Source organism: Chenopodium quinoa, unplaced genomic scaffold, assembly GCF_001683475.1.
Source record: "Chenopodium quinoa cultivar QQ74 unplaced genomic scaffold, ASM168347v1, whole genome shotgun sequence".
In the NCBI taxonomy this organism is placed as follows: Eukaryota; Viridiplantae; Streptophyta; class Magnoliopsida; order Caryophyllales; family Amaranthaceae; genus Chenopodium; species Chenopodium quinoa.
In genome coordinates, this window is record NW_018745454.1 from 5268397 (window position 1) to 5324130 (window position 55734).

The 55734-nt window shown below is 35.1% G+C and overlaps 7 protein-coding genes, 1 long non-coding RNA gene and 2 pseudogenes across 10 annotated transcripts; all 10 read right to left on the reverse strand.

The window, feature by feature from the left end:
• Positions 1-2113: 2113 nt before the first annotated feature.
• Positions 2114-6863, reverse strand: LOC110713934 (protein NRT1/ PTR FAMILY 5.10-like). Its single transcript, XM_021892385.1, has 4 exons — positions 6534-6863; positions 6199-6416; positions 3866-4413; positions 2114-3149 (listed from the first exon to the last, which is right to left on the reverse strand). The coding sequence occupies exons 1-4, from the start codon at positions 6745-6747 to the stop codon at positions 2333-2335; spliced, it is 1797 nt and encodes a 598-aa protein (XP_021748077.1). The 5' UTR covers positions 6748-6863; the 3' UTR covers positions 2114-2332.
• A 3055-nt stretch (positions 6864-9918) lies between these two features.
• Positions 9919-11483, reverse strand: LOC110714403 (protein NRT1/ PTR FAMILY 5.10-like). The gene is made up of 2 exons (XM_021892909.1): positions 11337-11483; positions 9919-11139 (listed from the first exon to the last, which is right to left on the reverse strand). Exons 1-2 carry the CDS (start codon positions 11481-11483, stop codon positions 9949-9951), a joined length of 1338 nt encoding a protein of 445 aa, XP_021748601.1. The 3' UTR covers positions 9919-9948.
• A 478-nt stretch (positions 11484-11961) lies between these two features.
• LOC110713936 (protein NRT1/ PTR FAMILY 5.10-like) lies at positions 11962-15375 on the reverse strand. Of its 2 annotated transcripts, XM_021892386.1 has the most exons (4): positions 15112-15375; positions 14811-15028; positions 12572-13939; positions 11964-12482 (listed from the first exon to the last, which is right to left on the reverse strand). In XM_021892386.1, the coding sequence occupies exons 1-3, from the start codon at positions 15272-15274 to the stop codon at positions 12575-12577; spliced, it is 1746 nt and encodes a 581-aa protein (XP_021748078.1). In that variant the 5' UTR covers positions 15275-15375; the 3' UTR covers positions 11964-12482; positions 12572-12574. The 2 variants fall into 2 exon arrangements, with proteins under 2 accessions (XP_021748079.1, XP_021748078.1); XM_021892387.1 differs by lacking the exon at positions 14811-15028 and having other exon boundaries at positions 11962-12482; positions 15112-15374.
• An 88-nt stretch (positions 15376-15463) lies between these two features.
• Positions 15464-19060, reverse strand: LOC110713933 (annotated as a pseudogene).
• Positions 19061-19857: 797 nt separating this feature from the next.
• LOC110713935 lies at positions 19858-23575 on the reverse strand (annotated as a pseudogene).
• Positions 23576-23837: 262 nt separating this feature from the next.
• LOC110713939 (protein NRT1/ PTR FAMILY 5.10-like) lies at positions 23838-26554 on the reverse strand. Its single transcript, XM_021892390.1, has 3 exons — positions 26277-26554; positions 25965-26182; positions 23838-25428 (listed from the first exon to the last, which is right to left on the reverse strand). Exons 1-3 carry the CDS (start codon positions 26392-26394, stop codon positions 24058-24060), a joined length of 1707 nt encoding a protein of 568 aa, XP_021748082.1. The 5' UTR covers positions 26395-26554; the 3' UTR covers positions 23838-24057.
• Positions 26555-26983: 429 nt separating this feature from the next.
• On the reverse strand, positions 26984-33969 carry LOC110714404 (protein NRT1/ PTR FAMILY 5.10-like). Its single transcript, XM_021892910.1, has 7 exons — positions 33861-33969; positions 33526-33770; positions 33240-33457; positions 32183-32629; positions 29870-30173; positions 29561-29778; positions 26984-28601 (listed from the first exon to the last, which is right to left on the reverse strand). The coding sequence occupies exons 2-7, from the start codon at positions 33725-33727 to the stop codon at positions 27243-27245; spliced, it is 2748 nt and encodes a 915-aa protein (XP_021748602.1). The 5' UTR covers positions 33728-33770; positions 33861-33969; the 3' UTR covers positions 26984-27242.
• A 1070-nt stretch (positions 33970-35039) lies between these two features.
• LOC110713940 (protein NRT1/ PTR FAMILY 5.10-like) lies at positions 35040-37626 on the reverse strand. Its single transcript, XM_021892392.1, has 3 exons — positions 37478-37626; positions 37166-37383; positions 35040-36630 (listed from the first exon to the last, which is right to left on the reverse strand). The coding sequence occupies exons 1-3, from the start codon at positions 37593-37595 to the stop codon at positions 35260-35262; spliced, it is 1707 nt and encodes a 568-aa protein (XP_021748084.1). The 5' UTR covers positions 37596-37626; the 3' UTR covers positions 35040-35259.
• A 108-nt stretch (positions 37627-37734) lies between these two features.
• LOC110713938 (protein NRT1/ PTR FAMILY 5.10-like) lies at positions 37735-41447 on the reverse strand. 2 transcript variants are annotated; one of them, XM_021892388.1, is made up of 4 exons: positions 41071-41447; positions 40762-40979; positions 38509-39802; positions 37735-38072 (listed from the first exon to the last, which is right to left on the reverse strand). In XM_021892388.1, exons 1-4 carry the CDS (start codon positions 41201-41203, stop codon positions 38002-38004), a joined length of 1716 nt encoding a protein of 571 aa, XP_021748080.1. In that variant the 5' UTR covers positions 41204-41447; the 3' UTR covers positions 37735-38001. The 2 variants fall into 2 exon arrangements, with proteins under 2 accessions (XP_021748080.1, XP_021748081.1); XM_021892389.1 differs by lacking the exon at positions 37735-38072 and having other exon boundaries at positions 38185-39802; positions 41071-41445.
• Positions 41448-51821: 10374 nt separating this feature from the next.
• On the reverse strand, positions 51822-53468 carry LOC110714533. Its single transcript, XR_002510122.1, has 2 exons — positions 53011-53468; positions 51822-52196 (listed from the first exon to the last, which is right to left on the reverse strand). It is a non-coding gene; the product is annotated as an uncharacterized LOC110714533 (long non-coding RNA).
• Between the last annotated feature and the right edge of the window lie 2266 nt (positions 53469-55734).

The following is a 55734-nucleotide window of genomic DNA, read 5'->3' on the forward strand; positions in this document are numbered from 1 at the left end:
GGTGTTGGAGTTGCTCATTGTAATTTACAGATCAAAGGTTGCTGGCAAGTGCCAATTAAGCCAGCTTATTGTACGTATATTCCTACCTTTTATATGTTAACCTAACTTCTATTCTAAGAAATTCCAATTCATCAAGTAAGTTTGTATTAATTGTGTAAGTACTGGTAGTAATACATTAATAATTGTGGGTTAGAAAAGGTTTAATTTGATAATAAGTGAGGCATCCACATAGATTGTTGGCGAAGTAAAACCAAATTTATATTCTTTCATAGTTTACACGTAAATTCAAATAAAACATGATACTGTACAAAGTTCATAGGACGTGTAATATGATATCTTTTTCTAAACATACCAAAATAGTATACGTGACTCTTATATTTCGTTAGGGATGTACATAAATGTGCAACTATTGTGTAGATGCTTGCTTAAAGATGATGACTTGATGCATTAGGCTGTGCAGGATTTGAATTGCATTGCTTGAGTGGCAAAATCATACAGCATGAACAGCTAAACATCACTGCTAATTTAAAGGACAACTGAATGAATGACTCAAAAGACTTTTTTTGAGGAGGCTGATTGAATTGCCCAAGTATTATACATGATTCAGTACGCTGTTTACAGCTAATAGACTTGTAATATTGGCGTATATATATACAATTGTAAAATAGTTGACAAAAACAAAGAAATTCTTATTATTTCGTATATACTATACTTTGTACCTAAAACGGCTACAAAGTTAAGAGATTATATACTTTGATTTGATTTTATTTTATAGTATAATGAAAGATTAGGGAAAAGAATGTTCTGTTCAAGTTTTCAATAATAGTAAGATTATGTTAAATTTGTATCAACCAATGATTGCGCAACGCTTTATTGTGTTTGTGATGACAGGTAAGATCTTACTGTCACAGAAATACATGCTCTACTAACTTACATGATTAACTTATTCAATCTTCATTCAACTAATTTCTACCAACCAGACATATTTATTTGTTATTTTTAGGTCAAAGTTCAAACAATTTCATAATATGATGGCATTGCTATTTGTGATCGATGATTTGAGTAAGATTCTATCATACACCGAGTGTACAGAAATAAGTATGTAAGTGTAAATACGCATTGACAAATTGTATGACCGAGTGTAAAGATAGACATGTCGAGTTCACATTTAGGCACCAAGTACATTATGGCAGACTAGATTTAAGAAATTTGAAGATCATGCTTTTGAAATGGACAGCTAGATCATATATACAGCTCAAGATGAAGGGGATCGTGCTTAAAAGTACAGTGTTTGACAGTGTTGCAACTTGCTGAATTGACATATAAATTTAAGTATTTATGATAAACTTTTGGTTGGCCCAAATTGATCCAATTTGAACTTGATCCAATTGTATACAATTATATGATTGTGCCAATAATTTGAACTTGATCCAATTGTATACTTCAAAGAGTTGGAATTGGGTTTTTTTATAACCATTATTACAATGGTAGTAAGCACTGTTATAGAAAACAAAAGGCTTAAAACTGCTTCGCGACATGGGCTGATTGACTCGCCTGATGCAACCGCGCCAATGAGCATTTGGTGGTTGATTCCCCAACATGTCTTGTTTGGAATGACTACTATATTTACCATGACTGGCTTGCAAGAATTTTTCTATGATCAGGTCCCAAATGAATTGGGTAGTGTTGGGCTCGCGCTATATGCAAGTATACACGGCTTAGGAGACTTTTTAAGTAGCTTCCTTGTATCATTCATCAGCAAAGCAACCAGAAGAAGTAAGGAAGGTAGTTGGATTTCGGATAATTTGAATCGATCCCACCTTGATTATTTCTATTGGTTGCTTGCTGGCCTTAGCTCAGTAGAATTGATTCTTTTCGTACATTTTGCAGAATCATACACATATAACAAAAACAAGGCTCATTAAAGAAGGTATTAGAATGCTTCGCTCCATAAAAAACACTTCAGATTATGAAGTATGAATTCGAGGGAGACTATCTTCAAGGTCTGTAAATCAGTTTCCGCACATAAACAAAACCAACAAGCAATTCACACTGGCATGAAGCATAAATCATCATGTTTTTTCTAAAGGAAAGAAACAGCAAAAACAAGGTATACAAAAGTATAAAACTATATTCCACTGTCATTAACCGAACCAAAATTGAGACTATACATTTGTAATGATCTTGAATACAAGTAATCAAAAACTATAAAGAGCTTTAATCAGGGAAAGTGACCTTACAGAAGTGACAGGTTTTGAACTAAGGATCTTATACTTAAAGTCTCACCCTTAAGTCTTACAATTTGCTAACTAGACGTTTTACTATCATACTATTATATAGTCGTTTTCCTATTATATATGTAAGACTTTGCAAAATACGCAAAGAGAGTAATTTCAATAACACTGAATCCAGCAAGCAGGCAATAGAAATAATCAAGATGACCTCGGTTAAGGTTGCTTGAAAACCAACTGTCTTGCCCATTGCTGCCAGTTATTTTATCGATAATGGAGACCATGAAGCTGCTCAAAAGGCTTCCCGTCCCAAACACACTCAAATAGAGTGAAAGACCCACACTTCTCAGCTCGGTAGGAACTTGGTCGTAGAAAAACTCCTGCAAGCCAACCATAGTGAAAACATCTGAAATACCAAATAGCACATACTGAGGGACCAGCCACCATACGCTCATCGGGACTGTAATGTTTGGCATATCAACCAAGCCGTGTTCTAGAGCAGTTTCAAGACGTTTCCTCTCAACTACAGCTGCAATTACCATTGAGACGGCAGAAATAAACATCCCAGTCCCTATTCTTTGTAGCATTGTTAATCCAGCAGGTTTCCCAGTATAAGTTCTTGCTATAGGAACTATAATACGATCATAGATGGGAATAAAAACAACAACAGAGAGGCTTATAAAGGACTGCAATGAAGCAGGGGGAACAGAAAAGTCAGACCCTAATGATCTATCCATGGTAAGACCTTGTTTGGTGAAAAAAGTTGAGGATTGTGAAAAGACGATAGCATATACAATGCTGGTTGCCCAAACAGGGAACAGTCTCAGTACTGCCTTTGCCTCTTCCACCTCGCTCTTACAACAAGCTTTACCATCCTCATCAGAACTATTAGTAGCAACAAGAGCTTTGTCCAAGAACCTGTTAAGAGAATACAAAACGTCTTGATAAGCATAGATTTCTAGTAAAAAGAAGGTGCTAGGGCATGTTGGATTATAAACTAGCAAAAGTGACTGTAATTGATAACGATTTCGAATTAATGCCTCTTTCATCAGAACCACCATTTAAGATAGAACTTGGGTTGCTGATCTATAAATGCAGATAAATAGAGAGAGAGAGAGTAAAAAAAGGTGCCAGGTACCACCCATCACAATGAAATAGTGCCAACTCCTCCCCCTCTATTCCCCTGATTGAAAAAAAAGAACAGGCTTGCAGAGCTGATGAAGTATAGTAGCCCTGGATGATTATAAGTAAAATTATATGCCACAGATTGTAGCCGGTTTTGGTGATTGGCCTAGGCTGAATTGCATCTTTAGACTTTAATCTGGCTTAAAGCCATTTGGGCAGAATTTTTGGGCCAAAAAAGGTGTCTGGCAAATATCCAATGCTGAAATGGACCATACTGTTTGCCCTATGATTAGCCTTAGGACATAGCAAAGGAGAGGAGCCAAGCATAAAAAAAGTGCAAGCTCACAACTTTCTCCCTCAAGGCCTCGACCAAATAAGAAAACCACACCCCTAGTATCTGTACTCAACTACTCATTACCACTTTGATGGTTGCTAGACTAATTACCAAGAAAAGTCTACATTAATACCATGAATACAAGATGTAGCAATAGCAAGAAATATATCATTACCGAAATTGTTCAGAGCCTTGGGAAGGAAAGAATCCCTGAACCTCTTCTTCAACATCAATTGCTGGCTGTTTTATACGCCAATTCCTTCCTGCTGTGGCAAACACTCTTCCAATCCTCACAAATGCACTTCGCTCTTCACTTGAGATTACATACCTATAGGTCTGACTCCCAAGCAAAAATATCACTAAAGCAATTGTCATAATGATGCAAGGAATCCCAAATCCAAGGCCCCAACCAACATTATCCTGAATGTAGTTTAAGACGGAGATTACTAGCAATGGACCAAGACACATGCCCAAGTACCACCAATTGAAGAATGAACTTTTGGCTTTGCTCTCCTGAGGATCTTGTCCATCAAACTGGTCGGCTCCAAAAGCTTGGACACAAGGCTTATGACCAGATTGCCCAATGGCCACAAGATATAGAGAGAAAAATATTGAAATTGTTTGGAAAGGAACTGAATCAGACAACATGCCAGTTCTGGTCTTCACGCTGTTCGCTTCACTGTTGAAGGGCAGTACAGCTGAAAGAGTTAACAATCCCAGCCCCTATCAAATGAAAAAAATTGGATTAGAATTGAAAAATCTCACACAAGTACAAAACAAGCAACAACTTTTACCAATAAAAGGAGAAGAATTTGCATCTCTTCAGGACGGCAAGTGAAAAGATGTGATATTCTCACATTTAAAAAAATAGACTTGCTCCGGAAGAAGATAACAAGTAAAAGCTTATACTTAAAGCAAGAGCATCATCCTTTAGACACTGTATTACTAGACAGCAAGTATATTGCAGATGTACTATCATCAGAAAAACTTTGAAGGCCAAAAAGTTAACAACATGCATTGCCTGATTACCTCTTCAATCAGGGTCATCAGAAGTGATTGAAGTTCAGAAGGGATGGCCAGAAATGCGTTAAAGAAAGCATGTGGTTGGGGCTGCAACCGGCCTAACCGCTACTGAACCTCAAGCTAACTGTTTAGCTTTTTGTCAAAACAGGTCAAATTTGGCCAAGCCCACTAAACAACTCAGGAAATGAGCAATAAACAGAAAAGGCATTGAATATAAAGCCACTTACATACGCGAACCAGGATAAATCTGTATCTATTATTTTAATGGGCATACTTCATATTAAAATGACCAACACAGTTGAAATCAACATAAAGAAGTTTTTCAATGATGCTTCTTAGTGGTAAACATTCTATTTAAATATTATCTCCTCTTATGTTGTTGCAATGTAGTAGGGCAGTTGATGAATTATTAACCTAGGATCTAACAGGCTTGAGTGGAGCTCCCCCACCACCAACTTATAAGAATTGAGGTGGTGCTGAAAGTATGATACAACCAAGTTTCCCAGACAGATTTAGATCCAAGGTTTCTGACATGACCCATTTAATTGACCTCACTAGGTGATACAAATAAGAATATATTTTGTCTTGTCTAACTAGTAGGATATAACAAACACTATATCATCAATCATCATGGGCACAAGCCTTTTGATTTCAATTACTTATATAAGCCAACTATCACTCAACACACCCCAAAACAAGGCTCAACAAAAATGTGGGGTAACCAATACCGAAATCAACTTGTATGCAAGAGAGAAAAGCATTCCCCATAACTTGTCTACCATATTGGACCTGTCATCCATAATTCAAAAATAAAGGGCTAGAACTCTGAGTTCAAAATCATTCAATTCATCTATTGCATAGGATAACATTGTCTTAGTATAGATTATTGTTACTTCTTGGTACGAAAGTCAAAGGTATTCGGCCTTACTTGCAAAAGTGAAAAACTGTTTCCATTGTATCCTTGTTTAATACGCACAAAATGACACACTATTTCACAACAAACAGGAAGCATAGCATGGTTTAGGTGGGCAATTATGATGGAGACGAACATCCAAATTAATTAAAGCACTAAAGGTCCTTTAGTCTTTTAATTAAATCAAGTCAAAACTCAATAAAAACAAGATTCTAACCAAATCCAGAAAATAACATCATGGTGATAATACCCATAAAGGCATCAACTTTAATAAAGGTTTACACCCCTAACTACTTTAAAAAAATCCAAATTAGTTGATATTGTCATACATAAAACAATTTCCTGTTATTCATACTCGTAATCAATAAGAACATTCAACACAACAAACTTTGCTAAAAAATCAACTAATTAATTAATTATATGACTACTCTAATTACACTCATGACTATATATTATACTTCGTATTATATTACCCAAAAGCTCAGCTCCCAAAATCAATCAAACAAAACTGTAAAAAAAAAAAAAATCAATCTAACAAATACTTCTACAGATTAGAATAAAGAAAGACTAACCAAGATGTAAATAAAGGAAGCTACAACAATGGTGCGATATCGACCCAGAAAAGAATCAGCAATAATCGCACCAATTACAGGGAAAAGAGACCCAAATCCACTCCAAGCATTGACATTTGCTGCTGCAGTAGCTGTTGACTGGCCTAACGGTCCAGTTAAATAGCTAATCAAATTCGATGTTATACCATAATAAGCAATTCTCTCTGCAACTTCCACCCCTACAAAATTAACAAAAAAAAAAAAAAACCCAGAAAATTTATGAAAAATTCACGTCCAAGAAGATGATAAATATTTGATTTTGATGAAATTGGAAATGGGTTTGTTGATTGACTAACCAATGATGAAAGAAGCGGATCTCCAACGACCATGTTTGGATCGAATTGCGGGGCAGCCTTTGTAATCGACGGCGCCATCGACGGTATCTTCTTGCAAGGGTAGAAATGGAGTTTGAGCGTCAATTGCAGAAGAAGCTACAGTTATGGCGGCCGCCATTTTCTCTCTCCTCTCTTCAGCCACCACCTGGGTAAACTGAGGAGATTTAATACTCATTTTTGCAATTTTGCCTGTTTTTGGTCAAGTAGCAGAGTAACCCAATGTTGACTATTACTTTTTTTTTTTTTTTTTGTTTATTTTTAACTAGAGCATTAATTTTAGGAAAAATTAACATAAGTAATCTAAACTTTTTGTGATCTTCTAATAATAAGTCAAATTTTGATTTATTAAAAAAAGTAATGCTATATGTAGTCCTAAGGGCTATATATAAGCATTAAATACACTCTTGAAAATTGTATAAAATTAAAAATTCATGACAAAAATACGCGTAAATTAGTGTTTATATTTTGATGATTTTTTTATTCAAAAAAAAATATATTTTAATGATTTTTTTTAACTTTTTACGATTTTCAAGTGTGAAAAAACCTCAACTTTACTACTACTATTCTATTATTGAATAAATGAAAATTTTAACCGCACCATAGAGGCTAACTTGCTTATGTGGCATGGGCAGTCTAATTAAAATTTCCATCTGATTAAAATTTCCATTTACCCAATAATAGAATGGTAGTAGTAAAGTTGAGATTTTTAATCAAATTTCGACTTATTATTGGAAGATCACGAAAAGTTCGGATTATTCATGTTAATTTTTCCTTAATATACGAAACACTTTTATAGAATACACCTTTTGTCTCATAATACATAACACAATCAAACATTGCATACATATCAATACACTAGTTTGACTTTATTTTTATACAATTAAATAGTAATGAAAGTTATTTTTAAAATTGTATTATGAAACTTTATATTAAAACCTATCTAAAAACATATTTTATGATATAATATATTTTTTATTATGTTAGTGAAAAAATTATGATCAAATCTAATGCATAAATAGTGAAAAAAAGTTAAACGTCTCATGTATTATGAGACGGAGGAAGTACCCCGTAATTAGATTAACACATTTGTTTATCAAATTAACTAGCTCTTACATTTATTAATCATAGAATTTTAGACTTCATAGGCTCTCACAGATATTAAATCCAATTTTACCTATTGAAATTAGCCATTATATTAAAATTACATCCCTCGATTAATAGAATGTCATACTAATACAATTAAATCGGGTCTAATTGCATAGAACTTTAACAATCAATAGGGAATTTATACACAATATCAACAATCAATAATAACAATGCAATTTTTGGGAAAGAGCAAATTTTGGTGAAATTTATAATAAGTGGACAAGGTCTTCTAGTTTGAGGGTAACTTTTACCCCTTAAAAGCTAATTTGTAATTTCTCGTTGGTTTGAATTATATTTTAATGTATAATTTCCAATAGAATCATGATTACATACTATAAAAACTCCGGTTTTTTTAAGTTGACACATATTCCTTTTAAAAAAGTTTATTATTAGTTGGCGCGTTTTTATATTGGCTAAGTTTTATACTTTTTTTTAGTGTACCCCATTTGTTTATTATTCTCTTTCTCCCCCTCATAATGTGTGTACTTAAATTGAAACCGTCAACAAAATAGAAATGGAGTAAGTAAGTTTTTTGTAAAATAAATTTTACCCTATTTTGAATTTTAACACCATAAAAAACGAAAAAAATGAAAAAAAAAAAACTTTTATTTTAACACAACTTAATGGGACCTACAATGCCACGTATCTGCATATTATTGGTCCAAAACAATTAAAAAAAAAAACAAAAAACCCTTAAACTACCCCAGCCACCCCACCCCCACCATCAGCCCCACCATCGTAGCGTGCCGCTACCATTCTCTCACCTATCTTAACAGCCGCAACCATCAGAAAATCCCCTCTTTCCCTCCCCCCCTCCCCAAAATCAATTGCCCTCCCCAACGACCACCAAAAACAGCTCTCGTTTCTCAAACCATTAAAAACGGCCACCGAAAACGACCAGTAGTTTTATATGACATATAGAGCAATATTTGACATTTAACATTTAACATTTTGGATATGCATGTTTAGGCAATCTAAATAGGTCGTAAATATGAATAATGTTAAATTCGACAAATAATAATTTTAAATTTGTAATATACATGAAATAGAACAAAAAAAATGAATAGAGATAGTTTTATCATTAAAAAAAAAAAAAAAAAAAAAAAAGTACACCACAGTATGGCACTAGTTGAATGCAACGAAATTGCAATTAACAATCAACTTTTTGGTAGAGAAACTTGAATTCTCTATTGTCACAATTACATTGTCATCTACGGGAGCTACAAAAACTTTTGTCAGCCATTTTCCTTTTAAGCTATCATCATGTACCGCTTCCTCTCAAATAATAGATTTGGAAAATTATTATTATGACGATGTTTAAGAGGTATGAACTCAATGTTGATAATAACCTTCCATCCCCTCACTAAGTCACTATATCTCTAAAATTTAAAATCTTTCCTACAAGTTTAATTTTATATTTATTTGTTAGATAATTTTTTTTATACTTTAAATTAAATTATATTGGACATAGCTACAAGAGCGTATATAACATTTTATATAAGTGGTTCAAATATCATAAATAAATTATATTATAACTATAAATAAATTAACAAATTACGTGAAACTGAACCACACAGATATTATATTACACATCGTTAATAAATGTTAAATTATGTGTATTGATAAACATTAGATTTTAGATTACTCGTAATTAATTGGAATCAATTGACCCAAAAGTTTGACCTATTTTTTACCTAAACAATGAAATCCTAATAGATTTCATCTTTTATCGACATAACCTACAACAAAGTTATCAGCATGTACGACATATTTTGACCCCCCTTATTAATGTAATAGTATAAAATTCGAATACTTTCTTAAAAGCTAAGCAAAAATGGATCTATATACTATCATGGGTATCATTGGTAGGATTATTACTCTTTTTTTCCCCCTTTTATAAATTTGTTTAATCTCAGTTGTTTAATGTGAATTGCTTGTTGGTTTTGTTTATGTGCAGAATCTGATTACAGTCCTTGAAGATAGTCTCCCTCGAATTCATACTTCATAGTCTGAAGTAATGTCGTAACTACATAATTACGAAGAGCGAAGTGTTTTTTTATGGAGCGAAGCATTCTAATACCTTTTTTAATGACCCTTGTTTTTGTTATATGTGTATGATTTTGCAAAATATACGAAAAGAATCAATTCTACTGGGCTAAGGCCAGCAAGCAACCAATAGAAATAATCAAGGTGAGATCGATTCAAATTATCCGGAATCCAATTACCTTCCCTACTTCTTCTGGTTTGCTTTGCTGATGAATGATACAAGGAAGCTACTTAAAAAGTCTCCTAAGCCGTGTATACTTGCATATAGCGCGAGCCCAACACTACCCAATTCATTTGGGACCTGATCATAGAAAAATTCTTGCAAGCTAGTCATGGTAAATATGGTAGTCATTCCAAACAAGACATGCTGGGGAATCAGCCACCAAATGCTCATTGACACGGTTGCATCAGGCGAATCAATCAGCCCATGCCGCGAAGCAGTTTTAAGCCTTTTGTTCTCTATGACAGCGCTTACTACCATTGTAATAATGGTTATGAAAAACCCAATTCCAACTCTTTGAAGTATTGATATTCCAGCAGGTTTTCCAGTCAATTTCCTGGTTAGTGGCACAATCATATAATTGTATATAGGGACTAAGATAAGAATGGTGATGTCCATGACACATTGTAAGGATGCTGCTGGCAATGTAAAGCTAGACCCAATTTTTCTATCAAATGTGACACCTTGTATGGTAAACAATGTCCCATGTTGGGCGTAGACCATCGCAAAGATTAAAGTTACTGCCCATATGGGAAACAGCCTAAGTACAACCTTTGCCTCTTCAAACTCGCTCTCACTGCAAGCTTTTCCATTTCCTTCCCCATCAGGTGCAATTAAAGCTTTGTCGAAGAATTTCAACTGACGAGGTTGGGGTTCTTGTGCCTCTTCTTCGTCACAAATTACAAGAACAGGAGGTGCAGATGAATTCCAATTTTTGGCTGCTCTCACAAACACTCTTCCAATACTCTTGAATGGATTTTCTCCTTCAACTTTGAGAGTGTAGCGATAAGTCATAGTTCCAAGCAAAAATAAGACAAAGGAAATTACCATGATAATGCATGAAACTCCAAATCCGAGGCCCCAACTGAGGTTATCCTGAACATAACTCAACAATCCAAGACCTAGCAAAGCACCAATAGCAATACCAAAACTCCACCAATTAAAGAAAGAGCTTTTGGCTTTGCTCTCCTGTAGGTGTGCTCCGTCAAACTGATCAGCACCAAAAGCCTGTATACACGGCTTGTGCCCGCTTCTGGCGACATCCACTAGATAAAGGCCAACAAAAAATACCACTTTCTGCAAAATCTGTGGCCGTCCAGAACTCTCCTTGCTAAGGGAAGGTAGCCCTGCTGATATACTTAGCATGCCTAGCCCCTGATATTATGTGATTAGTTATTAGAATTCATCATTTTCATGTACATCTTAACAAATCTACAAACTCGGAATCTAACTCGAGTCCATGTGTACGTATAACTAAAAACGATTTACTAACACAAAGGAAACCATTTCTCAAGAATGGCATGTATAAATACAAAATAAAAATGAGTTTACAAGTGTTTTTTTGTACTAACCAAGATATATATGATGGAAGAAGCAAGAATGGTATAATACTTGCCCATAAATGTATCAGCAATAGCAGCCCCTAAGAAGGGAAGCAAACAACCCACCCCTTTCCAAGCATTGACATTAGCAGCTGCCGTTGCCGTTGACTGACTCATTTTCTCTGTCAAAAAATTGATCAAGTTTCCTGATACACCAGAATATGCTACGCTCTCCGCCACCTCCACCCCTTAATTTATTCAGACAAGAATACATACATACCGGTTATTATTATTATATTTACGTAGTTTAAGCCCCGTGCATGCACATTTTAAAAATTTAAAATTATTCCATATTAATTTAATTATACTACAACAATTGACAAAATATACAAAACATAGCATTACAAAAATTGCATGCCTTCCAAAAAAATTCAACTTACATATAAGGAAGCAAGAAGATATCCAGCATCCATACTTGGATCGGACCGCAGGACGATGCTTATAGTCTATGGTGCCGGTTACGGTGTCTTCTTGCTGATCTTCCATGAGAAGTACGTGAGCTAGCTAGTGTAGGTGTAAAATTGTATGTAGGAAATGCTCTTTTAATTTAGTGAGCTTAACAACAAATTAAAGAAAACCAAATGGCGTTAAAATTGTAGTTGTAAGTATGTGGACATTTCTAATGCACAACTTCCATATGGTCATCCGCAACTCATGGAGGGAATACCAATGCAAGACATAGGGAGATTAGAGAGCTATAGTATAGGAAGCTGACTGTAATAATTCACTCAAACAAATTTGATTTAATTATTTTCTACTTACTAAATTTAGTATACATGCCATGAATTATATAACCATTAATATAATCTTTATTAATAAATCAACGAGTCTAGGAAATTGCATTTACAGTTAAAAGGAAAAATATTCATATAGTGCCCTAATCCATATTTATATACTAACAAGAAATAAGCATCTAACAAGAGGCAAAATGTCAACAACCTTTTGGACATGTAACCTCCTTTCAATTAGTTTCTTGACCAAATTCGTAGACCTTGACAAGGAAGCAAAAGGGCCTAGCTCTGTTTGACCCGGCCCCAAGGTACTACACGAGAAGCAGTGGAACGACCCAGTGAGACTCTGAATCTTCTGCAGAATGTTCCTTTGATGCCTGGATTCCTGCATTCCACCAGCTAGAATCTTAGTAAGACCTTGAACATACATTTAACATAACAATTTCAGTACTATATGGGGAAGCATTATATCACCTTTTATAAACGAGTTTTGTTTTCATTGTATATGTATGATTTTGCAAAATACACAAAAAGGGCCAAGCCTAAGGCACTTAGACCAGCAAGTAGCCAATAGAAGTAATCAAGATGAGCGTGATTCAAGTTATCTGAAAACCAACTCTCTCCCCCACTTCTGCTGCTTGTTTTGTTGATAACATAGATAAGGAAGCTGCTTAAAAGGCCTCCGACACCAAATATGCTTAAATATAGAGATAACCCGACAGAGCGCAATTCATTTGGAACCTGATCATAGAAAAATTCTTGCAGTCCAATCATGGTAAATACCTCTGCAATTCCGAACACAACATATTGCGGAAGCAACCACCAAATACTCATTGGGATTGTAACATCAGGCCTATCAATCAGCCCATGTTGCAAAGCAGTCTTCAGCCTTTTTTTCTCGGTGACAGCAGCAACCACCATAGAAAAGATGGATATGAACAACCCAGTTCCAACTCTCTGAAGCATTGATATCCCAGCAGGCTTACCGGTCAATCTTCTGGCAACTGGCACAAGCACACGATCATAAATCGGGATACAGATAAAAACACAAATATAAACAGCGCATTGTAATGCTGCAGCTGGTATGAAAAAGTTAGAACCGATTGATCTATCCAATGTCATTCCTTGTTTGGTGAACAAAGTTCCAGGCTGTACGATGACCATAGCATAGACCAATATTGTTGCCCATATAGGAAACAGCCTAAGTACTGCTTTTGCTTCTTCAACCTCACTCATGCTGCAAGCTTTTACACTTGTATTTGATATCTCAGGCCTAAGAAGAGCTTTGCGGAGGAACATGAATTGACGAGATTCATCATGGAGTTTGGTTTCTTGTGCCTCTTCATTGTCACCAGCCACTGTAGGTGAAGCATTCCAATTCCGTGCTGCTGCAACAAACACTCTTCCAATCCTTTTGAATGGGTTTTCTCCTTCACTCTTCATAGTGTAGCGATAATTCATAGTTCCGAGCAAAAATATGAGCTGAGCAATTACCACGAGAATGCATGGAATTCCAAATCCAAGGCCCCAGCTAAGGTTGTCCTGAATATAGCTCAAGACCCCAGTACCAAGGAAAGCACCCATGCAAACACCAAAATACCACCAGTTAAAGAAAGAGCTTTTGGCTTTGCGCTCCCTAGGATCTTCTCCATCAAACTGATCAGCACCAAAAGCTTGAACACAAGGCTTGTGCCCACCTTGCCCAACACCCACCAAATAAAGGGCAACAAAAAACATTACTATTTGCAAATGAGACGAACATGCAGCACCCTTGATGCTCCTTTCTTGGTTGAGACATTCAAAAGAAGGTAGCATTGCTGATAAAGTCAGTAAGCCTAGCCCCTGGCAAGTGGTAATCCATGCAGTTGAGATATATCGGAATACATTATGTACTTCTTAGCATACTAACAAGTTTTTTTTTTTTTTTTTGAAAGGATAGCATACTAACAAGTTTAAAACAACACTTATTTGACAAAGCTAGATCACTCACACATACTCTATAAAAAATACTTCGCTCTTCGTAATTATGTAGTTACATTACTTTAGACTATGAAGTATGAATTCCAAAGAGACTATCTTCAAGGACAGTAAATCAGTTTCCGCACATAAACAAAACCACCAAGCACTTCACATGAAACTGATTTATGTGCGATTCATACCATCATATATTGTCAAAAAATCACATGATACCACTCTACTACAACAATATTTGCCTTGAGATGTTTGTTTTCTCAAAGTATTCAATCCTTGCTCCAACTAGGAAACCAAGTCATTAACATTGTCATAAAGTAGTCTATGTGATTCACTTTTTTCTCAACCACCCTATTCCTCATCAATAACAACGAAAACAACAACAAAATTAATCAACTAGAAATCACACATCCCACAAATAATTTTATAGTATCATAAATACCCATCAAATATTAACACACACAAACTAAGGGCCTGTTCACATTTACTGAACTCAGCTGAACTGAACTGAACTGATTGGAGCTGAGCTGAGCTGAACTGAACTGAATTGAGCTGAAATGAATATTTTATGAGAGAGGGAAATTAAGAGCTGAACTGAACTGAACTGATTGGAGCTGAACTGAACTGAAATTAAGTAAATGTGTACAGGCTTTAAAAGAAAATTAAGAAAGAAATTAATTTAAAACACACAAATCAAAAGAGCAATTAATTAAAATTAGAATAATAAAGTAAGAGGACTAACCAATATGTAAATTAGGGAAGAAGCAACAATAGTATAATACTTTCCCAAAAAAGAATCAGCAACAACAGCTCCAAAAATAGTAAGTAAGAAAGAAACTCCAACCCAAGCACTGACATTTGAAGCCGCCATTGCCGTTGACTGTCCTAATTTCTGAGTTAGAAAGTTAATCAAATTCCCAGAAATCCCAAAACATGCAATCCTCTCTGTCATTTCCACCCCTTGATTTTGAAAAATAAATTCAATTAATACTAAAAAAAATCATCATTTGAAATGAATTAATGGGAATGCATGATCAACTTACAAATGATGAAAGAAGCAGATAACCACCGTCCATGTTTTGATCTGACGGCGGGGCGGTGTTTGTAGTCAACGATGCCGGGGACGGTGGCTTCGTGCGGTGGTTGTTGCGGTTGCTCCGCCGTCAGAAGGGGTGTGTATGGGAGAAGCTCAGCTGAAGTTGCCATTTTTGCCAACAAGAAATCTTTTTGGATGAATTTGAGGGATTTTTTTTGGATAAAAAGGTGATTCTAACAATGATTTTTAAAAAGCTAATATATTTTGTTACTTTCTGTCAAATAAAAAAAAAAAAAAAAAAAAAAAAATTGATCTTTAAATAAGTTAATAAAGTTCATTAATAAACTAGTGCAGATATTATGGTCATTAAATAAATTAGTGCAGAGATTATGGTCATTAAATAAACTATTGATTTTATTGATTTTTTTTTATTGATTTAGTAAGTGAAAAATAAAATGTGAATTGGTACGTACTATACTTTGTAATAAACTAGTTGTAGTACAATGTGAACTTGGTAGTTGGTACCATGGTATATGAGTTGATTCACTCAAATACTAACTCCGTTACATGTTATTTGCAACGATTTGACATAAAGTAGAGAGAAAAAATGTCTAATCATTGCAAATAATATATAACGGAGGTAGTATACAATTTTCACTCCAAACATTGGTCACTGATACCTGGTCTTAACATTTAGCATGTAACTTATAATATCAGTTCAACATTGAGAAGCATATCAGCATCTTGTTACATGAGCTAACACTTGTTTTTATTGTATAAATATGACTTTGCAAAATACACGAAAAGAGCTAAACTAAAGGCGCTAAGACCCGCAAGCAGCCAGTAGAAGTAGTCAAGATGTGCACGATTTAAGTTATCTGAAAACCAACTCTCTCCCCCATCTCTACTGGTTGCCTTGTTGATCAATGAAACAAGAAAGCTACTCAAAATGCCTCCTAAGCCAATTATACTTAGATATAGAGACAATCCAACACTACGCAATTCATTTGGCACCTGATCGTAAAAAAAACTCTTGCAGGCCAATCATGGTGAATACTTCTGAGATTCCAAATAAAGCATATTGTGGAAGCAGCCACCAAATTCTCATTGGGATCATCTCATTAGGAAAATCTATTAGCCCATGCTGAACAGCAGTCTGCAGCCTTTTTTTCTCTGTGACAGCAGCTATTATCATAGTAAAGATGGATAAAAACAACCCAATTCCAATTCTCTGAAGCATTGATATGCCAGCAGGCTTTCTGGTCAATTTTCTAGCCATTGGCACAAGAACACGATCATAAATTGGGATAAAGGATATTATGCAGATGCCATTAAAAGACATCAATGTTGCAGCTGGTATTGCAAAATTAGACCCGAGTGATCTGTCCATTGTAATGCCTTGTTTGGTGAAGAAAGTTGTGGGTTGTGAGAAGACGATTGCAAAGACCAGAGTTGTTGCCCATATAGGAAACAGCCTGAGTACCGCCTTTGCCTCTTCAACATCATTCTTGCTGCAAGATTTTACACCTCTCCTTACACAATGTCAGGTACAAGTAAAGCTTTATTTAGAAATCTGAATGTCTCAGAACTATCATAAGGTTTGGTTTCTTCAAGCTCTCCTCTGTTAGCAACCACAGGAAGTGTAGCATTCTAATTTCTTGTTGCTGTAACAAATACCCTTCCAATCCTTGTGAACGGACTTTCCCCTTCGACTTTCATATTGTAGCGATAAGTCATAGTTCCAGCCATAAATATAAGCAGAGCAATTATCATTATGATGCATGGGATTCCAAATCCAAGGCTCCAACTAAGATTGTCTTGAACATAGCTCAAGACTCCGATACCAACCAAACCACCCAAGCAAACTCCAAAGTACCACCAGTTAAAGAATGAGCTTTTGGCTTTGCGCTCCCTAGGATCTTCTCCATCAAACTGATCAGCCCCGAAAGCCTGAACACAAGGCTTGTGACCACCTTGCCCAACAGCTACCATGTAGAGGGCAACAAAGAATAATATTATCTGTGAATTGGGAGAACATCCTGAAGTTCCCTCGTTGCTAGTATTTTGGTTGAAACAACTGAGGGATGTTAACATCGCTGATAAAGTCATCAAGCCCAGCCCCTATTAAGCCACCTAAATTAGATAAATATCGGATTGAAATATAACAGCATATTCACACAACATATTCTCTGTTAATGAAGGTAATTGTAGAAATGTAGTTACTCGATTCTCATGATATGATTGTGGTCGTATTTTAGACAATTGCTGAGAATTTTCTAAGTAAATCAAGCTACAATATAGTGATATACCCATGAACATTACAATTATTCAGTCAATCTCAAAATATTCATATGCAGTTACTTTAAGTCAAAGCTTATGCAATATTATACTCTCAATAATTTTATGTTATTCACCTTTTCAATGTCCAATTCATAATCAATCATACTTGCAAACTTACCAAGATGTAAATGAAAGAAGAAGCAACAATGGTATAATACTTGCCCACAAAAGAATCAGCAATAATAGCCCCCAATATTGTAAGTAAACAACCTACTCCGCTCCAAGCATTGATACTAGAAGCTGCTACTGCCGTTGACTGCTGCAATTTCCCCGTTAAATAGCTTATCAAATTTCCTGATATCCCATAATATGACATCCTCTCCGCCATTTCCACCCCTTGACAATAAATTCGATTAAATTTTGATCAAAGTCAACAAAGATGTTAGTAGTTTAATAAACTTACAGATGATGAAAGAAGCGGAAGTCCACTGTCCATGCTTGGATCTGATGGCAGGACGGTGCTTATAGTCAACTGCGCCAGGGACAGTGTCTTGTTGTTGCTGTTGTTGTTGTTGTTCTTGTTCTTGTTCTTGTTGTTGTTGATGTTCCGCCATAAGAAGGGGAGTGTAAGGAAGAAGCTCAGGCTCAGCTGAGTCTACAACAGCAGCATTGGATTTAGAGTTGGAGAATGACATTTACAATGTAAAACACCACTTTCTAACCAGCAGGCAACTCAGAATCTGCAGGTTGCAGATGCAGAGAGCGAGATTGCCTCTGTCAGTGCGTGTGTCGGTGTGTATGTGTGTTTCTGTGAGCATAACAAAGGCTAGTGTATCCGTGATTTTAAAACTTTACCAATTAAGCTAGCTACGGACTAATTGATGACATTCCCAACTCCCCATGTGATTCTAATTCCACGTGTTTATATATGTACTTGTAATTGGCAGCAGGCCTTCATATGATAAGATTGGGAAGAGTCAGTTGAGTTGGGTAGGCAAAATAAATAGATAATGACCTTGGACATAATAATATTCACACCCTTTCATAGGCAAAATAAATAGATAATGACCTTGGACATAAAAATATTCACACCCTTTCAAGGGTAGACGGGGAAAAATGAGATTCTCAAACTAACATTCCAAGCCCATGTCAATAATAGTGGTGGGTATCCGAACGACCCGACTAAGCAATAAAGCCCAGCATGTTAAGCAGTAAACTACCCTTCTAGTATTCATAAAGGTAAGTGTGGTATATTGGTATGCAATAGTACTCAAAGAGGTAGACAACTTATAACAATGTGATTATCAGCTAGCTAAACACCAAATTTAGCATGAGAAGTGGCCGAATAATCCCCCCATGTATCGCCTTTCAAGACTCCCTATACATACATCAAAAAAAAAAAAAAAAAAAAAAAAATTGATCAACACAAAAGTGCTTAAACCAAATTTATGCACTTATATTTGGTTTATATGGTTTAAATGTCACATTTTGAGTGCAAGTAGAATTTGATTATATGCTTTACGAAAATTCAAGAAATTCTATCCTAGAGGCTGGTTCTTACAAGCACAATAGAACCATGATGACTTATCATATATACAATCTAAAAAACCTGTAAACTTGCAGTTGCAGTAGTGCTGAATTTACTAGCAACTAGTATACGTTGAGTATTATAAGTCAGACTTACTACTCTAATCAAAGAAGAAGGCTAGCCCTTGTATAAAGCATGGAAGACCTTCTCACGAAGAATTGTAGACGGGACATGGACCATGCCTCTGTGCTGGTAAGGAAAGTTCTCAATCTGAAAACACAGGCAAATGTCATTTGAAGCAAACCACAAAAGCGCCTTGGTGTATATTATTATGACTTGCAGAGGGAAAAAACAGGCATGGTAGTTACCAAGTCGGTTGCAAATGAGGCTAGCCAACACATGCTCCAGCACCAAACTTAATACTTCGTACAAAGGAGTGAGTTCAGCATTATCTGAAATTGACAATCAAAGCAAGGTATCTGTTGTATCTAGTTAAGGCACTAAAAGGACTGATAATTAAGTGATATTTTCGTAATTACAGATTAAAAAAACATATAATGTACGCAGAGCCTAAACTTTGCCAGTCATTTTTGTAATAAAATTGTAAAATACACCATCTAATGATGTAAATTTTCAATTTTATTGCGTTGTAAAAATGCTGAGTGCTCTCAAGTCTCATTTTACTCGCTCCATTTGACTAATCTTTGTGAGTTTTTTGTTTCTTTTTAAAAAAAAAAAAAAATTAAAGTGGAGCAAGTAAAATGAAAGGAAGGGAGTATTTGGTTGACAGAATTCACCAATAAAGGATATTGCCCATCAATTCCTCCACTTGGAGGAGGTCAGAAGCTCAGAACCAATCAAATATATGATTTGACAACTTAGGTGATATGTCCCTCAAATAAAAAATTGATGTATGTGGTCTTCAATGTCTTCTGCCGTTGAGAGTAAAAGAATCTTTTGATGTGACTATATTTGGATGTCTAAGATGAAAGGATGTTTATACATAATGTGATTTTGGTATGTACTGTAATAAACTACTTGTAGTATAATGTGAACTTGGTATGTGAGCTGATTAACAACTCAAAATATCAATTTCACAGCATACAATTTCCATAACAACAATGAGAAGCATAATCACCTTCTATATACGAGTTAAGCATTGTTTTTATTGTATACGTATGACTTTGCAAAATACACGAACAGAGCTAAACTGAAGGCACTAAGACCAGCAAGCAGCCAGTAGAAGTAGTCAAGATGTGCTCGATTCAAGTTATCTGAAAACCAACTCTCTCCCCCACCTTTAGTGGTTGCTTTGTTGATCAATAAAACAAGAAAGCTACTTAAAACGCCTCCTAAGCCAAGTATACTCAGATATAGAGACAGTCCCACACTACGCAACTCCTTAGGCACCTGATTGTAAAAAAAACTCTTGCAGGCCAATCATGGTGAATGCCTCTGAAATTCCAAATGAAGCATATTGCGGAAGCAGCCACCAAATTCTCATTGGGATTGTCTCATTTGGACAATCTATTAGCCCATGCTCTGCAGCAGTCTGCAGCCTTTTTTTCTCTGTGACAGCAGCTATAATCATAGTAAAGGTGGATAAAAACAACCCGATTCCAATTCTCTGAAGCATTGATATGCCAGCAGGCTTTCCGGTCAATTCTCTAGCCATTGGCACAAGAACACGGTCATAAAGCGGGATAAAGGAAATAATGCAGATGCCATTAAAAGACATTAATGTTGCAGCAGGTATTGCAAAACTAGACCCGAGAGATCTATCCAATGTAATGCCTTGTTTGATAAAGAAAGTTTTGGGCTGTGAGAAGACAACTGCATAGACCAATGTTGTTGCCCATATAGGAAACAACCTAAGCACTGCCTTTGCCTCTTTAACATCATTCTTGCTGCAAGCTTTTACACCTCTCTTTACAATACAAGGTGCAAGTAAAGCTTTATTTAGGTATCTGAATGGTTGAGATCTATCATGAGGTTCGGTTTCTTCTAACTCTCCTCTCCTGTCATCAACCACAGGAAGTGTAACATTCCAATTTCTTGCCGCTACAACAAATACTCTTCCAATCCTTGAGAACGGACTTTCCCCTTCAGCTTGCATAGTGTAGCGATAAGTCATAGTTCCAGACATAAATATGAGCAGAGCAAGTATCAGGATGATGCATGGAATTCCAAATCCAAGGCCCCAACTAAGATTGTCCTGAACATAACTCAATACTCCAATACCAAGCAAACCACCCAAGCAAACACCGAAATACCACCAGTTGAAGAAAGAGCTTTTAGCTTTGCGCTCCTTAGGATCTTCTCCATCAAACTGATCAGCCCCAAAAGCCTGAACACAAGGCTTGTGACCACCTTGCCCAACAGCCACCAGGTAAAGGGCAATAAAGAATAATAATATCTGTGACTGTGGAGAACGTCCTGAAGAAACCTCGTCGCTTGTATCTTGGTTGAAACAACTAAAGGATGGCAACGTTGCTGATAAAGTCAACAAGCCCAGCCCCTAGCAAAGCACTCAGATTAGATAAATATTGGATAGGAAATATTACTGCATATTCACACAATGCACTCCATTACCAAAAAAATAAAAAAAAAAATTGCTGTATATATAGCAACATGTGATTACCACCAAGTCCAAAATAACATGCTATATCCAAGGTGAAAAAAAATTACTGTATTATTCTGGTAGGTAGAGAAGGTAGTTTGTAAAATCATCATAGTAAATTCAGTAATATGTGGTGGTAACTATAATCTCTTGTGTGTATGATGATTTACGTTATATATGGTGATCGACATATGATTGTAAAGGTATATACCTTGAATGATTGTGGTCGTATCTTAGATAACCCCTGACTTGCCAAAACAAAATAAAACACAGAATTTCCTAAGTAAAATAAAGCTACAGCATACCATGAGCATTAACATTTATTCAATCACTTATTTCATATTTTTATGTAGTTACTTTTTTTTTTTTGGCAGCCAATGTTTTTGCAATAGTGATTCCTAAAATTATTCACTAACAGTGTAGTTCAATTATATATTTCATGCAATTCTGTTTTTTCACTATCCAATTCATCATCAATCAATAAATCAATCATACTTGAAAACTTACCAAGATGTAAATGATGGAAGAAACAACGATTGTATAATACTTGCCCACAAAAGAATCAGCAATAACCGCCCCCAGTATAGTAAGCAAACAACCCACCCCGTTCCAGGCATTGATACTCGAAGCCGCCATTGCCGTTGACTGATCCAATTTCCCCGTTAAATAGCTTATCAAGTTTCCTGATATCCCATAATACGCCATCCTCTCCGCCATCTCCACCCCTTTAACAATAAATTAGATTAAATTTTGATTAAAGTCAACAAAAATGGTATTGGCTTGATAAACTTACAAATGATGAAAGAAGCCGAAGTCCACTGTCCATGCTTGGATCTGATGGCAGGGCAGTGCTTATAGTCAACTGCGCCAGGAACTGTGTCTTCTACTTGCTCTTGTTGTTCCACCATGAGAAGAGGTGTGTAAGAAAGAAGCTCAGGCTCAGCTGACGTTATTCCGACAACAACCGCATTGGATTTAGAGTTGGAGGTTGACATCACAATACAGAACACCAGTTTCCCCCAGCAGGCAAGCCAAAATCTGCAGGTTTCAGATGCAGAGAGTAACAAAGATTAGTGGACAAACTAGGATTCAAACCGGAATTGTGAGTACTACATCGTAATACTTTACCAAGTAGGCTAGCTACAGAGTAGTTGACAATCCTTCCCTAGGATTATTTCAACTGCACAAATTTATTTAAATAATTGACATCAGCCCTCGAGTCCTGACTGTAATGAAGAATTTTTAGGAAAATCATTTGATTGGGCCGATTAGGGAGAGGATCAGTTAAGGTGGGGTACAGAGAATAAATAAATATTGACCCAGGAGATAATAATAGTCACAGCTTTTAAAGGGAAGACAAGGAAGTATGAAATTCACAAAGTAATATTCCAACTTTCCAAGTCCTTGTCCATAATGATGGGTATCCAGACGAGGAAGATATAATAGGCGAACCCAGGCGTGTTAAGTACCCTTCTACAGCTCATAAAGACAAGTGTAGTATGCAATAGGACTGAAAGAGACGTAATCGATGTATAATAGGACTATATATAGCAATGAATTGAATAACAATGTAATTGTCAGCTAGCACAAGTGGCTGAATCCCACCTGCTTTGTCTTCTTACAGGACTCCCTATACACCAAAAGTAGAATAGAACAACACTAACTAACTGATAAACCAATTTTTTGCAATTATATTTGGTTTATATGGTTTAAATTTCACAGTTTGAGTGCGAGTGGAATGTGAATGTAAGCATGATGAATAATAACAATTTCTTGCATGTATCCTGGATTCTGGTGCTCTAAGAACAAGAAGTGCAATGAAAACCCAATTTCTTGCAGTTGCAGCAGCTGAATTCAAGAGCACATAGCATTTACAATCTGCACCTAACAAGTATTGAATACATAGAGTATTTTAAGTCAGACTTACAACTACAATCACAGAGGAAACCCAACCTTTGTATAAAGCTTGGAAGATCTTCTTACGAGAACTGTGGACGGCACATGGACCATGCCACTGTGCTGGTAAGTATACTTCTCAATCTGAAAACACAGGCAAATGTCATTTGAAGCAAATTACAGAAGTGCCTTAGTGCTTATTATTATAATTTACAGCAGAAAAAAAAAAAGCAGTCATGGATGACAAAAGATAACGAGATCCGAGTACAAAAGATTACTATACTTGGATGACAAAAGATAACGAGATCCAAGGACAATGAAAGTGCAGAAAAAAAAAAAAAGAAAGTTAAGTACAATCTAATAAGCCCGTACGATGTAAATTTTTCTGATTACAAATTTACAGCTTCTATATCTGAATTAGTATGCCAATATTAGTAATAAAATGTAAGTCTGATTTACACTCCAGCATTGATCACGATTACATTTACTAATTTACACACATGGGGAATCAACAGAATACACAAAGCATTAAAATGATTAGAGCATTAAATATATAACAACACCTTGACTTCACATCTCACACTTTACTTAAAATTTACATACAGCAGGAAGAAGCATTCCATCACCTTCTATAGGCGAGCCTTATTTTTATTGTATATGTATGATTTTGCAAAATACACGAAAAGAGCCAACCCTAAGACACTTAGACCAGCAAGTAGCCAATAAAAGTAATCAAGATGTGCGCGATTCAAGTTATCCGAAAACCAACTCTCTCCCCCACTTCTACTGGTTGCTTTGTTGATCAATGTAATAAGAAGACTACTTAAAAGGCCTCCTATTCCAAATATACTCAAATACAGTGACAATCCCACACTACGCAATTCATTAGGTACCTGGTCATAGAAAAATTCTTGCAGGCCAACCAAGGTAAATGCCTCTGAAATTCCAAACAAGGCATATTGTGGAAGCATCCACCAAATACTCATTGGTATTGTAACCTTAGGCAAATCTATCAGCCCATGTTGAGAAGCAATCTCGAGCCTTTTTTTCTCTGTGACAGCAGCAACTAACATTGTAAAGATGGATATAAACAGCCCAATTCCAATCCTCTGCAGCAATGATATGCCTGCAGGCTTTCTGGTCAACTTTCTGGCTATTGGCACAAGAGCACGGTCATAAATGGGAATAAAGACAATAATGCAGATGCCAGAAAAAGACTGCAATGCTGCAGCTGGTATAGCAATATTAGATCCAAGTGATCTATCCAATGTAATGCCTTGTTTGGTGAAGAAAGTCGCAGCTTGTGAGAAGACAATTGCAAACACCAACGTTGTTGCCCATATGGGAAACAGCCTACGTACTGCCTTTGCCTCTTCAACCTCGCTCTTGCTGCAAGATCGGACACCTAACTCTACAATCTCAGGTGCAAGTAAAGCTTTGTTTAGAAACCTGTACTGTCGAGATCCATCATGAGGTTCGATTTCTTCAAAATCAGCCTCTCCTCTGTCACCAGCAACAAGAAGTGCATTTCTATTCCTTGCTGCAACAACAAACACTCTTCCAATCCTTTTGAATGGACTTTCTCCTTCGCTTTTCACTCTATACCGATAAGTCATAGTTCCAACCGAAAAGATCACTAGAGCAATTACCATGATAATGCATGGAATTCCAAACCCAAGATCCCAACTAAGGTTGTCCTGAACATAGCTCAAGACTCCAACACCTAGCAAAGCACCAATGCAAAGACCAAAATACCACCAATTAAAGAAAGAGCTTTTGGAATTGCTTTCCATGGGATCTTCTTCGTCAAACTGATCAGCACCAAAAGCCTGAACACAAGGCTTGTGCCCAGCTTGCCCAACAGCCACCAAATAAAGGGCAATAAAAAATAGTATTACCTGTGAGTGTCGGGTACATCCAGGAGTGCCCTTGCTATCTGTTTCTTGGTCGAGACAATTAAAAGATGGTAGCATTGCTGACAAAGTCATCAAACCCAGCCCCTGATACGCCATTCAGATGAGATAAATACTACTGTATAGTAAACTGAAGGAAAAAATATAAATATTTATTAAAAAAATAAATAAAAAAAAAAAAAACATTTTCAATAGATGGATTTTATGGCCACTCATGTAACAGAAGTACTTCAGTTTAAAATCTTGGAACTCAACACTTCTGCAATACTGCCTTCACATAAAGATTACTATTCAATTGCCAACTTGTGAACCAACATAGTTACACTGCACAGCTAATTCATGTCATTTACTATTTTACTATCATCCACATTCCAAACCAAACCTTCATCAATTAAGCATGCAACATCAAAAAAATCGCACTTAAAGAAAGAGTTGTAAATCTATCAATCATTTTGTACAAGAATAGTTCAATTCCCGTTTATTCCTATTCAGATTCCTAAAAAAAATTATCTGTTTCATAAAAACCCATCAAGATTTAAAGCACCAAAAGGAAACTAAAGCTTAAATTGAAGTTTTATAAAACCTGTAAATGTATAACAGAGAAATGAAGTGAGATAACTAACCAAGATGTAAATGAAAGAGGCAACAATAATAGTATAATACTTTCCAACAAAAGAATCAGCAATAATAGCCCCTAAAATTGGAAGTAACGCAGCTATTCCACCCCAAGTATTGATGCTTGAAGCCGCCATTGCTGTTGACTGCCCCAACTTCCCTGTTAAATAGCTAATCAAGTTTCCTGATATCCCATAAATTGCAATCCTCTCGGCCATCTCCACCCCTTTGAGAACATATTCAGTTAAACATGGGATTAAAATGGCAAAGTGAGTACTTGTTTATTTGTATCAAACTAAAAGGGAAAGAGAGCTACTTACAAATGATGAAAGAAGCAGATATCCACCGTCCATGTTTAGACCTGACTGCAGGACGGTGCTTGTAGTCAACAGCACCAGGAACAATGCCTTGTCCTGATTGTTGTGTATGTTCTTCCATGAGGTGTACGCAACGGAATAAGGGAGATGCTCAGCAGAAGGTGAATCAACAGCAATAGCAGTAATGTTAGTTAGAGTTGGAAGTTTTCTTTTATATTATAGATTTTTAAGCAAAGCACTCCCCAAATGAAAAATCCAAAAATCTGCAAGTGGTCATTGCAGTAAATGCCTCTGTATGTGAAATAGAGAGAGATGATGTTTGACTTTGATTTATGATTTTTGTAGATTACGCAATGACAAGTGAGTACAAAACTATATAGATTTAACAATCCATTTCACATATATTTAGGTAATAGTAAAATAAAAGATTACCTTCTCAACTTTCTCAAGTAAATAAAAGGTGAGTGAAAAACCCTTCCTTTCCCTATTATCTGTCAACTAGCAACTACTCCGTAACAGAGTAACAGCTAACAGCGACCATCAACCGTACAAGCTATTTTTGCTGCATAGGCCCCAAGATGCATGAAATCTCCTACAGCTGAGTACAATGTTAAGCTAGTACGTAAGTATGTTAATGGTGTAAAAGTGTATGCATGGTGAAAGATGAAGAAAATCAATCCTGGAGTCCTGGTGCAATAAAAACATCAAGGAATAGAATAATAATTCATAACATTTTCAGTTTAAGAAACAAGTATGATTCGTAGATTTCTCTCAAAACAACTACTTGTGCAATTCACTTCAACATTGCTCACATCTGATTTTACACATGGGTGAAATATAATACTTCGTAGTACAATAAGCTCTAATATTTTCCTAAAGAGCATTAATTAAGTCACCCAACAGTGTGTCATTACATTTTGCCCCTTGCTTACTATTTGCATACAACATGAAGTAGCATTCTATTACCTACTATAGACTAGTATTTTTTTTGTTGTATATGTATGACTTTGCAAAATAAACAAAAAGACACAAACCTATGCTACTAAGACCAGCAAGCAGCCAATAGAAGTAATCAAGATGTGCACGATTCAAGTTATTCGAAAACCAACTCTCTTTCCCACCTCTACTAGTTGCTTTGTTGATCAGTGTAACAAGCAAGCTGCTTAAAAGGCCTCCTAAGCCAAATATACTCAGATACAGAGACAATCCTACACTGCGCAATTCATTTGGGACTTGGTCGTAAAAAAATTCTTGCAGACCAACCATGGTAAATGCCTCTGAAATACCAAATAAAGCATATTGCGGAAGCAGCCACCAAATACTCATTGGGATTGTCATATCAGGCAAGTCTATCAGTCCATGTTGAGAAGCAGTTTCAAGCCTTTTCTTCTCTATGATGGTGGAAAGCACCATAACAATAATGGAAATGAACAGACCAGTTCCAATTCTCTGAAGCATTGATATGCCAGCAGGATTTCCAGTAATTTTTCTGGCAACTGGCACAAGAACGCGATCATAAATTGGGAGAAAGATGACAATAAAGATGCCTATAAAAGACTGCAATGCGGCTGCTGGTATAGCAAAATTAGATCCAACTGATCTATTCAACGTTATGCCTTGTTTGGTGAAGAAAGTTGGTGGCTGTGAGAAGACAATTGCGAAGATCAATGTTGTTGCCCAAATTGGAAACAACCTAAGTACTGCCTTTGCCTCTTCAACATTGCTTTTACTGCAAGATTTCCCAATTCTATTTGAAATTTCTTGTGCAACCAAAGCTTTGTCAAGGAACTTGAATTGTCTAGATCCATCATGAAATTGAGCCTCTTCATTATCGCCATCCTCAGGAGGTGCAGTATTCCAATTCTGGGCTGCTGCAACAAATACTCTTCCAATCCTTGTAAATGGACTTTCCCCTTCGACTTTCATATTGTAGCGATAAGTCACAGTTCCAAAAAGAAATATGAGCACAGATATTACCATGATAATACATGGAATTCCAAATCCAAGGCCCCAACTAAGGTTGTCCTGAACATAGCTCAAGACTCCAATGCCTAGCAAACTACCCACACAAACACCAAAATACCACCAATTGAAAAAAGAGCTTTTTGCCTTGAGCTCCCCTGGATCTTCTCCATCAAATTGATCAGCCCCAAAAGCCTGAACACAAGGCTTGTGCCCACCTTGCCCAGCAGCCACCAGATATAGAGCGATAAAGAATATAACTGTCTGCAAATGTGGTGAACATTCCTGTCCACCCACAATGCTTCTTCCTTGGTTGGGACAACTAAGTGAAGGAAGCATCGCTGACAATGTAAGCAAGCCTAGCCCCTAGTGGCCATCCAAGTGAAATGAGTAGTAAATATAATTAGTATAAAACGAGAAGAAAAAAAAAATCAAAATCTAAACTTTCAATGTAAATGAGACCTACAAACTATACTTACAGAGTTACAATATTCTATATAAAAATGAATCCAATCTTGAACTACTCATAATAGTCATATATGAGACCAAATCATAAAAACTGAAACAATGCAAATTCCACAAGTCACTGAACACTAAATAACTAGAGAACTCTCAAAGGAGAGCAATTTTACCACAGTATAATAACATAACATTATTAGCATATGCTATCAAATAGAGGAGAAAGCAACTTCACTGGATGACCCAACTACGGAAAGAATACAAAGTAGAGTAGCTCCAATCCCATCCTTTTCTCAATTGGTACCCACTCTCAACCGGACAAACTCCAGAAACTGACCACACACTAAGGGAAAGGGGGGTTTTATTACCTTTCCGGCTTTCCCTCACCAAATCACCCCCAACCAAACAGCCTCTAAATCTTTTGTTCATCAAATGATGATTTAAAATATCCACTCATAACAGATTTTTACATGTAGACTCAATTCAAAACGGGTATTCTCCTCATTTACTCTAATTAACCAGCATAACAAATCACTACTACTAACATCAGTATCACTATCAACAATTCAATATAGTCCAATTTCCCATCATCATCTAAAGTAAGTCAAATAGTCAATCATCTCAATGCTAAATATTATAGTCAATTTTGCCTTTTCTACTCCAACTGATCAACCAAACATTCAAGTTGATCAGAGTCAATACAACTTATTTCACTTTCATGAGACACATTTTTAATTCTGAACATAATGCGCATCATACTCTCGAGTGTTCAAGCGTACTCTGAGCATCAAAACCCCAAACAAGCTAACAATTGAAACTTCAAACAATAAAAACAATGAAAAAGACAGAATAAATAGAAAACTAACCAAAATGTAAATGACTGAAGATACAATAATGGTATAAAACTTTCCAGCAAAAGAATCAGCAATAACAGCCCCAAAAATTGGAAGCAAAGAAGCTACTCCACTCCAAGCATTAATATTAACAGCCGCCATTGCCGTTGACTGCCCCAATTTCCCAGTCAAAAAACTTATCAAATTCGATGAAATCCCATAAAATGCAATCCTCTCTGCCATCTCCACCCCTTCATCAAAAATCAAATTTCATTCAACCCCACAAAAGAAATTGAAAATTAAAAAGTGGGGTTATAATTTTGTTAAAAATTGTGAACTTACAGATGATAAATAAAGCAGAAAACCAACGTCCATGGTTAGATCGAACAGCAGGACGACCCTTGTAATCGACGGAATTGGGGACGGTGTCAGCCATTAAAAGGGGTGAGTGAAGGTTTGAAGTTGCAGTAGCCATTTTTATAGCAAAATACTCAAAGTGATGAGCTGAAATTCCGGAAAATTGACAGCAATTTGAAGAAAGAGAAAGAGAGGGAGTTTCACGTTTGAGCCTGTTGAAGTAGTGAGTTGGAAACGTGTTTGGAATTTCATTTGCTAACTTTGGCAAGAATGATTGTTTCTGGGACTGTTATTGTCTACTTAAACTTGTGACCTCATTAATGATGATTGATGAACAAGGAAAAGAACTTATTGACTTAATTATTCAGGCAAATCCGCAAATTTGATACGGAGTATGACATAAAAAGGAAACATGGTTGTACACTTGTAGTCAATAATTTCTAAACTAAAATTTGTAAATTAAAAGGATTTAAAGTAAAAGCATTTGTCTATCTAAATTAAAAGGATTTAAATTAAAATAACTCGCTCAATTAACACCCCTAGTCTCAGGGCAGGGGCGGAGCCAAAGGGGGTGGGGGGGGGGGGGGGGGGCTGGGGTGGGCCATAGCCTCCCCCTGGGCTCAAGATGAATATTAATTTTTGCTTATACTATACTTGTTATAAATTTTAGTGTAGAAGAGTTGATTTTTGTCATATAATAGTGGACAAAATGTCAAGAGTTCAAATCTTATAATTAACATTTTGTAGTGTTTTTTTATTATATATATATATATATATATATATATATATATATATATATATATATATATATATATATATATATATATATATATATATATATAAAGTAAATGTAATCCACGAACTCAATACTACTTGCGAAGATTACACATACATAGATATGATCTTGGCCCCTCTCACTTGAAAATTTTGATTCTGACACTGTCTCAGGGTACATAGACATTCTTAGAAACGCCTTTTAATATACTTCATCTGTTTCACAATAATCACAACACTATGATGTGCACAAAGTTTTAGGAAAATTATACGAGGGGACCAAACAAGGGTTTTTTATAATATAAAAACTTTGTAGTTGGTAATTGAGATAAATAATTTTCCTTTTTTTTAGAAAAAAAGTAGTGTAAGTAGAGTTAGTGTAAAAGAAAAATAATTAAAAATGAAAATAGTGTTAGTAAGAGAGAGAAATTATAAAATAATAATAATACCTCCGGTCCAAATTACTCGCAACTTTGAAATATTTTATATCTCACAAATAATACCCAAAAGTTGCAAGTAATTTGGACCGGAGGTAATAGATCCTTACCAAATAAGAAATTGTTGCACTTACTAGGAAATTGAGGGAGTATGAGTGTATATATAGATATTAAGCGATGAATGTGGTGGGGCTTGCATCCACTTTCCAAGCCCAAGGAATTCTTGCGTAAAAGGGGATGTTAGAGTATATTCTTATCCTAAAATATTAACTAAATGTTTTGGTTGAAACTCAAGATCAATTTATATACTTAATTAGTAAAAATACGAGACAATAAATACTAGGTTTAAGGAATTTGGGGAGTATATGCCTTTCACACTTAAATTTCATGTGTTTCAGACTAATTTGATAAGTTGGAAGAGCTTTAAATGAGAGAATAGGAAATGAAAATGAGTTTATATTCATGACAACCCAAATGTATATTGTGCATAATGCACAAAATCAATCACAATATAGATTTTAGTATTGTATAATTTGATATAATTTTTTTTAAGGGGTAAGGGGTGGGCCCCACCTTAATTTCCTATCACAGGAATATCAAGGGGGTATTACCCTCAGGGGAGGGGGGATATGAGCCTCGAACCCGGGTCACTATCACGGGAACTGAAGCTTAGCTCCACTGAGCTATAGGCTTCTTGCTCGTATAATTTGATATAAATGAATAAGCTACGAAGTATCAATTATGTAATTTGACATGTACTCATTTATAATTTATTGTTGAGTATTGTCAATAAAAAATAAAAAAATTGGTGAGTGTTTCTATTTTATTTTATTACTACGTATATTATTATCCTTGTTTTGGTTATTAAAACGGCCATACACTACTTTGATCTTTCGTCAAATGGACTGGAAAGAGATACCACTAATAATTTTGACTACTTAATAAAGGTACGTAGTACTCCGTATCCTTTAACATTGACGTTTCCAACGATAGAGGATGCTAGCCTGCTAGGAAGTTACAAAAGTACATCCATTATGATGTCACTTTCAAATTAGGAATAAAAGGGTTAACATCGTCATTATATTCAAGTCATTTTTTTTTTTGAGAACGGACTTTCCCCTTCAGCTTGCATAGTGTAGCGATAAGTCATAGTTCCAGACATAAATATGAGCAGAGCAAGTATCAGGATGATGCATGGAATTCCAAATCCAAGGCCCCAACTAAGATTGTCCTGAACATAACTCAATACTCCAATACCAAGCAAACCACCCAAGCAAACACCGAAATACCACCAGTTGAAGAAAGAGCTTTTAGCTTTGCGCTCCTTAGGATCTTCTCCATCAAACTGATCAGCCCCAAAAGCCTGAACACAAGGCTTGTGACCACCTTGCCCAACAGCCACCAGGTAAAGGGCAATAAAGAATAATAATATCTGTGACTGTGGAGAACGTCCTGAAGAAACCTCGTCGCTTGTATCTTGGTTGAAACAACTAAAGGATGGCAACGTTGCTGATAAAGTCAACAAGCCCAGCCCCTAGCAAAGCACTCAGATTAGATAAATATTGGATAGGAAATATTACTGCATATTCACACAATGCACTCCATTACCAAAAAAATAAAAAAAAAAAATTGCTGTATATATAGCAACATGTGATTACCACCAAGTCCAAAATAACATGCTATATCCAAGGTGAAAAAAAATTACTGTATTATTCTGGTAGGTAGAGAAGGTAGTTTGTAAAATCATCATAGTAAATTCAGTAATATGTGGTGGTAACTATAATCTCTTGTGTGTATGATGATTTACGTTATATATGGTGATCGACATATGATTGTAAAGGTATATACCTTGAATGATTGTGGTCGTATCTTAGATAACCCCTGACTTGCCAAAACAAAATAAAACACAGAATTTCCTAAGTAAAATAAAGCTACAGCATACCATGAGCATTAACATTTATTCAATCACTTATTTCATATTTTTATGTAGTTACTTTTTTTTTTTTGGCAGCCAATGTTTTTGCAATAGTGATTCCTAAAATTATTCACTAACAGTGTAGTTCAATTATATATTTCATGCAATTCTGTTTTTTCACTATCCAATTCATCATCAATCAATAAATCAATCATACTTGAAAACTTACCAAGATGTAAATGATGGAAGAAACAACGATTGTATAATACTTGCCCACAAAAGAATCAGCAATAACCGCCCCCAGTATAGTAAGCAAACAACCCACCCCGTTCCAGGCATTGATACTCGAAGCCGCCATTGCCGTTGACTGCTCCAATTTCCCCGTTAAATAGCTTATCAAGTTTCCTGATATCCCATAATACGCCATCCTCTCCGCCATCTCCACCCCTTTAACAATAAATTAGATTAAATTTTGATTAAAGTCAACAAAAATGGTATTGGCTTGATAAACTTACAAATGATGAAAGAAGCCGAAGTCCACTGTCCATGCTTGGATCTGATGGCAGGGCAGTGCTTATAGTCAACTGCGCCAGGAACTGTGTCTTCTACTTGCTCTTGTTGTTCCACCATGAGAAGAGGTGTGTAAGAAAGAAGCTCAGGCTCAGCTGACGTTATTCCGACAACAACCGCATTGGATTTAGAGTTGGAGGTTGACATCACAATACAGAACACCAGTTTCCCCCAGCAGGCAAGCCAAAATCTGCAGGTTTCAGATGCAGAGAGTAACAAAGATTAGTGGACAAACTAGGATTCAAACCGGAATTGTGAGTACTACATCGTAATACTTTACCAAGTAAGCTAGTTACAGAGTAGTTGACAATCCTTCCCTAGGATTATTTCAACTGCACAAATTTATTTAAATAATTGACATCAGCCCTTGAGTCCTGACTGTAATGAATAATTTTTAGGAAAATCATTTGATTGGGCCGATTAGGGAGAGGATCAGTTAAGGTGGGGTACAGAGAATAAATAAATATTGACCCAGGAGATAGTAATAGTCACAGCTTTTAAAGGGAAGACAAGGAAGTATGAAATTCACAAAGTAATATTCCAACTTTCCAAGTCCTTGTCCATAATGATGGGTATCCAGACGAGGAAGATATAATAGGCGAACCCAGGCGTGTTAAGTACCCTTCTACAGCTCATAAAGACAAGTGTAGTATGCAATAGGACTGAAAGAGACGTAATCGATGTATAATAGGACTATATATAGCAATGAATTGAATAACAATGTAATTGTCAGCTAGCACAAGTGGCTGAATCCCACCTGCTTTGTCTTCTTACAGGACTCCCTATACACCAAAAGTAGAATAGAACAACACTAACTAACTGATAAACCAATTTTTTGCAATTATATTTGGTTTATATGGTTTAAATTTCACAGTTTGAGTGCGAGTGGAATGTGAATGTAAGCATGATGAATAATAACAATTTCTTGCATGTATCCTGGATTCTGGTGCTCTAAGAACAAGAAGTGCAATGAAAACCCAATTTCTTGCAGTTGCAGCAGCTGAATTCAAGAGCACATAGCATTTACAATCTGCACCTAACAAGTATTGAATACATAGAGTATTTTAAGTCAGACTTACAACTACAATCACAGAGGAAACCCAACCTTTGTATAAAGCTTGGAAGATCTTCTTACGAGAACTGTGGACGGCACATGGACCATGCCACTGTGCTGGTAAGTATACTTCTCAATCTGAAAACACAGGCAAATGTCATTTGAAGCAAATTACAGAAGTGCCTTAGTGCTTATTATTATAATTTACAGCAGAAAAAAAAAAAAAGCAGTCATGGATGACAAAAGATAACGAGATCCGAGTACAAAAGATTACTATACTTGGATGACAAAAGATAACGAGATCCAAGGACAATGAAAGTGCAGAAAAAAAAAAAAAGAAAGTTAAGTACAATCTAATAAGCCCGTACGATGTAAATTTTTCTGATTACAAATTTACAGCTTCTATATCTGAATTAGTATGCCAATATTAGTAATAAAATGTAAGTCTGATTTACACTCCAGCATTGATCACGATTACATTTACTAATTTACACACATGGGGAATCAACAGAATACACAAAGCATTAAAATGATTAGAGCATTAAATATATAACAACACCTTGACTTCACATCTCACACTTTACTTAAAATTTACATACAGCAGGAAGAAGCATTCCATCACCTTCTATAGGCGAGCCTTATTTTTATTGTATATGTATGATTTTGCAAAATACACGAAAAGAGCCAACCCTAAGACACTTAGACCAGCAAGTAGCCAATAAAAGTAATCAAGATGTGCGCGATTCAAGTTATCCGAAAACCAACTCTCTCCCCCACTTCTACTGGTTGCTTTGTTGATCAATGTAATAAGAAGACTACTTAAAAGGCCTCCTATTCCAAATATACTCAAATACAGTGACAATCCCACACTACGCAATTCATTAGGTACCTGGTCATAGAAAAATTCTTGCAGGCCAACCAAGGTAAATGCCTCTGAAATTCCAAACAAGGCATATTGTGGAAGCATCCACCAAATACTCATTGGTATTGTAACCTTAGGCAAATCTATCAGCCCATGTTGAGAAGCAATCTCGAGCCTTTTTTTCTCTGTGACAGCAGCAACTAACATTGTAAAGATGGATATAAACAGCCCAATTCCAATCCTCTGCAGCAATGATATGCCTGCAGGCTTTCTGGTCAACTTTCTGGCTATTGGCACAAGAGCACGGTCATAAATGGGAATAAAGACAATAATGCAGATGCCAGAAAAAGACTGCAATGCTGCAGCTGGTATAGCAATATTAGATCCAAGTGATCTATCCAATGTAATGCCTTGTTTGGTGAAGAAAGTCGCAGCTTGTGAGAAGACAATTGCAAACACCAACGTTGTTGCCCATATGGGAAACAGCCTACGTACTGCCTTTGCCTCTTCAACCTCGCTCTTGCTGCAAGATCGGACACCTAACTCTACAATCTCAGGTGCAAGTAAAGCTTTGTTTAGAAACCTGTACTGTCGAGATCCATCATGAGGTTCGATTTCTTCAAAATCAGCCTCTCCTCTGTCACCAGCAACAAGAAGTGCATTTCTATTCCTTGCTGCAACAACAAACACTCTTCCAATCCTTTTGAATGGACTTTCTCCTTCGCTTTTCTCTCTATACCGATAAGTCATAGTTCCAACCGAAAAGATCACTAGAGCAATTACCATGATAATGCATGGAATTCCAAACCCAAGATCCCAACTAAGGTTGTCCTGAACATAGCTCAAGACTCCAACACCTAGCAAAGCACCAATGCAAAGACCAAAATACCACCAATTAAAGAAAGAGCTTTTGGAATTGCTTTCCATGGGATCTTCTTCGTCAAACTGATCAGCACCAAAAGCCTGAACACAAGGCTTGTGCCCAGCTTGCCCAACAGCCACCAAATAAAGGGCAATAAAAAATAGTATTACCTGTGAGTGTCGGGTACATCCAGGAGTGCCCTTGCTATCTGTTTCTTGGTCGAGACAATTAAAAGATGGTAGCATTGCTGACAAAGTCATCAAACCCAGCCCCTGATACGCCATTCAGATGAGATAAATACTACTGTATAGTAAACTGAAGGAAAAAATATAAATATTTATTAAAAAAATAAATAAAAAAAAAAAAACATTTTCAATAGATGGATTTTATGGCCACTCATGTAACAGAAGTACTTCAGTTTAAAATCTTGGAACTCAACACTTCTGCAATACTGCCTTCACATAAAGATTACTATTCAATTGCCAACTTGTGAACCAACATAGTTACACTGCACAGCTAATTCATGTCATTTACTATTTTACTATCATCCACATTCCAAACCAAACCTTCATCAATTAAGCATGCAACATCAAAAAAATCGCACTTAAAGAAAGAGTTGTAAATCTATCAATCATTTTGTACAAGAATAGTTCAATTCCCGTTTATTCCTATTCAGATTCCTAAAAAAAATTATCTGTTTCATAAAAACCCATCAAGATTTAAAGCACCAAAAGGAAACTAAAGCTTAAATTGAAGTTTTATAAAACCTGTAAATGTATAACAGAGAAATGAAGTGAGATAACTAACCAAGATGTAAATGAAAGAGGCAACAATAATAGTATAATACTTTCCAACAAAAGAATCAGCAATAATAGCCCCTAAAATTGGAAGTAACGCAGCTATTCCACCCCAAGTATTGATGCTTGAAGCCGCCATTGCTGTTGACTGCCCCAACTTCCCTGTTAAATAGCTAATCAAGTTTCCTGATATCCCATAAATTGCAATCCTCTCGGCCATCTCCACCCCTTTGAGAACATATTCAGTTAAACATGGGATTAAAATGGCAAAGTGAGTACTTGTTTATTTGTATCAAACTAAAAGGGAAAGAGAGCTACTTACAAATGATGAAAGAAGCAGATATCCACCGTCCATGTTTAGACCTGACTGCAGGACGGTGCTTGTAGTCAACAGCACCAGGAACAATGCCTTGTCCTGATTGTTGTGTATGTTCTTCCATGAGGTGTACGCAACGGAATAAGGGAGATGCTCAGCAGAAGGTGAATCAACAGCAATAGCAGTAATGTTAGTTAGAGTTGGAAGTTTTCTTTTATATTATAGATTTTTAAGCAAAGCACTCCCCAAATGAAAAATCCAAAAATCTGCAAGTGGTCATTGCAGTAAATGCCTCTGTATGTGAAATAGAGAGAGATGATGTTTGACTTTGATTTATGATTTTTGTAGATTACGCAATGACAAGTGAGTACAAAACTATATAGATTTAACAATCCATTTCACATATATTTAGGTAATAGTAAAATAAAAGATTACCTTCTCAACTTTCTCAAGTAAATAAAAGGTGAGTGAAAAACCCTTCCTTTCCCTATTATCTGTCAACTAGCAACTACTCCGTAACAGAGTAACAGCTAACAGCGACCATCAACCGTACAAGCTATTTTTGCTGCATAGGCCCCAAGATGCATGAAATCTCCTACAGCTGAGTACAATGTTAAGCTAGTACGTAAGTATGTTAATGGTGTAAAAGTGTATGCATGGTGAAAGATGAAGAAAATCAATCCTGGAGTCCTGGTGCAATAAAAACATCAAGGAATAGAATAATAATTCATAACATTTTCAGTTTAAGAAACAAGTATGATTCGTAGATTTCTCTCAAAACAACTACTTGTGCAATTCACTTCAACATTGCTCACATCTGATTTTACACATGGGTGAAATATAATACTTCGTAGTACAATAAGCTCTAATATTTTCCTAAAGAGCATTAATTAAGTCACCCAACAGTGTGTCATTACATTTTGCCCCTTGCTTACTATTTGCATACAACATGAAGTAGCATTCTATTACCTACTATAGACTAGTATTTTTTTTGTTGTATATGTATGACTTTGCAAAATAAACAAAAAGACACAAACCTATGCTACTAAGACCAGCAAGCAGCCAATAGAAGTAATCAAGATGTGCACGATTCAAGTTATTCGAAAACCAACTCTCTTTCCCACCTCTACTAGTTGCTTTGTTGATCAGTGTAACAAGCAAGCTGCTTAAAAGGCCTCCTAAGCCAAATATACTCAGATACAGAGACAATCCTACACTGCGCAATTCATTTGGGACTTGGTCGTAAAAAAATTCTTGCAGACCAACCATGGTAAATGCCTCTGAAATACCAAATAAAGCATATTGCGGAAGCAGCCACCAAATACTCATTGGGATTGTCATATCAGGCAAGTCTATCAGTCCATGTTGAGAAGCAGTTTCAAGCCTTTTCTTCTCTATGATGGTGGAAAGCACCATAACAATAATGGAAATGAACAGACCAGTTCCAATTCTCTGAAGCATTGATATGCCAGCAGGATTTCCAGTAATTTTTCTGGCAACTGGCACAAGAACGCGATCATAAATTGGGAGAAAGATGACAATAAAGATGCCTATAAAAGACTGCAATGCGGCTGCTGGTATAGCAAAATTAGATCCAACTGATCTATTCAACGTTATGCCTTGTTTGGTGAAGAAAGTTGGTGGCTGTGAGAAGACAATTGCGAAGATCAATGTTGTTGCCCAAATTGGAAACAACCTAAGTACTGCCTTTGCCTCTTCAACATTGCTTTTACTGCAAGATTTCCCAATTCTATTTGAAATTTCTTGTGCAACCAAAGCTTTGTCAAGGAACTTGAATTGTCTAGATCCATCATGAAATTGAGCCTCTTCATTATCGCCATCCTCAGGAGGTGCAGTATTCCAATTCTGGGCTGCTGCAACAAATACTCTTCCAATCCTTGTAAATGGACTTTCCCCTTCGACTTTCATATTGTAGCGATAAGTCACAGTTCCAAAAAGAAATATGAGCACAGATATTACCATGATAATACATGGAATTCCAAATCCAAGGCCCCAACTAAGGTTGTCCTGAACATAGCTCAAGACTCCAATGCCTAGCAAACTACCCACACAAACACCAAAATACCACCAATTGAAAAAAGAGCTTTTTGCCTTGAGCTCCCCTGGATCTTCTCCATCAAATTGATCAGCCCCAAAAGCCTGAACACAAGGCTTGTGCCCACCTTGCCCAGCAGCCACCAGATATAGAGCGATAAAGAATATAACTGTCTGCAAATGTGGTGAACATTCCTGTCCACCCACAATGCTTCTTCCTTGGTTGGGACAACTAAGTGAAGGAAGCATCGCTGACAATGTAAGCAAGCCTAGCCCCTAGTGGCCATCCAAGTGAAATGAGTAGTAAATATAATTAGTATAAAACGAGAAGAAAAAAAAAATCAAAATCTAAACTTTCAATGTAAATGAGACCTACAAACTATACTTACAGAGTTACAATATTCTATATAAAAATGAATCCAATCTTGAACTACTCATAATAGTCATATATGAGACCAAATCATAAAAACTGAAACAATGCAAATTCCACAAGTCACTGAACACTAAATAACTAGAGAACTCTCAAAGGAGAGCAATTTTACCACAGTATAATAACATAACATTATTAGCATATGCTATCAAATAGAGGAGAAAGCAACTTCACTGGATGACCCAACTACGGAAAGAATACAAAGTAGAGTAGCTCCAATCCCATCCTTTTCTCAATTGGTACCCACTCTCAACCGGACAAACTCCAGAAACTGACCACACACTAAGGGAAAGGGGGGTTTTATTACCTTTCCGGCTTTCCCTCACCAAATCACCCCCAACCAAACAGCCTCTAAATCTTTTGTTCATCAAATGATGATTTAAAATATCCACTCATAACAGATTTTTACATGTAGACTCAATTCAAAACGGGTATTCTCCTCATTTACTCTAATTAACCAGCATAACAAATCACTACTACTAACATCAGTATCACTATCAACAATTCAATATAGTCCAATTTCCCATCATCATCTAAAGTAAGTCAAATAGTCAATCATCTCAATGCTAAATATTATAGTCAATTTTGCCTTTTCTACTCCAACTGATCAACCAAACATTCAAGTTGATCAGAGTCAATACAACTTATTTCACTTTCATGAGACACATTTTTAATTCTGAACATAATGCGCATCATACTCTCGAGTGTTCAAGCGTACTCTGAGCATCAAAACCCCAAACAAGCTAACAATTGAAACTTCAAACAATAAAAACAATGAAAAAGACAGAATAAATAGAAAACTAACCAAAATGTAAATGACTGAAGATACAATAATGGTATAAAACTTTCCAGCAAAAGAATCAGCAATAACAGCCCCAAAAATTGGAAGCAAAGAAGCTACTCCACTCCAAGCATTAATATTAACAGCCGCCATTGCCGTTGACTGCCCCAATTTCCCAGTCAAAAAACTTATCAAATTCGATGAAATCCCATAAAATGCAATCCTCTCTGCCATCTCCACCCCTTCATCAAAAATCAAATTTCATTCAACCCCACAAAAGAAATTGAAAATTAAAAAGTGGGGTTATAATTTTGTTAAAAATTGTGAACTTACAGATGATAAATAAAGCAGAAAACCAACGTCCATGGTTAGATCGAACAGCAGGACGACCCTTGTAATCGACGGAATTGGGGACGGTGTCAGCCATTAAAAGGGGTGAGTGAAGGTTTGAAGTTGCAGTAGCCATTTTTATAGCAAAATACTCAAAGTGATGAGCTGAAATTCCGGAAAATTGACAGCAATTTGAAGAAAGAGAAAGAGAGGGAGTTTCACGTTTGAGCCTGTTGAAGTAGTGAGTTGGAAACGTGTTTGGAATTTCATTTGCTAACTTTGGCAAGAATGATTGTTTCTGGGACTGTTATTGTCTACTTAAACTTGTGACCTCATTAATGATGATTGATGAACAAGGAAAAGAACTTATTGACTTAATTATTCAGGCAAATCCGCAAATTTGATACGGAGTATGACATAAAAAGGAAACATGGTTGTACACTTGTAGTCAATAATTTCTAAACTAAAATTTGTAAATTAAAAGGATTTAAAGTAAAAGCATTTGTCTATCTAAATTAAAAGGATTTAAATTAAAATAACTCGCTCAATTAACACCCCTAGTCTCAGGGCAGGGGCGGAGCCAAAGGGGGTGGGGGGGGGGGGGGCTGGGGTGGGCCATAGCCTCCCCCTGGGCTCAAGATGAATATTAATTTTTGCTTATACTATACTTGTTATAAATTTTAGTGTAGAAGAGTTGATTTTTGTCATATAATAGTGGACAAAATGTCAAGAGTTCAAATCTTATAATTAACATTTTGTAGTGTTTTTTTATTATATATATATATATATATATATATATATATATATATATATATATATAAAGTAAATGTAATCCACGAACTCAATACTACTTGCGAAGATTACACATACATAGATATGATCTTGGCCCCTCTCACTTGAAAATTTTGATTCTGACACTGTCTCAGGGTACATAGACATTCTTAGAAACGCCTTTTAATATACTTCATCTGTTTCACAATAATCACAACACTATGATGTGCACAAAGTTTTAGGAAAATTATACGAGGGGACCAAACAAGGGTTTTTTATAATATAAAAACTTTGTAGTTGGTAATTGAGATAAATAATTTTCCTTTTTTTTAGAAAAAAAGTAGTGTAAGTAGAGTTAGTGTAAAAGAAAAATAATTAAAAATGAAAATAGTGTTAGTAAGAGAGAGAAATTATAAAATAATAATAATACCTCCGGTCCAAATTACTCGCAACTTTGAAATATTTTATATCTCACAAATAATACCCAAAAGTTGCAAGTAATTTGGACCGGAGGTAATAGATCCTTACCAAATAAGAAATTGTTGCACTTACTAGGAAATTGAGGGAGTATGAGTGTATATATAGATATTAAGCGATGAATGTGGTGGGGCTTGCATCCACTTTCCAAGCCCAAGGAATTCTTGCGTAAAAGGGGATGTTAGAGTATATTCTTATCCTAAAATATTAACTAAATATTTTGGTTGAAACTCAAGATCAATTTATATACTTAATTAGTAAAAATACGAGACAATAAATACTAGGTTTAAGGAATTTGGGGAGTATATGCCTTTCACACTTAAATTTCATGTGTTTCAGACTAATTTGATAAGTTGGAAGAGCTTTAAATGAGAGAATAGGAAATGAAAATGAGTTTATATTCATGACAACCCAAATGTATATTGTGCATAATGCACAAAATCAATCACAATATAGATTTTAGTATTGTATAATTTGATATAATTTTTTTTAAGGGGTAAGGGGTGGGCCCCACCTTAATTTCCTATCACAGGAATATCAAGGGGGTATTACCCTCAGGGGAGGGGGGATATGAGCCTCGAACCCGGGTCACTATCACGGGAACTGAAGCTTAGCTCCACTGAGCTATAGGCTTCTTGCTCGTATAATTTGATATAAATGAATAAGCTACGAAGTATCAATTATGTAATTTGACATGTACTCATTTATAATTTATTGTTGAGTATTGTCAATAAAAAATAAAAAAATTGGTGAGTGTTTCTATTTTATTTTATTACTACGTATATTATTATCCTTGTTTTGGTTATTAAAACGGCCATACACTACTTTGATCTTTCGTCAAATGGACTGGAAAGAGATACCACTAATAATTTTGACTACTTAATAAAGGTACGTAGTACTCCGTATCCTTTAACATTGACGTTTCCAACGATAGAGGATGCTAGCCTGCTAGGAAGTTACAAAAGTACATCCATTATGATGTCACTTTCAAATTAGGAATAAAAGGGTTAACATCGTCATTATATTCAAGTCAATTTTTTTTTTTTTTTTGGTGTTCTACCCGGTTCACCCTTTGGGCTAATTCGGATTTCGGGGATCAGTTCTGGGTGGTTAGGTTCCAGTCCCTTCCCAATTGTTGTTGTGGGGGATCGAACACGAGTCCTCCCTACCAAGTGTAGTCTCAATCACCACTACACCAACAACCAATTGGTAGTTGCTCTTTATGAATAATACTTGTAAGTCGTAAATCGTAATTGTGTAGCTATCCTATCAGCTATGGGCTTATTATTGGAGGACAAAATTTGACCGTTACTAACATTCTTTATACGTAGTAATTTTTTCACACCATCAATAACAATATACTAAAAGACACACCAATAATAACACGTGTCATCTTCTGGTGTGTCCTTAGTAGGGTTTTTTTTTCTTTTTTGAAATTATATTAAAGAAACAAATTCTGTACATAATAATTCCCTAATGTTATACAATATAATTACTAAAAATAAAAAGATTTGACATATCTTTAACACAAATTTTTATAGAGTTATACAAAAAAATAATTAAAAAAAAAAACTTTCTTAACTTAGTTATGATTATTTTCTAATAATTTAAATCTAACATATCTTTTGTAATTCAGTACTTTGATCAAAATTTGTCAACTATATTCTAGATTTTTTTTGTTTATAAAAATCAATTATAATGATAGTTTAATAATGATTATTGAAAATTATTGTGCTTGGCACGGGAACTAACCTAGTTATTAGTATAACTCTATTGTCCACACTCCATTTGCCTACTTTTATGTAATTCAACTATTACTTTTACAAGTATTATTTTTTTTAACTAAGGGTATGTTCTATTAGACTGAAATCAGTTGAACTGAACTGAACTGAACTGAATTAAACTACTGAAAATAAATGTATGAGAACAGACCCTAAGTATAATCATACAACCTTAATAACATTTGTTTTCTATACACGTAGTATATATACACTATTTGGTATTTAAAAACAATAGGGTTGATTGTCATACTTAACATCGATGCCTTTTTCAATAGATAATAATTATGTTTTTTATCCTAATTTCTTAGATTGTTTAGAATTTGCATTTTCCCTTAGTGTTTCACTTGTTAAATTCAATCATTTTTCAACAAGTCACAAGTGCATCACTTTTTTTAATCTATGCAACATGAGTTACATGACACTTTCTATTATGCAATGAAAAAGGTTCCTACATTCCCCTGTGGCAAGAGGCAAGAGCAGAGTGCAATTTTGGGGGAGGGCTTTGGCATGCATATTTAGGATATGTAGTTGATTTTTTTTCCATCTCGAAAATCCGGCCTGATGATTTTACGACTTTGGGCAAGCACTTTTTAAATCGAAGCATACGGATTGTTTTTTCTTGCTTTAACCTAATTCGGCCTTTGATCACCTCTAAATTCTCATATTTTGTAAAAAGTTGAAATTTTCATGAATTAAGACTTCCTTCATTTTGTTTTTGTCTTTTTTAACCTCTTTTTTTTTAAATCTTTTTTTATCAACCAACATGTCCAAAAGGAAAATCATGAGAATTTTGATTGCCTATGAAAAATAAAGGCAACAGAACAACACCTAAGTTTTCAATGATTATATATAAATGAAAGAGATGTAGCTAATAAATAGACAATAAGACAACCGAACAACACCAAAGTTTTCGATGTTTATCTCATACGGAGTAGCTTAATCATACCAATGATACCATCAATACTCGAGGAAGTAAAATTGTAGGGTTGTGAGACATAATATTATGTCTCACAACTATTAAAAAAATAAAAAGGTACAATGAAGAGAGAGAAATGTGGAGAGAGATAGGAAGAGTAAAAAAGGTAGTGAGGGCCTATAATGCCACTGAGTCTATATTTTGTTCAACTGAAACTCTAGTTGAATATTTTTGAGTACCACTGAGACTACATTTTATACCATTGAGAGTGTATTTTGTACCACTGAAGTTCCAGTGGTATGTTTTAACAGCTCAATGAGACATTTCTAAAATGACGTCTGGAATGCCTATAATGCCCTCGCGAGACATAATTTCACTGTCTCACAACCCTCCGTTTGGAACACCTCTCAATACTCGTATATCATACCAATGATCCCATCAATACTTTCGCCAAAAATGAACATATAAATAGCGTGCTTTCAATAGGCTGACATATAATGTCATGTTTGATTCTCTCCTTTTTTTTTTACACATAAAGGGAAATACAACAACCTCGTAAAAAAAAGCCATTTGCCCTTGATCTTTTAATTGTTGGCTCAAGGTCTTTTTTTGTTGATCAAGATGAAGGACAAAAGTCCTTGAACCAGCAACAAAAGATAACAGCTAGCAGTAGCAACTAGGCAACTAGCAAGCTTACATAAGAAGTATATACACGACAACTAAGCTTGTGAAGACAAAATAATACATAGTACCCTTCTCATAAATAAATAGGTCAAATTTTAAAAAATTTGACCACATATTTCCATCAATCAACAAAAGGTAATATAGTCATGTTTGGTAAGATTCATTTTCTTTGAAATAAGACATATATAATCTATAAATTTAATTTATAAATAATTTGAAAAGGAATATCTTATTTGTTTAAAAAAAAAATTGAATATCTTCAATTATGATAACTAGACTAGAAAAAAAATACAAGTAATATGTTATAATAAAATAAAATTTTATATTGTTTATTTTAATAAAAGTAATTTGAACAGCATAAATACAAGTAATATGTTATAATAAAATAAAATTTTATATTGTTTATTTTAATAAAAGTAATATGTTCCCAATAGATTTTTTTTTTCTTCAAATAAAAGTAAATCATTAAAACAAGATAAAATGATAAGGAAAAATAAATCCTAACAAAAAAGAAAATAAATCTAGACTAATATATATATATATATATATATATATATATATATATATATATATATATATATATATATATATATATATATGTTGATTGTGATCAATGAAATATATTTATTTCGTTTTTTATTAATATTCTAATAAAATTGTTATAAGTGATTTAGGTGTTGGTAATATTGGTAAATGATGATTTACCAATACAAAAGAATTTTTTGTTGTTATTAATAAATTTGAATTTATAAGATGACTATCATATCAGTTTTTACGAAGATATTTCTGTATTAGATGATTATCATATCAGTTTATATGTAGCTTATTAATGTGTCGATCACTGATTTGCTGACGACAAGATTTAGACCATCATGAAATTTTAACTATGAACATCATCAATCATACGAGTATTTTTTTTTCATCATTAGAGATTTGTTTTTAGAATAGTACTAACAATTAAATGCTACTGGTGAGTGTGCAGATTTATATTACCTCTATCCAAAATTGTTAATATGCATGTAGTTACTTTATTTTCTTTACTATAAAAATTTCCTTTTTCTTTTCAATGGTTCTATATACAGATCCTGACTATGATGAGTATTATATTACAATTCTTATTTCAAAAGATGTTTGATTTTTAATTCATTTAAATATATAACTACTTAGTTTGTGTTTCTTTTACCAACAATTATATTAACATCTTTCCCTTGCACCAAAACAACATATTTTCCGCCAAAAGCCTATCATGGACGAGTCACAGATAATCAATTATATCGAATGATTCAGAAGTTCGATTGCTCCCACTACCACCCAACACCGAGAGAAGTTATTGTTTAATGTTAATTTATTAGAAGCAAGTGAAAGATCAAATCAGATTTTACGCAAAATTTTAGAGTCGGTAGACTTGAAGATAGCTGGTGCACTAAAAAAGCTAGAAGAAGTAGAAGCATGGAGAGCAAATAAACTGGGAGAGATGGCGCTTGGAGTAAATGAACGTCCACAAGCTTCGCCACTAAGGACGATAGGGTTCGATAATTATAGGCGACAACGATAGAGTTCGATAATTTTAGGCGACAAGTTTTCTACTTGAAGGTGTCGTTGTTTGACAAAGACAGAACCACTAACATCCTTTTAAAGGTTTTCTGCGCTGAATTAGAAATATTAATGGAACAGCGCAAAGATTTCTTTTTGGTGGTTGATTTCACCGGCAAAAATACTCATATGCAAAGGGTGCATGTTCATGAAGCTCTTGACACAATTAACAAATATTATCCAAGATTTATTATGGATGAGGTATGTTAAATTGTTAATTATTTAATTAACAAATATTATATGTTGTGTTTTTCTTTTTAAACATGTGTTAATAATATATATATATATATATATATATATATATATATATATATATATATATAGATATAGATGAAGGCTCATGTAAGAACCCTCCTCTATATAAAAACTCAATCTTATATAAGAACCCATCCTAGTCATTCATTGGATTTGATCTAACCATCTAAAATATTCCCTTAGTAATAGCATTTATGTAATTTTTTACCTTTTCTTTTTTTACACTTTTAACAAAATACCCTAAATCTTAATGTTATTCTTTTCACTTTCTCTCTCCTCAGCATATCACTTTCTCTCTTCTCAGCACTTTCTCTCTCCTCAGCATCTATACATCAACAAATTGGGTAATTTTATTACTTGTTAAAGATTTTTTCTTTTACCGATTTTATTGTTTTTTTTTTGCGATTTTGCTATTATATAATGTGTGATGATTACATTTGTTTGTTTAATTTTTTTTTCCAAAATTTTTTTCGATTTTTTCCTGTTTTTCTTTTCAATTTCCAGATTTTTTTTTCCAGATTTTTTTTCGATTTTTTTATTTTTCGAGTTTTTAGATTTTTTTTTCGAGTTTTTCGTTTTTTTTTTTTTTGAGTTTTTAGATTTGTTTTTCTAGTTTTTCGATTTTTTCAAGTTTTTTTATTTTTCGATTTTTTTGTTTTTCCAGATTTTTTCCAGTTTTTTTGTATTTTTTTATTTTTTATTTTTCCTAATCATCTTTTTCCAGTTTTTTTTATTGTTTTTATTTTCAATTTTTTTTATTTATCGATTTTTTTTGCTTGAGTTTTTCTATTTGCTTGAATTTTATTGGATTTTAATTTCAGATTGTTTTTTTTTGCTTTAATTTGTGTTTTTGATGATTAGGTTTTGCATATTCATGGATTTTGATGATGTTGAACATAATTCTCCCTCCTCTTTTACTCATTCAGGTAATTTTAATTGTTTTAATACTTTAATTTCAATTTACTTATATGTTCTAAACTTTACTTACTTGCATGTTCTAAAGTAATTTTGTGAATTTATTGATTATGTTCAAAAGTTGTTTTAATGTTCTAAATTATTTCTGGTTATGTTCTAAAGTAATCTATTATGTCCACTCTATGTCTGTGATTTGTTATGTTCTAAAGTAATCAGCTAAGTTTAATCAGCTAAGTGTTCCCGATGAGTTAAAACCTCGTTTGGGGATGATATTCAAAGATCCTGAAGAGGGTCTTAGTTTTTACAAAGCATATGCAAATGCCGCTGGGTTTACTTCTAGGAAATCTACAACTACAAGGAAGAAGAATAACAAAGATATAATTGCTTTTCAATATGGAGTTTACAATAAGTTGTTTTTATGTTTTAAAATTTTGTGTAATTTTTTTATATATTTATTTTGTATTCTTTTCAATTTATTAACATAATATCATATTATTTTTTTTGTCCAATTATTCTTTAAAAATTGTATCCAATCCATAGATTGATCCACAAACCACCAATTTGAACCCACCGATTTCAACCCACCAACCTACCATTGACAAACCCCGCGATGTGAACATATCACCTACGAGGCTACAACTTAAAATCATGACGAATTAACATTCCACACCGAAAGAACGGAATTTGTAACACCCCCAAATCTCCCTCTACGTAAATACTATATTTATACGTATACAAATACCGTAGAGATAGACTTGGGCGTATTACCGCCACGTGAAAACGTAAGGCTTATTAAATTACTCAAACTGCAGCGGAAAAATAACTAACTTTTATTAATAGTATGAATAATTATAATAACTGTTTCGAAATAAGCTAATAAAAAAAAAACTTGTCCATACTTAAATAAAATTAACTCCTATCTATGTGATCCCAATTCCGACTCTAGTATGCGTACGAACAACTTCACACCTGAAATCAAGACTGCTTACCAAAATGGTAAACAGGGCAAACCAAAACAAAAAGGAAAACAGATTAGCAAAAACGCTAAGTACGTATAAGTGCAAGGCATGTAAATACTTTTATTAGGCAAACATGTTTTCGAAATAACCATTTAAATTTAAACCTGTCACGAGTCATTTTCCAAAATTAAACTTTCCAAAATAATTAAACCTTCCAAGGGTAGTAATATCCATCAATAAAAGCTTTCCAAACCAATAGATTTCCAATTTATAAACTTCTCAATTTTTGATATATTTCTAAACCAATTTTCCTCACCTAAGTGTGCACACCCCCCAAGCAAGTTATACTATACTCGAGGAAAGACCAGATCATACAAAAGCTCATGGTCTTACTTAACCAGTCCCGGGTAGAGGGACAATTAAAATATCAAATACTCAGGCTCACAATGAGCTACAAATTAATTAAACCAAGTGATTTATAACTCAAACAACTTTTATTAAATCGATCAACATTTAGAGATCAAACCTTCAAATCATAAAATTATATACTTTAACTTGTCATGAAAATTGTTAACTTAAATATTCATACGTAACATTTATTCAAACAACATTAAAACACGCATTCAAAAATTGTATCAAGGACCTAGCCACCTATACGTACCTTGATCACGAGAACAAAAAGGTACGACTACTAAACTTGACCACGATCGGGAGACTCCTCCTACACAAATAAAATAACCTTAATTAATATAAGGTTAACAAAATAACACAAAACCAAAAACACCATTCTATTGTGCATGAACTATCTAAATATCAACCTTTATCAAAATAGTGCTATTAGTATAGTTGGGTGGTCGTTGGTGGCGGATGAGGTGGTTGTTCGGTGGCAACAACTTGGTTATGGGTTGCAGAGTTTATTTAAGCTAGATAGAGTAAGAAGAAGGGGTGATGGGATAGAGAGTAGAGAAGAGGATTTCTGATTTTTGGTGTGAGGAATTGTGAAGTGTTGAGGGTCTATTTATAGTGTTTAAGGGGTAGTAAAATAGAGTTAAAGGAGGATTGAGATTAATATGGGAACATGATAAATGTAAGTTTGTTAAATGAATATGAGTGAAATTTAGTCTAGGTTAATTCATGTGGGAAAATACAATGGAAAGGATTAGGGATGGAAGTAAGATGAATGCTAATATGGTTAAGAAAGATAAATTAAGAGTTTTAAGTTAAAAAAAAATGATAAATTAAGAGATTTTAAGAAAATAATAATGATAAGTATGGCTTCTTCATAACTCACCACCTTTTTTTTTTTTTTACATATATATATAAAACGAAAATCATTCTTAAATAAATAAAATAATTAGATTTGATAATTAAATCAAGTTAAAATATATAGATAATATCAAAACTAAGATTTGTTGTAATTCATGAGATAATAATTAAGCTAAAGTTGTTAATCATTATTAAGATAAAATCCGGAAAATAAAATTAAAAACGGCGTACAACGTTAATTAATAAAAGTACGGACCGACCAAGATCATAATTTAGAAATATTTAATTATTTCAATTAATTAAAGAAATTACTAATTAAGAAAATATTTTCAAAAATTAGGAGTATTACAGAATTCACCATGAGAATGGGGTTGGATGAGTAGAAAAGAACAATTTTTGCGAGTAATGTGAACCCCATTTTTTTTTTGGCGAATTAACTTTTTGATTGCATTTTTGGGAGGGTTTGCGGAGGCCGAGGCAAATTTTCCTAAGCATGTTTAATGAAAGATAAGGGTATAAAATTAAGTATTAATCAAGGAATAAAAAAAAAACAAAATTCAACCCAATTAATCAACCACCACCAACCCAGCCACGACCACCAAACCACCAAACCACCAACCCCAGAAACCCAACGACCCCCAACCCACCAATTCCACCAGCCACGACCACCAGAAACCCACCAACCCCAGAAACCCAACTACCCCCAACCCACCGATTCCACCGGCCACGACCACCAGAAACCCACTAACCCCAGAAACCCAACGACCCCCAAACCCACCGACACCGAAACCACCAACCCAACACATCTGAACCACCAAAACCAAAACACCAACCCCGAAACCCACCGATTTGAAACCCATCAGTTTTGTAATTAGGGTGTTTAAAAAAAAAAGTAAGGGTAAAATGGTAATTTTATCACTAAAAAGTTACTAAAAAAGGAAAGAAATGGGAAAGTTGCAAGTAATGTGGACCAGCCCAAAAAGGAAATAGTTGCAACTAAAGTAGACCGGAGGTAGTATAATGTATTTATATATACATATCAAAAAAAACTTGGTGAGAGCGACAACTAATTGAAGCTTAGAGTAGAAATATCTTTGTGTCGTTTTTGGAGGAGTTGGTGTCTTTAGTGTGACCTCATTCCTTTCCTCTTCCTTCTTCATTGTACGAAAGAAAAACTTAAGCTTATTCCAAATCAGAAATACTTTAGAACATTATAAAAATAATGTTTCAAATCAGGTTAATGTTTCAAATGATATTAATATTCCAAATGATACCCATGTTCAAAATAGTCATCTCCATATTTGTACAAAAAATGTACTATATATTGTTTTAAATATATGTCTAAAGATATAAACTTAAGATTTACACAATCATATATCAATTTTTGTTCAGCTTTGACCACTTTCTAGCCATCTTCATCACTCTTTTCCGTTCTTCATTTACTTCTTCATTTACTTCTGATGTTATAATCTTCCCACAATACTCCACTCATAACCTTTTCATTTGCTCAAACTGCAAACAAAAAAAATACAAACACGTTAAAATTAAAATACACATGTAATTCAGAATATAATAAAAAATACTTTAGAACATTCCCATGTAATTTAGAACATAATCAGATTAACTTTAGAACATAGACATCTAACTTACAACATAATCAGAATTACTTTAGAACATAATCAAGTAATTTAGAACATAATCAGATTAACTTTAGAACATCGACATTAAACTTAGAACATAATCATAATTACTTTAGAACATAATCAGATTTATTTTAGAACATAATCTATCTAACTTAGAACATAATCAGAATTACTTTAGAACATTATCAAGTAATTTAGAACATAATCAGATTAACTTTAGAACATAGACATTAAACTTAGAACATAATCATAATTACTTTAGAACATAATCAGATTAACTTTAGAACATAGACATCTAACTTATAACATAATCAGAATTGCTTTAGAACATAATCAAGTAATTTAGAACATAATCAGATTAACTTTAGAACATAGACATTAAACTTAGAACATAATCATAATTACTTTAGAACATAATCAGATTAACTTTAGACCATAGACATCTAACTCATAACATAATCAGAATTACTTTAGAACATAATCAAGTAATTTAGAACATAATCAGATTAACTTTAGAACATAGACATTAAACTTAGAACATAATCATAATTACTTTAGAACATAATCAGATTTACTTTAGAACATAGACATTTAACTTAGAACATAATCAGAATTACTTTAGAACATAATCAGAATATGGAGATGTAATTAGAACCTAATCAATCATATGTCTTGACACGTACATTACCCTTCTCTAGCCCCGAATTTCATTGTTTTTGACATTGTCCTAGGTTTCCATGTGCTTCAACAAAAATACTCCACAATCATGTTTGTTTGCATTGCTCTTCCATTTCATCTCAATGTTTCTTGTTTCGAAAGTGGACAAAACGTTCTTCATAAAATTCACCAAATGCCTTCAACTACAAAATATATATAAATTAACCTTGAAGAAGATAGGAGGGGCAGTAGGCAGAGTAGAAGAGGCTGTAGTAATAGCCATAGCAGCAACAGATCTATTGTTCGAATACACATACTAAAAAAAAAATTCAAAAATTGACATTAATTTGCAAAAATCGAACTAATTCGAACAAAAAAAAAACAATTGACAGATCAAATTTTTCGAACATAAATATTTCACAAAAATCAAACAAAAATAATTCACAAAAGTCGAACAAAATAATGAACAAAAATCGAACGAAATAATGAACAAAAATTGATCGAAATAATGAACAAAAATCGAACAAAAATCATTCGCAAAAATCAAACAAAATAATTCGCAAAAATCGAACAAAATAATTCGCAAAGATTCGAACCCTAAATTTGCTAAACTCGAACTCAAAATAATCAAACTCCATACGAAAAATCCAACTCAAAAATCGCACAAAATAATACGCAAAAATCGACTCCTAAAAATCGCAAAAATAGAACCCTAAATCCGAACCCTAAAAATTGCAAAAATCACCAATTAAAACTGCAAATTCACTTGAACATCATGCTAATTTCATGAAAATTTGAACAAAATCGAAAAGAAAAACATACCTGAAGCGAAAATCCTTCAAATTGCAACTTCTATCAGATTTTTGGGGGTTTTAGGAGAGAGAAAATGAGAGAATCGGGAAGAAGGGAAAGAAAGTTAGAGGAGAGAGAAAAGGTTGGGAGGTGGGTAAGGGGGTTGAAAAAGTTGGACACGTGTTTTAATTTTAACCGTCTAAAACAACTTGATCCTACGGTTGAGATGGATTCTTATATATCTAGGGTTCTTATATATCTAGGGGTTCTTACCGGATCCCTCCCCTATATATATATATATATTCTTTTCTCGTCTTTTGTTGGTGAAGCTCTACATCGGTGAAATTTATTCTAGTATTCCTCGGAACATGGCCCGGTGCAAGTCAATTGTATCTTTAGCTCTACATCGGTGAAATATATATTATATATAGCCTTTGATTAGGGGATTTTTATCCACCAATCACCGTCTGACAAGTGGACCAACCAGGTTCCGCCACGTGTCCTTCACGTAGGCCAATAGGAGCCTGCCACGTGTCAATCACAGATACGTCCTCTACGGACCATTCGAGGCACGCCACGTGTCCACCCATGCCAAATGGGAAAACCGGCCAACAAGGCCCAATCCTGTCTAGAGGCCCGGTCAGCCCTAGGTTTACCCTAAACCTAGAGAGTGGCACGCTTCTCAAGACTATAAATACTTAATTAATCCTCATTAAAAGGGATGAAGCAATTGAGAGGCAATTGATCAAGCAATTAATCTCACCTGAAGAACAGAGAAGAACAGAAACATTACGGAACACTAATAACCGGCTAATCTCGCTAACAGAGCAGATTACCAACATTAAACACTCTCACCTAGAGAGGTCTTATTACTTTAATTTCCGTATTAATTACTCCTTAATCAGGTACTAACTTGACCGTTGGAGGCGGAGCTCTCAGGAGTCTCCGTTATTTTGCAGGTACAGGCGTCCGGTTCCAGTCTCGGAATTGTAACTCTCCCGCAGGACATCAGAAAACCCCGAAACATTTGGCGCCGTCTGTGGGGAGAGTACTTCAGAGATGGCATCCAAGTCTGTACCGACTCCTGAAGAGAGGCGTCCCCTAAACGACCCTCAAGTTCAGTCGGACCATGACACCGAAAGTGAATTTGAAGTGGAAACTCATACAGCTCCAGACGGGACCCTAAGGGCCCGACGTACCCGTCATACCGAAAGGAGGGAACGGGAGCATCTTCAAACAGGAAGCGAGCCAGCAGGCGCACCGCCTGCTCGGCAACTGCCGACTGATGGGTCTGCTCCCATCACAAGGAACGAACTCATGACCTTCATGAGGGACTTCAAGGGAGAGATTCAAGAGTTGATCAACAAAAAGCCGCCTGCTTCAGTCAAAGAGCAGTCGGCCAAAAAACCTTCTACTTCACTGAAGAGGAAGCCAGTTCAAGGGCGAGAGGCGACTCCTCATCCTAAATCCAAGAAGCGGGAGCCACCTGCTCTTGATTTCACAAAATTCCGTTATCCTACGGGAAATAGGAAACCGGTTCGTCATATTCAGGCGGACGGGTCAAAGCAAACGTTCACAGATGCTCGGCTACTGCTAGAGCAGAAGAAGAGTGACCGATTGTCAGAGTCGGCTTCTACTTCAAATTTTCAAGACAGTTTGCGAAATGCCTCGATGAGGCATACTCAGTCGTACCATGAGAGTCAGTCAGGCGGCACCTCCCGTCAGTCCGGCTTTCATAGTGCCCAGGCGGTACCAAACTCACCATTTGTGCCGCAACAACAGTATTTTATGCAGCCACCTCCATTTGGTGGACCTGCAGCAAAAAACGTCCAACCTATGGACTGGCAGCTACGGTTGCTTAGACTTGGTGAACAGCCGTCGGCCTTCTCCAAGGAAATTACTGAAGCCGCTCAGCCGGCCAAAGTAAAAAATGTACTAGTAGGCGCCTATGACGGCAC

Bases quoted from the DNA above. Each gene is read 5' to 3' on its own strand.
- LOC110713934 (XM_021892385.1), bottom strand. From the start codon at position 6,747: ATGAGTATTAAATCTCCTCAGTTTACCCAGGTGGTGGCTGAAGAGAGG. The intron at 6,417-6,533 runs GTTAGTCAATCA...TTAATTTTGTAG, and splicing joins ATCCGCTTCTTTCATCATTG to GGGTGGAAGTTGCAGAGAGA. The intron at 4,414-6,198 runs GTTAGTCTTTCT...TTCATTTGATAG, and splicing joins CTTCCTTTATTTACATCTTG to GGGCTGGGATTGTTAACTCT.
- LOC110714403 (XM_021892909.1), bottom strand. From the start codon at position 11,483: ATGAGTCAGTCAACGGCAACGGCAGCTGCTAATGTCAATGCTTGGAAA. The intron at 11,140-11,336 runs GTTAGTACAAAA...ACATAATATCAG, and splicing joins CTTCCATCATATATATCTTG to GGGCTAGGCATGCTAAGTAT.
- LOC110713936 (XM_021892386.1), bottom strand. From the start codon at position 15,274: ATGGCAACTTCAGCTGAGCTTCTCCCATACACACCCCTTCTGACGGCG. The intron at 15,029-15,111 runs GTAAGTTGATCA...TTCAAAATCAAG, and splicing joins ATCTGCTTCTTTCATCATTT to GGGTGGAAATGACAGAGAGG. The intron at 13,940-14,810 runs GTTAGTCCTCTT...ACCACTTGCCAG, and splicing joins CTTCCCTAATTTACATATTG to GGGCTAGGCTTACTGACTTT.
- LOC110713939 (XM_021892390.1), bottom strand. From the start codon at position 26,394: ATGGAAGAACATACACAACAATCAGGACAAGGCATTGTTCCTGGTGCT. The intron at 26,183-26,276 runs GTAAGTAGCTCT...ATGTTCTCAAAG, and splicing joins ATCTGCTTCTTTCATCATTT to GGGTGGAGATGGCCGAGAGG. The intron at 25,429-25,964 runs GTTAGTTATCTC...ATGGCGTATCAG, and splicing joins CCTCTTTCATTTACATCTTG to GGGCTGGGTTTGATGACTTT.
- LOC110714404 (XM_021892910.1), bottom strand. From the start codon at position 33,727: ATGTCAACCTCCAACTCTAAATCCAATGCGGTTGTTGTCGGAATAACG. The intron at 29,779-29,869 runs GTAAGTTCACAA...TTTTTGATGAAG, and splicing joins TTCTGCTTTATTTATCATCT to GGGTGGAGATGGCAGAGAGG. The intron at 28,602-29,560 runs GTTAGTTTTCTA...GATGGCCACTAG, and splicing joins CTTCAGTCATTTACATTTTG to GGGCTAGGCTTGCTTACATT.
- LOC110713940 (XM_021892392.1), bottom strand. From the start codon at position 37,595: ATGGAAGAACATACACAACAATCAGGACAAGGCATTGTTCCTGGTGCT. The intron at 37,384-37,477 runs GTAAGTAGCTCT...ATGTTCTCAAAG, and splicing joins ATCTGCTTCTTTCATCATTT to GGGTGGAGATGGCCGAGAGG. The intron at 36,631-37,165 runs GTTAGTTATCTC...ATGGCGTATCAG, and splicing joins CCTCTTTCATTTACATCTTG to GGGCTGGGTTTGATGACTTT.
- LOC110713938 (XM_021892388.1), bottom strand. From the start codon at position 41,203: ATGGCTACTGCAACTTCAAACCTTCACTCACCCCTTTTAATGGCTGAC. The intron at 40,980-41,070 runs GTAAGTTCACAA...TTTTTGATGAAG, and splicing joins TTCTGCTTTATTTATCATCT to GGGTGGAGATGGCAGAGAGG. The intron at 38,073-38,508 runs GTTTGTGTCTTT...CATTGTACTCAG, and splicing joins TGCTGGTCTTAGTAGCATAG to CTGTAGGAGATTTCATGCAT.